Below are 72,089 nucleotides of genomic sequence, written 5' to 3' on the forward strand. Positions count from 1 at the left end.
GCGGTAGGGAAAGCCACCCCACATCAACGAGCGCAGCTGCTCCCTTCCAACTTTCCCTTCACAGTTTGTTTCCCCCCACCTGTCACCGTTACCAGCACAGTCGCTGCTGAAGGAGCGGCACCGCCAACGGCAGAAGCGTCAAGGACGTCAGCAGCACCTCCCCCGGGGATAGCACCAAGCCCGCGGCTGCAAGCTCCGCTCAGGGGCGGGCCAGGCGGTGCCTCACCGAGGCCGAGGCCGGGGCCGCCTCCACCGCCCAGCACCTCCCTCAGGTGCCTCCCTCAGCCCCGCCCCGCGCGGCCTCCAGAGTGCGCTGCCTGGGTGCAACCAACTGCGGCGGCGGGTAGAGGGGGGAGGAGAGCGCGCCGCTCGGCACAGCCGGAGAGCGTCCCCTGTAACGTGCGCACCGCAGCGCTCCCATCCCCCCGCCGGCCGTACCACTTCGCTGCCTGTCCGGCTCTGAGGCGCGTGGGGCAGGAACGTACCAACGCTGACAGAAGGAGAGGGGTGGCCAAAAAAGTCGCGTGACAACTGGATGTCACGTCTAAATGGCACAGCTCCAGCTCCCGGTCCCGTTGTTCTAGCCGAGCGGTGCAAGGCGGCCAAGGTCTCACTGGGCTCTCTTCTCCCAGTGGGAAAGTGGGAGGAGCAGCCGGTCCTTCCTTAACCCTTCTCCGCCGGGACGGGGATGGGCCTTCCCGCTGGGCCCCCGCCCCCCCCGCGCGCCGCGTTCTTCCCGGATCGTTGCCGCCTCCCGCCGTTGCTGGGTGCGCGGGGCGCGTGAGCGGGCGGCGGGGGCGGACCCTCCTGGTAGTGGCCAGACATGTCGGTGGCGTTCGCGGCCCCGAGACAGCGGGGCAAGGGCGAGATCACGCCGGCCGCCATACAGAAGGTGAGGGCCAGGGGAGAACAGTGGGCCGGGCCGGGCCGGGCCTGCAGCTGCTTCCTGCTGCCGGGCCGCTCGGGGAACGGGGTGGCGGCGGCGCCCCGGAACGCCAAGGCCCCGGCGCGGGGAGGTGGGGGGCGGCCTGACCTCGCTGCACTGTGGTTGGGGTAGGGGACGGCCCAGCCTGACGGAGGTGGTTGGCAAAGCGCTGCTACTCTGCACTTTCGCACTTGTTGGCAGTCTCAGGGCATGGGACTCGTGGAGGCCTTGGGGGGGCCGATGTTTCTCTCCTGTCCCGAGCGCTCCCTGGGCCGCGGGCGTGAGTTAACCTGTAAGGACCTAGCACCGTGGGGAACTGGAGGAGTGAAGTAACTCTTTCCTATGAGGGGTGCCTAAAAACCGGACTTTAGCCGGGGTGTTCCTAAACCCTGCCTGACCTGGGGCTCAGCCTCTGCTGAGCGCTCCCAAACTTGGTCGGCCTAGTAGTAAGGCTCCCCCCCCCCCCAACCTGAAGTGTTATTAAAGAACATTAGGGTCGGAGCCAATGACAGCGGCTCCGGACGACTCCATTTAAGCTGTTGTGGGAGGGAGCAAGTTAACTCGCTAAAGAATCGAAGAAAAGCATGTACAGGATTTGTAATAATCCATGTTCCTTTGTATTGGCATAAGTGAAGAAGCATGTTCAAGTTCAATGGTAACTTGGTGGTATTTGGAAACTTAGTTCAAGATTTGCACTGTTACCACTGTAATAACCATGAATCAGATAGATGTCAGATTATGCAAGTTCTTCTGTGTAAGAGCCTTTTGGGTACATGTAGCTAACCTCTGATCTAGCAAAGAATGAATATCAAGGTGGGTTGCAGGTATTGGGATCTTAAAGAAGGCCCCAGAGTTATAAGAGACCTGCAGGGTACTGTAGCAGAAGTCAGTGCTTGAGAAGTGTATATGAAAAATGCATACCCACCGGGTATAAAGTTGCCTGCGGGTAGTTGGTACAGACTTCTGGTCACTGGGGTGTGTATGGAGAATGCAGACAATTAAGTTTTTCTTGTGCTGTAGTGAAACCATTAATTTGATGGTGATGTGCTGGCAAAACCCTAGCATAGTTAAAGCTGAAGAATCTTTGTAATGTACGTAAGTTGTCATAAGCCCTGGAGGTGTCTTCATGCAGCTGGAAACTGAATTCTCTTTTGGTGGTAGGTGTTTATAACTCTTTCAAAGAACTATTTCAGTTTTCTATCAGAAGCTGCTTGATCAAACTTGTATAAAATAGTGCCTGCAGCTGTGTTTAGGATATAGTTATATTCCTTCTTGTTTTCCTCTTGGCCCCAGCATTCCTTTCCTTTTTCCCTTCCCCCAAGAGGTCGCACATGCATAGCTGCAGTAAAGAATGCAACCAGCTTAACTGGCCTTCTCAAGGTCTACCTGTCTGCTAAGCCTTAAGTATCTGCTGCCTTCCTCTGGAAGGTGGGAGACATTCTGAGGAGAGCCTTGATTCAAGGCTTCCTTTGTAAGTGCTGAGCTAGACTTTGGTATCAGAGGTGTTAGCCCCTTTTTCCTTATTTTTTATGGTGAAACTGGCCATTGTGTTTCATGTAAAACTTGGTGAATGTGAAGTGTGTCTGTAGCAGTGTGTTCATGATCCTCTTCAAAGTATGCAACTCCTGCCTAGCTTCTGAAGCTCAGATAGTAACTCAAAATACTGCAGTTCTTTCTGTGTTTAGTACTTAATGACAGTGTTTCCAGATCCAGTAGTTTCGGGCAAAATAATTGCTCAGGGATTGTTCTAGTCAGTTCTGGTGAATTACTGGTTTGACTTTAGGGAGTCTTGGCTGATTGGCTCATTCTTACATGGATAGAAATCCTGAGCAGACTGCATAAGGTTTCCAACTCCATACCCTTTTCATAGTAGAGAGGGATTAGTCAGAAGAAGAAGAAAAACTTTCAGTACTTTTTTTTTTCCCTGCATAGAATTTGTTCAGGTTGGATTCCTTGAGAAAAAGCAGTGATGTAATGACACTTATTTGTGTTTCCTCATAGAAGCATTAACATTTTGGCAAGTCTCAGCTGTGTGGGGAAGAGTCTTGGAAGGTGGTTCCTGCTAGTTTTGTGAAATTCAGCAGCTGAGTAGAATAGCTTTCCCCTGGGAGGAAGAAAAGGGATAAATCAATGCAAACTTTTTCCATTTCTTAGAATTCATAGGGTGGTTTGGGTTGGAAGGGGTTGGGGCAATTCCAGGTGCAGCTGCAGGTTGGGTGGAGAAGTGATTCAGAGGAGTCCGGAGGAGAAGGACTTGGGGGTGTTGTTCGATGAGAAAATGAACATGAGCTGGCTGCAGTGTGCGCTTACAGCCCAGAAAGCCAACTGTATCCTGGGCTGCATCAAAAGGAGCGTGAAGGAGGTCGAAGGAGGTGATCCTGCCCCTCCACTCTGCTCTTGTGAGACCTCACCTGGAGCATTGTGTGCAGTTCTGGTGTCCTCAACATAAAAAGGACATGGGACTATTAGAACAAGTCCAGAGGAGGGCCACAAGGATGATCAGGGGACTGGAGCACCTCCTGCATGACGATAGGCTGAGAAAGTTGTGGATGTTCAGCCTGGAGAAGGCTGCGTGGAGACCTCATAACAGCCTTCCAGTATCTGAAGGGGAACTATATGGATGCTGAGGATGGACTCTTCATTAGGGACTGTAGTGATAGTACAAGGGGTAGTGGGTTCAAACTTAAACAGAGAAAGTTCAGGTTAGATATAAGGAGGAAGTTCTTCAATGTGAGGGTGGTAAGGCACTGGCACAGGTTGCCAAAAGAAGTGGTAAATGCTCCATCCCTGGCTGTATTCAAAGCCAGGATGGATGGAGCCTTGTTTGACATGGTTTAGTGTGAAGTGTCCCTGCCCATGGCCGAGGGAGGTCCTTTCCATCCTTAACTATTCTGTGATCATCTAGTTCCAACTCCTCTGCCATGGGCAGGGGTGCCTTAACACTTTTAGTTCATCTGACTTGGATAACTTGGCTGGTAGCTTGGATTAGCCATGGTTCTGCTGCCTCTTGTCTGATCAGAACACAGGAGAATGGTTCAAAAGACATGAGTGGGGGGGATATACAGCCATAGGAAACCAATCACTAATTTTTTTTCCTTTTTATGGAGCTTGAAACACCTTGAATTCATGAGCTTTTTGTAGAAAGGCACGAGATCTGTAACTTCATGTGATTTTAGAACAATTTTTTTTTTCTTTTGTCAGAAAATAATTCATATATGTTAATATTCCTGGACAATTCTGAGGTATAATAGATTTATTGTGTCCATTATACAGAATACTTATAAAATGCGGCTTAATTACAGATTCTTAATGCAAATATGGCCTAGCTTTCCAATGTGTTTCCCAGAGACAGACCTGTTTGGTAAGCTCAGTTGTTATCAGTAACAATTTCAGTGTCTTTTCATATTAAATTTATGAACATCTGCAGGCTTTAAAAGAAAAGGGGAAATTTGGGGAATAAATTTATAAGTAAATTCTTTGTAGAGATCAAAGATACGCAAAACTTGGAAAACATTTGGAGAACTTGCTGCAGGACAAGCATTGGTATTCAGAGGGGAAGTTTCACAAATGTAGCTCTAATAGTGATAAGAAACCCTTAAACTGAAATATGTAAAACTAATTGGAGGGGGGAAATGGGAGCAAAAGAGTCTTCTATGTGTAATCGGTTAAGTAGAACTTTTTGGAATACTCAATGTTGGCTATTTGTAAAAGCTCTGAGAAGAACAAGATTTAAACTTATCTTCAGTTCCTTTCCACAAAGAACATGAAACTTACACGAAACTTCTTTATCGTTTCAGATGTTGGATGAAAATAACCATCTTATTCAGTGTATAATGGACTATCAGAACAAAGGAAAGACTTCTGAATGCTCTCAGTAAGACATTGATCAAAATCTACTGTGGACTGGGTGAATTTCCATCTAGAAAACTGTTCTTGGTTTATTTAGTTTGCCTTGTAGGGGAACTGTACTGTGAAGAGCAGAATAGTATTGCTGTGGATATTGCACTTAAAATTTAGGGGTATTTTTGTTTGCCATATGACTATCACTTCTGTCACGTTTCAGTGTTGCAGCTTGCCTACTTCAGGCTTGTTCCATGATGGCCATAAAAATGGGGACTCTATAGCCAAGATCTTTTTCATCTGCATCACAATTACATCATCACAATTACACTTTGGAAAAGAGGCAGTTTTCTTTTCAAACATTGCAAAATCATGTAGGGATGGACGTTCTTCCTGACAGCATGTTTGAAAACCACCTAGTTATTACTTGTCCAAGAACAAACCAGCTTGTTAGAGTTTGGCTTGCAGAGTATTTCATGTAGTCTTGCTGTCTAGTGTGGTCTCTAGAGAGTGATTCAAGAGAACTGTGGAAGGAGTGAATTACTAAGGAATATTATTTTCCAATTTTCTCTGGCATGGAATGGTCATGTAATTTGACAAATACAAAATCACACATGTGACAGATGGAGCCTCACAGTATTGTTTGAGTCCCTTACTAAGAGAACTGGTAATTTGGAAGTAGGAGGGGGTCAAAAATAGTAGGTATTTTTGCTTTAAGTAGGTGCTGTTATTGTAGCACCATTACTATATTACGCTGTTTGCAAGCCTGTAGTGATGTATTTGTAGTCTGTTCCTGCTTTCAGGGTTATTTTTGTGCCTGTGGGATGGATGTGGAGACTCCAGAATCTGGTTCTGAAGAAGAAAAATTATTGGTTCCGTAGCAAACTTCCAAATACCAGGGTCCTCCTGATGAAATGTTTGCACTGTTCTTGCTTAGAGTTTACATAGATCTAGATACCAGGTATCTGGGGGCATAATAGCTGTCTTTCCCAAGTGTTTGTGATGGCAATGACACCATACAGCCACAGACACACTCTATGCCCTTTGGTGACTTATTTTGGGGCAGGAAGTGAAATAGGTAAGAACAGTGTCACCCAGCTTTAGATTTGTCATAAGAAAACAGAAGTTGTAGAAAAGATAAAAGCACAGAGTTGGTGGAGACATGGCGGAAAGACTGGGTAACAGGTAAATGTGAGGGGAAAAGGCTTTTCATTCCTAATAATGATACTCTTGCAAGTCTCATGAAACTTGTTTTATATAGGTAACTTTATTTACATGTATAGAATAAAAGTAAATAATGATGTTGCTGTGTTTATGACTTAGGATCTATTTTGCTGTTGTTTATTTTGATAGATATCAGCAGATGCTACATACAAACTTGGTTTACCTAGCCACTATAGCTGACTCCAACCAGAACATGCAGTCTCTACTACCAGCAGTAAGTACAAAATAGTGCAAAAGTAGGGAAGAGATTTCATTTGGGTTCCTGGAGGGGAAAAAAACCTAAATCAAACAGAAGTGTTTGAGGTAATGACCAAACATTTGGTCTCTGATTTGTTGTACAGTGAATACATGATGCAGTGCCTCCTCATGCTGTATTTGGAGTTATGTCACTGTTTAGGTCTTGCTCAAAATCTGACTTAACTGAAGACTGTTACTGTGAGTTAACTGTGCAGTGCACGTTTAATCTGGTCTGCCTCATAGATAATGTAGTGGTGTGGCTTTTAGCTCCTACAGCAGTACTCTGTTTTTACCTTTACATTAGGGAAAAGTGTTTGGGTATGGAATTTCTTACTTTTTTTTTTTGTTCTCCCCCCTCTGGAATATCACCTATTCTTTTGCCTCAGTGGAATGAGGTTGGGTACATCTTTGTCTGCTTTTCTGTACTCTAGGTGAGTTTCATTCTTTGCCTCTCTTCGAACAGACAGCAACACTTTCTAAGGTGGATAATAATAATATGCAAGATACAATTTTGTACAGGCTTAACCTGAAACACTGCATCACTTTACAAATGAAGCATTTCTTGGATATTACTTGCCATCTCTTTTTAATCTGGAGTTCCCAAACTGTTTATAAGATACCTCAGTTTTTTCCTCCTTTCCATTGTTTATGGAGCAGTAAGGAAAAATACAACAAATGTTAAAATAGCTTGCTATTTGTTTGCTTTTTGTGTTAATCAGAAAGCTTTGGGAGTTCATTGTGAGTAACACAAGGAAGTTCTTTGGTTTTTCGTAATAAGACTTTTCTTGAATTAATATAGTCTTGATTCATTTCTGTAATATAAAGCTAAAAAGAATGTCTATAAAACAGCCATTCCTAGATACTAGTTTTCACCAGCTGAAATTGAATTACTTTTTCTTTGGTCTCTGGAGAAGTGTTCTCCAATCATTGCTACTAGCAAAGCATCCTTTCAAGTTGGTACCTAGAGGACTACAGAAACAGTGCTTCATTATATCCAACCTGTTGTGCCTGTGGAGGCTTCTCTTTTTATAAATCCATGCTTGTAGTGGGGGAAAAGGGGGAGGGGAAGAGAAACCTTTAAGAGGGCTGTGTGAATTACTCAACTAATATGTTTTTGGAGGCTTAATTCATATCCTGGTTCTGATGACAACTGGAAATGAATTTGACCTTATCTTAGTCTCTGGTGAGCAGCCCAGTTCTTAAGGTTGAATGTGATGACATTCTCTTAAGAAAATGAAGATAGGGCCAGGGAAGACTTCTGCAGATCAAGACTGAAGTGCTTTTCTGCTCTTGAATGTAAGGAATATTCCACAGTAGTGAGAAAATAGTGTAGTGTGGCATTGTGTGTGGGAGATGGAGAGTCCTCTTTGGATAACTGAGGGGGAAATAAAAGGTAGCTTCATGGCTGCTCTTTGAAACTTAAATACAAAGTTAGTTCAGATAGATTTTTTTTTTTTTTTGTAGGTACTCTGACCTACAAAGTCAAACAAATCTGTGAAGGTTTGCCTGCAATGTGGTAACATAATAAAATTACTTTTTTTAAAAAAATGTTTTTAAAACTGTTTTCCCAACAAATTTTGGTCAGAAGGATTTGGGAACATGTGAGCGACTATGCTACTGTCTATTTTGGTGCAAGATAAACTGCTTCAGATCCTTTTCCTTTACTGGATTTCTGTTTAAGAACTGATGAGGCTCAAGTTGACTTGGAAGTATTATGTTCAGAGCAGCCCTGTGGAAGAGGACTTGGGGGTGTTGGTTGATGAGAAAATGAACATGAGCTGGCTGCAGTGTGTGCTTACAGCCCAGAAAGCCAACTGTATTCTGGGCTGCATCAAAAGGAGCGTGACCAGCAGGTCGAAGGAGGTGATCCTGCCCCTCTACTCTGCTCTTGTGAGACCTCACCTGGAGCATTGTGTGCAGTTCTGGTGTCCTCAACATAAAAAGGACATGGAACTGTTGGAACAAGTTCAGAGGAGGGCCACAAGGATGATCAGGGGCCTGGAGTACCTCCTGTATGAAGAAAGGCTGAGAAAGTTGGGGTTGTTCAGCCTGGAGAAGAGAAGGCTGCGTTGAGACCTTATAGCAGCCTTCCATTATCTGAAGGAGGCCTATAGGGATGCTGGGGATGGACTCTTCATTAGGACTGTAGTGACAGGACAAGGGGTAGTGGGTTCAAACTTAAACAGAGAAAGTTCAGGTTAGATATAAGGAGGAAATTCTTTAGTGTTAGGGTGGTGTGGTACTGGAGTGGGTTGCCCAAGGAGGTTGTGAATGCTCCATCCCTGGCAGTGTTCAAGGCCAGTTTGGACAAAGCCTTGGGTGACATGGTTTAGTGTGAGGTGTCCCTGCCCATGGCAGAGGGGTTGGAACTAGATGATCTTAAGGTCCTTTCCAATCCTAACTATTCTATGATTCTGTTCACCGTGCTTCTGTGTCAGCTGTTGAACAGTCTTAGTAAATTCAAGGGTTGTGGGTCGCAACAGTTAAATATGGATCAAGGTACTGTGTGTGTAAACATCTGTTTTTGATAGTAAAATACATGAACTTCATGTACTACCATTGCAGTAGTTCCCCACTTAACATGGAAGAGCTTGAGTCTGGGTAGCTTCTGAAGCTGGATTCTGTCTGATCAATACATATGTGGAAGGTTGTTCCCCGAGAAAATTACATGTTCTCTTTTGTTTAAATTTTCTTGTTTAAATTAGGTAAATATACAGTCTCAAGAAATTTTGTAACTTAACTGTTGCTTCTTGTAAAATGTTCTGTGGTAAAATGAGGTTGAAAAGAGAATGACGCTGTTAAGATAGCATTCACACTAAACAGAAGACCTAAGTGATTAGGGTCATTGAATTTTTTAATACAAGCTAAAATGGCTTGAACCTCATAACTGTTGTATCCTCTCACAATACTACTCAGACTTAATGCTGCATATTGTTGGGGAAGAATGCTTGTAGTCAGCTTTTGTGCCTCCCCTCATCTTTTAGAATGTGCTGTTCTGAACAAGTGACTGTACATCCTTTCTGAAACTGTGGTATTGCCTGGAGAAAACAAGGTAAATCTTATGCTAAACAAAAGCATAGTGAAACAACCGTGTTATGCAGCGAAATGCCTTTACAAAGGGGGCCTGCAACTGAGGAAGAGGTGAAACAGGTGAAGCAAGCATTGCAGGGTGTAGAAAGACTTTGGAACTCCAGTGTCATAACAAAGCTTCTGCTGTCTTTGTATGCATCATAGAGTATTAAATTATGACTTCAGGGGTGAGTCCTTCCTTCTCATCAGAAGGAGTATGAGGTTAATCTCCATGAGTCGACCAGTCTTCCCTTGCTCATGTGAACAGCGTTATTGAGGGCAGGGCTGTTTAGGGGTGTCATCCCAGCTGGCTGAGAGTAGTGGCTAAGTGCATGTGTGGAGTTGATGAAGCTTTGTGCTGCTGATTTCTGAGTTACAGCAGGTAGTCTTGGACAACAGTTAAAAGTCTGTTTACTGCCCCCGTGTGGGATAAGCTAGCTTCCCCAAAAGGGCTAGTATGGTGAGGAACACACTTGCATTCTTTTGTTTTTCATTGATGCTACTTTTAAGGGAGTCTTTGAACTGTAGAGACCAACAATGCAATGTTAGTTTTTCACCAAGACTTCCAAGAAAACCTCCAAAAAATAGGAGTGAAGTATTATGTACATGTGTTTCTGAACACACTAAATCTCAAACTGCAGAATCGGCATCTCATCCTCCTGGACTTCTATTTATGTTTTGTTTTCTTGAGGGAGGGTGCTTGAGTGGCATTAAAAAGTAATTGCAAACTGTTGAATGGAGAGAGGGGGGAAACCAAAACAATGAAACAAAGCCAAACACCCACCCAAACAACAAACGTTTCCACTTGGACGTTTTCCCTCCCTCATGTGTCTTAATTTTGCTAACTCTGCATGAGAAAACAACTATGACCATCACGCTATAGGAAAAGTAGAAGAGGTACTTTTGTCCTGCCTCTTCATTTTGGCATTAGTTTTATAAGAGGCAAATGTTGAGGTCTGCAGGAATGATTTGAGTAGGAACATTTGTCTTGGTTCCTTTAAACACAGAAAAAGAGTTTTTCTTACATACTGCAGCTTCCCTTCTGTCAGCATGCAGCTCACTTACTTTCAGTGTGTATTTCAAGAAGTGATAAAAATAAACACTTGTGATTATTGCTCACTTCTTACACCAGTTTTCCTTATATTGAAAGTGCCAGTTTCTTCCAGTAGCAAGCTAAATTCTATGCATGGAGTGAATTCCAAGGTAACTTGATTGTGTCAGAGTTGTAGAAACATGTGCACATCACATCCAGAAAAGAAAAATATGGCTTATCTTTAATAGCGTGAAATAAAATCTGCAAATAAAACTCTCATTGCTGAAGATGAGAGGGATACTAAATTAATAAACTTCTTGTCCAGTTATGTACTAAATGCCTGAGAAAATCTGGTGTCTGTGGTAGTGTCATGGTTTAACCTCAGCCAGCAATTAAGTACCATGTAACTGCTTGTTTACATCCCCCACTTTCCAGTGGGATGGGAAGGAGAACTAAGGGGGGAAAGCTAAAACCTGATGGTTAAGAACAGTTTTATAATGGAAATAAAATATATAAACAATTGTAATGAAAAGGGAGATGACAAAAAGAGGGAGAAATAAAACTTGAGAAGTGATGCCCAATATCATTGCTAGCCCCCTGCCGACTGGTGACCAGTGTGTCCCCGAGCAGCGATGGAGTGGCTCCTAACCAATTCCCCCCATTTATATGCTGAGCATGACATTCTGTGGTGCAGAATATCGCTTTGACTAGTTCAGGTCAACTGTCCTTGCTCTGTTCCCTCCTCCCTGGCAGAGCATGAGAGACTGAAAAGTCCTTGATCAGGGTGAGCACTATTTAGCAACAACTAAAACATCAGTGTATTATCAGTATTATTCTCAAACTAAAACCGAAACACAACACTGCACCAGCTACTAGGAAGAAAATTAACTCTGTCTGAGCTGAAACAGGATAATTTAGCAGAAAGTCCATTTGTGGTATCTGCTTTCCTGCTGATCACAGCTGGCATTGGTCTTTAAACCTGTAGTTTAATTTTGTGTGTATTGAATATTACTGTGTTGATTAAATTCATTTTGAAGTAGATACACAAAGCAGTATGGTGTATTAGCTTGCATTAGTCTTTCTGAACAGAAGTCCATGTCAAATTGAAGTTCAACTAGTAAATTGAATTAATAGAGAACAGAGCAAAAGAAAGGTTGAATGTTTTCTGTCAAAAGGCAAGTGAGCTATTAGCCAGAAGTGGTGCTTTGATTTTGAAGAATAATTGCTCTGATTAAATGTTTGTTAAACAGTTTTCAAAAATCACAATGATTTCTAAAGGCTTTTAAAAAGAGAAACACTAGGTAGCAGATTTTTTGAAAAAGGGAGGAAAGATATTGCATTTATATGTACCATAGTATGTGAGTGCACTCCAAGGAACTTTCCTGCTGCTCTTTAAATGTAGAGTCTACTAGCAAGTAGTTGGGATCCCACTGTGGTTGGGATGGGTAAAAGAACTAAGCTTCACATTCCTGTACTGTTACTAGAAACTGTCAAGCCAGAGCAAATCCATAAATGATAAAAGCTAATCTATTTGTGCTTGCATCCTCCATGTAGAACATAATTTCTTAAGTTATTCCTTTCTCCAGCTCTTCATACCCTACCTTTTTATTTCCTATGTTGATTTTTCATCAGAAAAAAATATTCCTGTGTTTTGTGAGCAAGAAACACATGGGATAAGCCTCCTTTGGTAATAATCTCCAGCCCTCAGTTAGTTTGGCTTTGTCACTAAAAATGGGAAATCTGGGACATTTAGGTTCATGTTGTAGTACCACTTTACTCTAAGAATTCATCCTGACTGCTGTGTTAGTAATCTCAGATACTCAGCATTTGAACAAAATGGTAAATAAGACTTTTCCTGAAATTGTACAGTACTAGGTGTCTGCTAAAGATGAAATTTAATTCTTTACTGCTGTCAGTAGCCTAGTTCTCAGGTATGATTGCAATAACCAGCTATAGAAACAATGTGTTATGATCTACCTCTCAAGTCTAGTGTGTCCATATCACTTAGTTGTCTTTGCTCCAAGGCTTGGATGTGATCGTCTGTATCCATTTTCCTTCTTTGGGTTTTTTCATGATACTTGGCTTCCGAGCACTTAGTGAACACTCTGATGCCTACATGTTAATTGCACGTGTGCAACTTTCTGGGCTAACAGTGTCATACACCTTTCGCAAGAGAATTGGGTATGCTGCATTTTTAAGAGTTTTCAGATTGTGGATCATCAGTTTATTCATGTATGCCATGGTCTTGCCATAAAATTGCTTTTTCAAGTTGTTCATTTTGCTCCAGAAAGGCTTTTAAATGTTGGAAAGAAGTTTGCCTGTTGTTGGACAAGATTTCCTTTCAATAGTAATGGTTATGCTGACACAAGAAGAGCTGTACTCTCATCAGTTGTGGTTCTGCTGTGTGATATTTTAAAGTTGTGTTATGATCCGGAGAAGCAGTCCAGATGAGTTAGGTGTAAAGCAGGATATTTTCATTTTGGATTAGTTCAGATTAACTGCAGAACTGTGTAAGTGGCTTTGTTGGCACAGCTGAAAGGGTACTATTGGGAAATGGGGAGCACTGGAAGCTTCTGAAGCCAGCAATTCCATTAAAAAAAACCCAAACATCAGAATATTGGTCTTTAGGATGTTAGCATATTAGGAGTGAATTCATAGACCACTAGTATACTCCACTTTAAATAAGATCACTCTTAACTCCTGTATGCTACTTTGCATGTATTACTAGTCAGGTGTGTCCACACGGGGAGCTAGTGCACTGTACACAAAAAAATACTCCTGTCGCCTACTGACTTCTGTGGCTGATTGAGAAATCGGTAAAAATAGCAGCCAGTTTGATTTAGAAGTGTGCTCTGAAGTGCATTTCTTTCATACTTGGAGACGTGATTTGCCTGTCTGTCGTACCATACCTGCACAATAAATACCTATTTCAACCCTTGTCAGTTTGCTGAGAGCTGTACTGGGCAGTCTGGTAACAGATGCTGAGTTCTTTAGCCTGTATGGTTCTGCTGTTTTCCTGGTTTAAGTGCTCTGAGGGTTCTGCAGGATTCTTTCTGCTTTATTTGAGTTTGTAAAGCCTTCTAGCTGGAATGGAGGTTGAATCTTTCTCTTCGATTACTGCATGTAGGCAAAACCTGTAAATACTGGACCAGATGTTAAACGACTTAAAAGTCAAAGAAGCAGGAGGTAAATAGCTCTGGAAGAGAAAGCGTCTGCTTTTGAGGACAGATAAGAACTGCATTTTATGGGGAATTACAGAGTATCTCTGAAGTAATCTAGTTTCTATAGCTTACTGTTCCCCAATTAATGTCCACAGGTAACATATTTCTAGTCACTTAAAATAAAACCCAACTGAATTTGTACCAGATTATTTAACTTTTCATTTAAATGATTTCTAGGTATATCAAAAGTTAAGATTTTTCTGTGATTTTTTTTAAGTACCAGAAGAGCTAGTCCTATGTGGACATTAAGTATTTTAGGGTTAGATTTTACAGTTGTTAAAATGATGCTAAAGAATATTTGTACAAACAAATACTTTTATACAGTGATGCATGCAATTTGAAACAACTAAAGGTTCCAATTTCCTCTTTAAACAAAGTCTCTAAGTATTATGTTTGGAACTATTTTAACATTTTGATCAAATACTAAGAGTTTCTCTGATTTTGAAGGTACTGAGATTTAGAACATTCTGAATTTAGAATTCTTTACTGCTGGTGTCACAGCTAGTACTCAGCAGTGAGAGCCCATATTATATTTGTAATTAAATTCACTGTTTAGACATGATTGTAAATGCATTCCACAGAAATCCTTCCTACCCCAAAATATTACACTTGTGGAGAATTGATATAGGTTATTCTTTGTATTTTTTTTTCTTCTTCATTTAAGATACTCTCAGTACCAGAATACCCTGTGACTTGCAGAAGAGGAGTTGTAGTCCAATTAAATAAATCTTGTTTCTTTCAAATATCAAAAATGTATTCCTTTATGATCTTATTTCCCAGTCTGACACCTCAGTAAGTACTCTGCAGGTGCCATCACCACCTATCAGCAGAGTACTGTTCTCTGAGACTAGGACAGGTGCTGTGATATCAGCAATGTGATATTAACAGGGCAGGGTACCTCCTGGGATGGGATATTTTGCTTCACAGAAAATGGGATTTGAGAACTGAAAACAAAGATGATTGATTAAATCGAGTTAGAGCTTCTCTCAGACAGATCAGAAGGCTCTTATGTTTGTGCTCCATGTAGCTTTTAATGGTTATTTGGAGAGAATTTAAAGAAAATTGTATTTTCCGTAGTGTACTTCAAATGGCTATTGCTATTTGTATTGATTAGCAGTACTGTGTGTTTAACACTGTCTCCTGTCTTTCATATTTTATTGATGATTGAGTTGATATTCCACCTCAGTTTTTATAACAATAAATGTTCTATAACCAAATCTTTCAATCTGCTGTTGATGGTAAGAAAAACCTAATAGGGCAAGAGAAGAGATGATAGATGAAAGTTCCAGATGTACAATTCCACCATGGCAGCTTTTATTGTTTGCTGTCTTGCATTTGATCTGATTTATTATTTAAAAGAAAATCCTCTAACAAAAATGCAGTTTGGTTATTGCATTAAATGTATGCTTTCAAATAACTTTTGGGTTTAGTAGGATTTGTTTGCTGAAAAGTTATCAGGTAAAATCTAATGGGTCTTGTCTCTTTTTTTCTATTTTGCTTTTTCTTGTCTCCTTTTTTGGTTATCGCTGCAGGTTAGTTTCAGTCTTTCTCAAGTTCAGGTTCTCAGAGTTGGACAAAATAGCTTTTAATTTATTTGTTTTATGCTCGGATAAATTTTAAATGCTCATAGCAGCTATAAATTGTTATCTGTGTGTTTGGGGGAGTGAGCCAAAAATGAGTGTTTGTCTAACATCTTCTCATTCTTTTAATTTACTTCTTACTGACAGTAAAAAAAATAACAAGTTCTGCTTCATAATTGGAATAAAATTAGCAATTATTTTAATTTCCTTTCTCCCATGCATTCAGCAGGAGGAGGGGAGTAGCTTCTCTTTTGGCTCTGTTAGCCTAACTACATTTAGATGTCATTTCACCCTTTATATTTACACTCAATGTGTAGGGTTCCTTTTGGGTAACTTCCCTTTCACAAAAGGTGGGGAGTTTCTTTTACTTTTTTCTTCATTAAGTATTTGTCTTTCAAATGCTGTGCGTGGGTTATGCTAAATTTATGCTGATTTAAAAGTTTATCAGGTGTACAAACCTTCAGCAACTCTGATAGATACAGGAAGCTGCTGTTTTAAAACAATTTTTTCTTGCTTTCTTCTATCTGTGACCAATAGAAAAAACACATGGGAGAAATTTCACTGCGGAATACTTATATCTGCAGGTGACATTTCTTTTTAATTACTAGCAGGTAATGATTGGTTTATGACCCTGACATGAAGCCTTGTAAGACACTTTTAAAATATACTGTATAAAATCCTATATAACTGTTTCAATTACATATACATGATTGTCTCTATATCTTAAACGTTGTTCTAGTGTCTTCTGTTGATGAATTCCTCAGTTTATGTGATTTATGTGGTGTCTTGTATGTTTAATGTTATTCCTCAATTTATTGACTATTCTCCTGGGGTTTTCTTTGTTGTTAAAGCATAAATTGGATGATCTACTTTTTGTATGAAACGTACATTAAATTGTATTTCTGTCCTATCCTCTTCATTTCATTTTAAGGTAGAAAAAAAATCTGTCCTTTTTTTACTTGTTTCAGGTGATACCATTCAAAGTTAAAAATCACTGGTTGCCTATCTTTGCAACCCTTCTGCTTTCACAGTATCTTTTTGTGATTGCTTTCCTCAACTTGAACTGTCATGATTACAAATACCATGACTTTTTTTTTTTTGCCTTGCATATTATACCTCGTTCTTGATATGACAAGTACTGCAGATAATAAAAAAGTTCTTTCTGGATCTTTTTTAATTCTTTTTTTTTTCCCCACCAAACTGTTTGGGTAGTGGTCAAATTTTTTTTTTTTTTTTATTTTCTGGGTTAGTTCCTCTTTCTGAAAAAAGAGTGGTTCAAAATTCAGTGTACTTGCTCTGTATTTATCCGTGTTGAACCCTGGCACTATTCAACTTTTTTCTCCTACAATTTTCAGTAATTAATCTTGCATGATCTTCAAATGTTGGTATTTACTAACAGATATTTTCAGGGAACCTCTATGTGTTCCTTCTTTCTTTAAACTTCATGAAAGGTTGTTGCTTATTTCTTCCCTTTCGGACATTTCTGATCAATGGAAGCATACACCCCTAGACAACATATTTCTGCAAAGGCTTTGTCAAAAACTTATGCTAAGAAATTTTTGTTAAGCATGCAGCTGAGTGGTTTAATTTATATTGTTTAGAATTTCTAATAGATAAGAAAGATTTGACTTCTCTTATTGATACTTTACTGACTCATCTTTATCATCCGTGGAGTTTCATAATACCCTAATTATTTTATCATTTACTTGTAGCTTGGGGAAAATGTATCACAGATTTATGATTCCCAGAATTGTACATTGTTCATTTACTTTCTGTTCATCTTACTGGGTAGTTTAATGAAAGATCAAATGTTTTTCACAGCTTGGATCTTTTTTTTGCCTTGTTTCAAGAATCTAAAGTGGGTTCACACAGATCTTCAAGCTCTTTCCATATCCAGAAGCTCCTCTTGCTAAATTATTTTCTGGTAGTGCTTTTTGGGGTGTTTTTAATCACCCCCTCAGTTCTCTCAATTCCTTGTAGTTTGTGAAGTTTCTTGTGGGTTTTTGTATCTAATGGGATTTAAAAAATCCTTGTACTTTTTTCCTTGCCCTTGGATGTCTGCCCTCAGTGCTTTTTGTTTGTCTTTAACAGTAGTTGTTTTGAAAACTGACAGAATCAATTTTAGAGTTGGAATATGTAGTTTTGTCTTAAATGGAGATTTTTTTTTTGGTGTGTGTGTCCATCTTTCCATGCAAAAGGGCATGCCTGTGCTGGTGCAGTTATACTTGCAGGACAGCTAAAGCTGACTATGATCTAATTTTTTAGTACTTCATAGTAATTTTTATTATCAGCCTATTTTGTGAACACTGGGTTTACTAATGATTTATACTTGGAATACAAGTAGTTCAATTTAATTCTGAAAATATTTCAACTTGGATGAGTTTTTGGCTTTGCTTTCTGCTGACATGGGGCTGTTGTTAATGCTATGAGCTCTAGCTGCTCATGTGAAGATACCAGCAGTGTTGGTTTTGCTGGTATTCCAAAACATGCTTTCTAAATAAAACTTAAAAACAGTCTGTTTTCTTTTTTGTGTATTTTTCTGTTTTACATAATTTGTTAGGTACAAAAGCAGGATGAGAGCTCTTGAAAGTGAAGGGAAAAAAGACTTACCTGCAACATTCTTACTTTGCTCACTAGTGGAGGAAGATCAAGTAAAACTGAGCAGGATTTTACTCATAGTGTTCAGAGAGTAGAGCTGCCTTTCACTCTTACCTCTTCTACTTTCTGCCATTTCTGCTATAGGATGAGGAAGACTTGCTTATAAAAGGTCCTTGTGGAGGAAGGAGAAGAATTTTGTAAGAGAAGTCATTGCTTGCTTCCATTTTCCTTCCTCCCTTTCCTTCCTCCTGCTGAAAAAAGCCTTAACTAATTTCTTGAGGACTTTCTAATACTATTGCAGGGAAAATAATACCTGCTTGAGATATTTGAGGAAATGCTGAAAAAATAGTATTGCTCCCCTCCTCCATCTGTCACCCAAGTGAGTATAGGTCTCTCTATTACCCTGATGCTACTGTTCCCAGGGCCCAAAAGGGGTCCTGCCTTACATTCATTTGGAAAGCGTTGCTGTTTTCTACTGTATTACTAGTTGTTTTTACCAACCTCCTGATGAGTAGGTGTAGGTATAATGGGGGCTGGGCTAGACAGGAACTTGGGATTCACCCCCTTGGCTCTTTCTCCAAAGAGAAATAGAAAATACACACATCATTGTGTCACAGGAAGAGTTTTGCATGGATAGTCACAGCCTTTTAGAGAGTCCTCGGAAGCCAAAGACCCAGGCTTTTGCTCTTACAGAGATGGTTTTTATTCCCTGAAAGCATTTGGCTAAGGTATGTGAAGAGGATCGTTTGGTCTCGCAGGTGTTTTTACTAGGAAAGCAAAGCTGGCTACCAGCAGTTTCTGTGTCTCCTTACATTGCTGAGAGTAGAACCTACTGGTAAATTCCCCCTTGTATTTATTGTTTTTCTTGCTCTCCCTCTTTGAACTCTCAAGGTTATTCAGTTATTTTCCTCACAATTTCATTAGGAAATTTGCCAAAAACATCCTTTCTAGGCAGCTGTCTCTGGACCTTTGGAGGCCAGCACTAATGTGCTCTCAGTCTGTAGGGGGTGTTTGGCATGGAATTATGAACTAGGCCTTCAGCGATTCAGGGGAGAGATGGGAAGAGATCGCAAACACTTTACCACAACCAGGTGCAAATTTTTGCTAGTCTGTGAGCATGCAGAGGCTTTTTTCTCATGTCATACCTGTTTTGTCCTGGTGCAAGTTCTGTTAACAGCAACAAATTGTTGGTGCGAGAGAATTACAGCGAAGAGCTCTGCCCAACAAATGTTGCTTTGAAGGGAAAGCTTGTTGGTGTGTGGGAGGGAACGACCCCAGCAATCTTAAACTGTTCAGGTATAATTTTTAATGGGGCATTTATTTGTATTTTTTCTATTTGAAAGCACTGCTCGAAGGTGCTGTGGTGTTGCCTGCATGTAATACTTATGTAAAATTGATTGGAGTATTAAGCATTTTACCAAAATAAATACTAGGAGGAGTTAACCTTATCAGAAAGAGCAAGAAACACATTTCAGTGCTTTCTTTCATACCCTGCTGAACAATATAGGCAACTGCTGTACCATATGTACATATAATATATTTGTCAGACTAACTGCTTCTCGTGTTTGACTAAACTGTCTCCTTTCAGCCACCCACACAGAATATGCCTATGGGTCCTGGAGGGATGAGTCAGAGTGGCCCTCCCCCACCGCCGCGCTCGCACAACATGTCTTCAGATGGTATGGTAGGTGGGGGCCCTCCTGCACCACACATGCAGAACCAGATGAACGGCCAGATGCCTGGTAAGTTTTTCTCCTCTAAGACATTAACACCAGTGTTGCCTGGCAACTGAAACGACATGGGGGCTCAAGGGATACTAGATTGTTGATGACAAAACTGCTTTGAATGCCCCCGAGTACAAGCTCTCTTAGAGTTTGTTAGCTACAGAGCTACGTGACCTGTATTCAGTGTTTATCAGGCTGCCCTTGGGCTTTGATGTAGCTGACACACAGCATTCCTCTGATGAACAGAACTGGCTAAATTTAGTCTGTTTGAAACCGTGCAGTACAGATGGCTTTAGAAGGCTTACTGGGGAAAGGTATTGGCCTGTGGCTGAGTGAACACAAATCCTTCCATGAAAAGATAATATGAAATCATTGTAGCTAAATAATTAGATAGTAATAAAATAGAGACACCTCAAAGAGGGCGTTTCAAATGTGGGTAAATGTAAAAAAATAAAACATTGCTTTTATACAGAAAGTCATCCAGCTTCCACTAATCCTCTGTATTCTTTATGACTGAAGATGTGTTGAATCGTAAGGGATTTGTAAAGAAATGGCCTCCAGGTTATTGTTCTAGGTGTAAATTTTAAGTCAGTTTTTATGCCATCCTGTTTCATAATAAAAAGAAAAGTGCTTGGAAGTCAGAAACAAAGCAGTGAAACAGGATGATAAAATTCAACACTGTACCTACCAGTAGTGGCTTTGGGGTAACTATTCCCTTTAGCAGTCAGATCAGAATGGAATAGGCCATGGAAAAGCTTGCTTCTTTATATAGAGGCTGTTTCCCAGAATTTCCACTCATAAAGTCGTACTGCCTATTTCATGTGAATTGGCTTTCATCTTAAAATTGCATTCCCAGGATTGCTTTTGTTCAGGACCCCTTCATTTTTTTTTTTTATATGGAGGAAGTTTTCATACAAAAGCTCTTCAAGGTATTGATACTCCCAACAAAGAAAACTACTGTCAAAGGATCTTTGAAAATTCATGTCTTGGTGGTCACAAGGAAAAGCTCTTTGACAGTAAACACAGTAAATAACTATGCAAAACTTAATATGAAGTAGAAAATAGAATGATTGCTGTAGTCTCTAATTTCTGTGCAAATCTTGATAAAATGGACCTGATAGTGACAGCTTTTCTGAGAAGAGTAGCTGAATAGCCTCCAGGGATTGTGTGTGAGAAGTGTAATAAAAGATCTAGAGAAGAAGTTACTTTCTTGGTCATGGTCTGCATTTGCAAGTGGAAAGAGCGATATATGCTGCTCCCTAAGTAGGTCAGAGATATTCTGGTTGTGAAGTCCTCTATCCATCTAAGATCCATCAGCTCCCATGGAGAATAGCATTGCCTCTCACAAATCAGTCTCTTTGACCCTCTAGTGTAATCATATTATTGTTATTATAGTGATCTTTTCCAAGGAGAAGGATTACTAAGGCACAATGTGAGCATAATGACTTCACTGCAGAGCCACAGGGGAGAAAAGTCACTGCTTAAACATACATATTTTGTAATTAGATAGAATAAGGAAAGAGCTCTTATGAAAATATGTGAAAGGTAAATAGGTTTGTTTTGGTATTCACCTAGACAGATACTTAAATACAGTTTCCAACTAAGCTTTAATTTAGCCTTTTTTCCAACATATTTCCTTTTTTGAATATCTGTTTCTTCCATTTTCTGTTTAAGGTTGTCTCTGAGGATGTGAAGATTAACAGTTTAGGATGAGGGCATCTCTAATATCAGAAAGGCATGCTAAAATAATTTCATAGTTCATAGTTGGAAAAGGGGAAACAATAATTTTGTTAATTGGATTACTGAGTATTTTGGGGTTTTTTGTTTGCTAGTTTGCCTGTGTATGAGCACATGTATTTAATGTATTTCTGCATGTATGTATTTAATAATTTCTGCAGTGTATGCATTTGCTTTCTTCTTTATGGGGCACTTACTCTAATGTTATGTAGACAGTTTGTAGTGGAAGCCAGATATAAACCTTTAAATATCTGAAGAGACAGATGATCTGTCTAAAAGGAACAAAGTTACTAACACGCAAACTGAGAGAATCTAGGTTTGACAGCCACAAGTTCACTGGCCTGGAAGAAATAAAATCAAGGCTCCTAAAAATACCAGTTGAGGATTTCTGGAAGGCTTAATCTGAGCATGGGCTTCCACCAGGCTGAGTATCGGTGAAAGGGTTAATAGGATCGAAAGAACTGCCCAGTGATGGACAGAGCATGAGTTGTTCTAAAGTTCTGGCATAGACCTGTCCCATTTCCTAAAGGGCAAAAGATAGTTTTTCTCATATTTTTGTTCTGCTTAATAAAGGACCTGGAGTGCTACTGAAGCCCTTAATTGCATCTCTCGACAAGTGAGTGTCTTTGTCCTTTTCCCAGGAAAGACAGGCCTGATTAACCTTTTTCAGCCTGTAGTGGAACTGTTTCCTATTCCTGTGACAGATCGTGGCTTTTACCTGAAAAAGTTACTGTCTGAAGAGTTACACTGAGAGTTTGATACAAAGTACATTTAGATTTGGAAGGAGATTATGAATTGGGTTGTGCTGGTGGCAAGTTACCTTCCTGATTTCTTGAGCTTGTTTTATCACATGTAGAAAGCTGAAAGGTAAGACTAGTCTTAGGGTTTTCTGACCTTTGTCATGACACTCTGGTAGGTGGCCTTCTGAATAACAGGTGCTTGTTTATTAACAATATGTTCTCTCCAAGTTATCTTTTCTTCCTGAAAATGTACTTTCAAATGCGCTTAGGCTGGCTTAAAGCTTCTTAGAGCTAAGATATGGTCCACAAGTGGTTAGGAGGAAAAAGGAGTTCTTTTTATAGTCAAGATAGATTCTTATTCCACTAACTTTATTGCAACACAAAATCTAATTAGTATAGCATCTGAAGCAGTTATTTTAATGACAGATGCACACTTCATGTTTCATTCATATTCCATTCTTTCTATCTCATTCATTTGTATTAAAAAAGAATTAGAAAATATTTGCATTGTCCTTATGTGCAGTATTTTGGCAAACTATTAAAAAAAAAGTTTGTAAAGTGTGTTCTTACCGTTTTTCATTTGCAAGGATTTTTGTTACTACAGAGATAGCTTTTCCTCGATATAAGGAAGAAATTCTTTACTGTTAGGGTGGTGAGGTACTGGAATGGGTTGCCCAGGGAGGTTGTGAATGCTCCATCCCTGGCAGTGTTCAAGACCAGGTTGGATGAAGCCTTGGGTGATATGGTTTAGTGTGATGTGTCCCTGCCCATGGCAGGGGGTTGGAACTAGATGATCTTGAGGTCCTTTCCAATCCTAACTATTCTATGATTCTATGATTCCTCTGTCCTTGTCTTCTAGCTTCTCAGTAACAAACTATCTGATTTTGACCCCAGAACATGGTTGACCCCAGAACATGGCACATGCCTGTCATTTCTTATGCCAGCTTTCCTTATGAGTGACTTCTATTTTGGTGCTACCTGAGACATGCAGTGTAAACCAGTGTTTTAAGGAAGGTATTTAATTTTTTCAACTTCTTTTCTCTTGTGATGATTTTTGCCTTCCCCATTTTGCTTCATATATTACTGGTCTTAAAAACTTTTTCCACCATGTGTTTGGCTAGCTCTCTGAAATCCATTATTGACAGTTTCTTCCTCTTAAGCAAAGAGGAGCAAAGCCACTCCCAGGAACTGACTTTCTGGCACTAACCTTGTGTATTCCGTTTCTTAGAAAGGAAATTAAGAAGGTAATCTAGCAGTCCTGCAATAGTTGCTTGGCACTACAGTCTGACGCTTTTCTTCACCTTAGCTTTTTATTTTAACACACTGATGATTGATCTTGTGGTTAGAGATTATCTCACTTTCTCAGAATTAAATGGTCTTTGTTTTCTCACAGATTTAGGCAGTGTCGAATTGGAGAGGACAGAATAGGCACCTATAGTTCTCTGTCATGGTCATAATCCTGTACAATGAGTTACTTTTTCTGTATTTGTGCTGTATCCACCCTTGTACAGTTCAGGAATCTCTGCTGACCTTGTTTTGCAGGAACAGTGAACTGCATATATGATACTTTTGTCAGCTTTTTCACTTTCTTTGATAAAATAAGCTTATGTGTTCTTTTCATTAAGGTGTCTTGAAAAGGACAAAGGATAAGCATACTCTTAAACTTACTCTGGTTTTTAAGTTGGCTTTTCATAGGTGTATACCTTCATCATTGGTATCTTTTTCTTCTGCATCTTTTTTGTTTGCAGGTCATTTGGTATTGCCTCTGTGACCTTGTGTACAACTCTGTGTCTTTCCTTTTGTGTTCATTCTGTCCTATATTAGTGGAGTTGTTTCTTTAGCCAAGACAGAACTTGGGAGCTGTTTCCATCTGAAGGCAGATATGTGTTCTGGTGTTTCAGTTTTGTTTTCTTTTTCCTCAGAGGGGAGATATGTAATTAAATCACTGTTTTCCTACAACTTTCCTGGCATAGTTACTTTTAGGTTCCTTTTCAGAGTTTCTGTATTTCTTAGGGTGTTGTAGCTTAACAAAAAAATCTGTGGTATGTTTGACAACCATGGCATCTTCTTGATGAACTCTGTATACATCAGCACTTGCCTTGTTTACAGTTGACTTACTCTGTCACATGCTCTCTGGTGATACATATCTTTATAAACTCCTCGTGGTTCTTGTCATATGTATGATCCTTGCATTTCATTTACTTGTCATATTTATATCCAGTCACACCTCTTACTAATTTTACTCCTACTGTCTTCTCACTTACCCCAGCTAAAGTGATGAATAAGCTGATAGGATAGTACAGTAATGTTTAGACTTTTAAAAATATCCATTGAGACAAGATTTAATTCAGAGAATGAGCCAATTTCAACCTGTGTTGTCAGGAAGAGGGGAGATAAAGGGTGTGAAGGGGTGTAGCTGGTACATAAGTATATAGAATCATAGAATAGTTTGAATTGGAAGGGACCTTCAAAGGCCATCTAGTCCAAGCCCCTGCAATGAACAGGGACATCTTCTGAACAGGTTGTTCTTCCTCTGCATCTTTGCAAGCATGAAATGGGAGCTGATAATTTGGTGGTTGTCCTTCCAGACATCATCTCCTACCCTAGTAATCTGTAAATACAGAATAATGGCTATAGCTTATAAATTCAAGCAATATTAAATATGCCTTCAGCCATTTTTATTCTGCATATGTTTGTACCATGTCAGTGTTAGTAGTGTCTGACTTTTTTTGAGGGAGAGGGAGAGAGGATTAACCATTGCAGAAAAGTGTTTAGTATGATTTGTTTGAATAAACAGAAATGTTATAGCTATTGTGACAATTATATAGTTGTAGTAGAGCTACTAAGCTGTTTTTAAACTGCTCTTGTGCAGTTCAGGTTGGAATTTGTGGTGTGTTGTGTGATACTGAAAGACTGGGATTGCATATGTTATGCATATAAGATGAACGGTGTGATAATTTACACTTTTGCTGTACTAGCTTCAGTTACTCAACAAAACAAAATTGCATAGTAGAACTGAACTTGGACTGCTAACTACTTTTAAGTTTTGAAATAATGAGTGAACTGTTTTAGCTTTTTTAAAATGTAATTGTATTTAATGACTTTTATTTACTTTTGTGATTCAGTATGACTATATTTGCTTGTTTTATGATACTTAATGTAGAACCTTTTTTCATGTTTTTCTTTCTGAAGGACCTAATCATATGCCTATGCAAGGACCTGGACCTAACCAACTCAATATGACAAACAGTTCCATGAACATGCCTTCAAGTAGCCATGGGTCAATGGGCGGCTATAATCACTCAGTGCCATCCTCTCAGAGCATGCCAGTGCAGAACCAGATGACTATGAGCCAGGGACAGCCGATGGGCAACTATGGTCCCAGACCAAACATGAACATGCAACCAAACCAAGGTAAGTGTTAGCTTCTGTAAAAAGGAATTATCTCAGGTACAGACATCTTTAAAGGTCTTTTCCTGCAGATTTCTCGCTCTAAATGCATTTATACCCATGTTTGTACGACTCAACATCTTCATTCTCCCATGTGTCAATGACTTTTTATTTATTTGCAGACATTGAACTGTTTTCAGGTATTGTGTGAGAATCTAGAATTGGATCTGCTTTCATCAGTTACAAACTTGAGCTGCTGTTTATCTTTTGCAGACTTTTACACTTCTATCTAAATGTTGTTATTGCTTGAGTTGATAAAATACATCTCTACTCTTCAGTCTCTTGGGTAAATTGAAAATTTGAAGTCAGGTAGCCTTTAGATTTTTTTATACCTAAGTAATCCTTGTTCTCTGCTGCATGCTGTTTTAGTGTGGAATGTCTTTTAATCTTGAAAAAATAAAATCCAGTTCCAGGAACAAATCCACTACTCCCTAATGTGTAGGTAGTAAAATTCAAAACTAATTTTGTATCTGTAATATTTGCATAGCATAAACAGAGATGATGTATCCTGTTGAAGTGCAAGGACACTGCAGAATTTAAATACTGCATTAGGGTCACAACACACCAAATTATTAAGTTGTGTATAGATACTGCATATTCTTATAAATGTGCTTTACAAATCAATGAGCAGTATTGTTAACTTAAATCTGTTACTACATTGGCTCTGGACGTACCACCTGCTAGAAGACATGCTGCAAAAGTTTGGGACCATTTGTTCCTGAGGCGTACAGACAGATCAAGTGATACTGATTGGTTTGTTTATTGTATCACTCAAAAGGTTCAAAACAAACAAAAGACGAAGTTATGAGAGATCAAAAATAACTCAAGACAAAACAGAAGTTTCTGCAGTTTTTTTATCAGTAGTGAAAGTGGCAAGTCTGAGTCCGTCCTTGTACACATTGTTAAGGGCATTTTTCTCACAATTCAATGGCAGAGGAAACAAAAGATAGGCATATAGCAGAGGAAGCTATCACAAGGGGGAATATTTTTCGCTGTCTCACTGAATGGGCAAGTTATCTGTGTATTCTGAGCAGTAGACAATGGACTAATTTTTGGAACATTGTAAGATGCTTTGGAAAAGTCCTTTGCATGCTCACTTTGAATTTCTCAGTTGCAGTTAGCAATAAATATGTCGCAGTATGTGTGAGGGAGCCATCCACTAAGTCAGTCTGCAGAAAACAACTTATTTTGTATGACTGGCTTACAATTTAGGACTAGTGATTATTCCATCTCGAAGTAGAGTTCTTTATTCTTCCTTGTAATATTCCCCTGCTGTATTTTCACTACTCTGTCAAACTTGAAAATTGCTCAGTCAGAGTTAAGGAAGAAAGGTACTTAAAAGGTTTCTGTTCTGAACAAATAATAGTACTGAAGTGGCTTTGGGGAATAAAAAATAAAGCAGTATCTAGCCAAATTACAGGTTCAAGAACAAGAGCAAATTCTCTAGTGAGAGCAAGAGTTGGAGCCATTGCCTGCCACTCAGGGCCGCAGTAAGCTTTCAGTTGGGTAACTGTTTTTTCCAAATTTTGACCCTTTAGACTGACACTTTTTCTGTTCCAAGTGTCTGCTTCAAGGCTGGGGTTTTGGGTTTGTTTTGGTTTTTTTTTGGTTAGTGGTGTTTTTTGTTGCAGTTTGTTTTGGGGTTTTTTTTTTTGGTTGTGCCCCTTGCTTTAGAGCAAGGCTCTGAAACTTGTCTGTTATGCCAGCAAGGTGCTGCTATTTGCTGTATCAATGAAAATACTGTCCCAAATCAGTCATTAAATACTTAATATGTCTCCTCTGTTTTCTGCTTTTAGCTGATACGCTTGTATTGAGATTTAGTAACAAACTAGAGGAAATATTTTTTCTGTCTTTACTTGTGACTTACTATCTTGTCTTGTGATGCCAGGATGGCAGGGGAGAAAATGGCATGGGAGTCTGGGAAACTCTGCAATGTTGATAGGTAACCATGATCCAGTGTGGCTGGGCAGAGGTCTCAGCAAAGCATGGACAGAGCAGGCTTCTCATCTAAGTAAAGAAACAAGAGTGAACCACTAGGAAATGGATTAGGATGCAGTTTAACAAAAAGGGAACAAACAGGTTGTGACTTGGAGATTTCCGAACTAGTAAGGTGTGCTGCCAGTCAGAAATAGAAATGAACTAAAATTTCTGAATGTGTTTGTTCTTGTCAGAAGACATGTGCGAACCCCTAAACATGCTTTGTTCCTTTTTTGTGTAAAAGGGTAATCCATATTGAGAATGAGAGATCTTACTGTATCTTGTCAGTTAATAACAGCACTAGCTAAATGTAATGCTAAATATTCTGCCAGATAAGGTCTCTGTATCTCAAGTTGGCTGTTAGAAATTAGTAGATGTTTTTGACCGTAATCTTTTCCTGCATGGGTTCCTCATCTGTAGAGGAATTAGTCTGGTAAGATTATACCATCTGATTTCACAGGAGTGTTGTGAAAGTATATTCATTATGAAGATTTGGACATTTAGTTATAAATGCCTTAAGAAAACCTATGAGTAAATTAATAATTCTGTCTTCCTTCAGTGTTTGAGTAGGCATGGCATCTCACATGAACAATTAAGAGAAAGTGAAGTATTAAAATAGCTTTTCAGTGAATAATATCTATTGTGTACTGAATGAGGCAAGTGGTTTTGGAAAACAAGCACGCTGTCAGATGAAGACAGCATAACACAGAAATGTTTGATGTTGACTTTTGGGTGGTTTGAGCATAATTTTTATGTGCGTTTTCTAGCAAAACATCTTACTGTATATACAGATACTGAGGCAGATGGTGTTAGTACGAAAAAATAAAAAAGTGCTAATTAAAAAATAAAATGCATAGTAACAGAACCCATTATTTGATTTACTTTGCCTCTGCTTTGTATTTATTATTGGTTTGCACTAGTTTATAAAATGCTAGCCAGAAGAATATCTTAAATGAGAAGCAAAATTTGATAGTATTGGGTTTTTTATGTAGTCACTTCAGTTGAAAGAAGAGTTTTAGTTGTTTTGGATTTTGGTAGCATATTGTTTTAAGTGGGAGATCCTGTAGATGACTCTTGATTAAAAAGCTGCTGTAGCAGCCTGGGCTATCCATATGGAAAATTGTCTACCTTTTCTGAAAAGATAGGAAGCATCACAGCTGAGTGAATGTGGAAGAAACTAGGTTCTTGTGGGTACATTTCTTGTTTTGCATGGGAAGCTACTTCTGTTCAATGAAATATTTCAAGTCTTGCCAATCTTTTGACTTTTCAGATGGAAGGTGCAAGCTTGATTTTCCTGGAACCTGAAACTTATGTGGAAATTCCTCTAACTTCTGTTGAACAGATCTTTCACAGCCAGAGACTAATAATAAACAACAGAATTCAAATACCTTAAAAATAAGGATGAAGAACTGATAGTTTGGCTATCTCAGAAACTCTTTTTTTCTCAGATCCTTTTGCTAAGCTTGGCCATCTCAGAGACTGTGTTTCTCAGATCCTTGTGCTAGGATTCTGTTCTGTTGCCTGGAGCATTTGAAGCAAAGTTGCCAAACTCCTCTGTATTTAATGAGCATTATAGGTGCTTGGGGTGAGACAGGGGACTAGTTTACTTTTAACAGGTGAACTCTGCATGAGAGCATCCTGTTGACAACACTCAGTTGCAGAAGACCACTTGTTGAATTTGGTGCTGGGGTTTATTTATTTATTTATTTATTTTTTAATTACAATTTCATGTATATAAAATTAGAAAAAGTCCATTAAAGTTTTGGGGCTCTTTCAATTACAGGCAAATACAAAGAGATCATGGTGACAGCAGAGATGAAGCAGGTACAGACTTCCTATTCTTTTGTTGTCCACTTAAGGAACATAAAGATAGGAACATCCAGTGTTATCTGAAATAGAAGCCTATTTTGGTATGATAGATCAGATTAAAATTATTTCTGAGGTTGAGAACCTTTTGTGAATGACTTGCCATCTCTTCATTCCCATCTAAGCAGAGGCCATTACATTGCAATACCTTGCTTACAGTAGCTATGATGTTGAAAAGGACCTTAAGATCATCTACTTCCAAACCCCCTGCTGTGGGCAGCATTGTTGTCGGCCCCCTTCAGATACTGGAAGGCTGCTATAAGGTCTCCAGGCAGCCTTCCCTTCTCCAGGCTGAACAGCCCCAACTTTCTCAGCCTGTCTTCATACAGGAGATGCTCCAGCCCCCGATCGTCCTTGTGGCAGTCTCAATTTTCTGGAAATCAAGCCTATTAAAGAAAAATAAAATTATCTCTATGTTCTGAAATGTAGTCATGCTGTAGCTGGATTTGTAGGGTGTCTAGACATAGAAGACATTACAACTGTCCTAGCTTGAAAAAACAAAGATACAAACAGGCGCCACAGTGCTTATTCTTTTATCTGTTTTCTCTAGTGTAAAATATGAAAGGTTATGTTAGTAACTAAGGAATCTTTTGGTATTACTTCTTGTTATGTATTTTTTTGCATAAGTGACATCTGAAATTGTGGTTCAGTTTGAGATGGAGAGCTCCTTCTTCAGAAGTTTCAACTGTCAGCAGTTATTCTTGTCTTCTCACAGCACTTACCACCAGTATCTTAATTTCAGCAGAAGAGACAAAGCTAAGGAGACATTTTTAAACCATGATTTTTTTCTGCAGCTCTTTCATCCTCAGTACACTTCTGGTCTTGATTTGGTAGATTTATTTGGGAACCACTTCTAGTTTGCATTTTTGTTCCTCAGTATTCACCTTACATGTCTGAAGATTAGGTTGTCAGTTTCCTTGAGGCATCGTCAGGGTTTTCTATGTAAGATTTGCATCATATTAAGTATTCTATAATTAATAAATCAGCTTTATTATGGGCTTAATTAAAAAAAAAAAACCAACACCAAACCACCAAATTTGAACTTCCTTGCCCCTCAGAACTTCCCCATAAAATGGCTCTGTTGTGTGAGACTATAGAGGGCATGTTTCTTCTTTAAGGTATCTTCTTAAAAAGAGAGATGTGAACCAAACTGGAAGGAAGCCAGGCACTCTGTTATTAACACACTGCACAGTCTGATACAGGGTAGTGAATTCTCATTGTGGCTCTACAAAGCGTTAATGAAGTTCTAATTTAAAAAGCAAACAGAAAACCTCTACATTGCACCATGGGGACCCAACACATTTTATCACATTGTATTGTGACTAATATTAATATTGTTAATTAACAAGCTTTCTTGAGATCTAGGAATATTATGGCAACAAGTTTCTATTTTTTTTTTTCAAGGCTGCCTAATGTTTCTCAGTACTTCCAAACAGAGGAGCAGTGAAATGGAATAATATAAATTACCTACTTGTTCAGAAGATCAAAAAATTAAATAGATTTCTGCTAAGTGAAAACCACTTATGGTATCTCTGTTGAAACCGTTTTTTTACTTGAAAACCAGGCACAGAAATTGCCATGCTGAAGGATAGAAGCATAACTGGATCATTTTAAAAGTGGCCAATATTTATCTTCAGAGGAAAATGAAGCTTAACAGAACTAAGGCCACTTCTCACAGAGAGATTTCACACTGGGGTTTAATGGGATTTAACTAACACCTTTGAATTCATACCATTAATTAATTTGGCTTAACTTTCTCTTGAAACCCTACAAAGACAGGATCTAAGTGGCTATATATTCCTTTCCTTATATAAATCCATTGTCAGTACTGACTTTAGGTAGATTTTCAGTAAAGTGGTTTCATGTAGGACTTTATGCTTCTCCAGCACCTAGTTAAAAATATTAAACTCAGTGGCAAAATCTAGCGCACAGAAAACTGGATGATGCCTTTTTTTTTCTCTGGGATAGAGTCTAAGGAGTGGCTGTGCTAGTCAGATGTTTTGATTTGTTTTGTTTTTTACTTAGTCTTGTTGTCTGTAGTTCATAAAACATTAACGAGGGGGGGGGGAGAAGTTTAGGATTTAACCCTTATAACACTAGTATGTGTTAAGTGGTTTGAATTTATGCACTATAAAAATAGGTTGTTTAAGAAGTTTAGCTCCTTTCACAGTTCTTTCGTCACATTTTTAATACTGGAACCACTCTTTTCCGAAGTGGTATTAGAGGGGAAGTGAAGAAGCTGTTCTTTGTTAAAAGTCATATTGACCTAGCCTGTAATCTCATATAATGAAATGGCCTAATCATCATTTTAATTGCTGTATGGTGTCAGCAGGGTGTTCTTTACTGTCTGTTTTCATTACTGAAGTTTGCATTTCTTCAGTTCAGCCTTAATCAGATTTTCTCAGCTGGTAAAACGTGGGCAGTACTTGATCTCTCCCTGTCTTTTTCTGTGGTTCATAGAAATGTGGTGCAACTTTGTATGAAAGAAGAGTTTTGTTACAGGCTGCTTGGGACTGTTCAGTGGTGGGCAGAGCACAGATTCCTGTGGGCTTTTCGGCATACTGCTTGTTGTGTGCTTGCCTGACTCAGTGGTACATGTGGTTTGTCTTTACAGGCTAAATACAATTCTTTATTTCGTAATAACAGCCAAGTGGCTTGTTGATGGACTGTAACAGCATGTATATTAAAACTATTTCCTAAGGAGCTGGCAGTGTTAAATAATTTTTGTCACTTATCAAGTTCTCCCCATCAGTTTTTCATCTACACTTTCTTTGTAGATGCTTTTTAAAACAAGCAAATAAAAAATGTTGAAAGTGTTTCAGTTACCTTTGTGCATGAGTAAACTTTCTGTATAGTTGTTCTGGGCTCAGCTGCAACAGTTATTTTTCTCCTTCTTAGTAGCGAGTGCAGTGCTGTGTTTCGTCTTTAGTCTGAGAACAATGCTGATAACACACCGATGTTTTAGTTGTTGCTAATTAATACTTAGACCCAGATCAAGGACTTTTCGGTCTCACATGCTCTGCCAGTGAGGAGGGGCACAAGAAGCTGGGAGGGAGCAGAGACAGGACACCTGATCCAAACTAGCCAAAGGGCTATTCCATACCGTAGCACGTCATGCCCAGTATATAAACTGGGGTGAATCACCCGGGAGGTCCAGATTGCTGCTCGGATTGGGTTGGATATTGGTCAGCAGGTGGTGAGCAGTTGTACCATGCATCATATGTGTTTATTGTTCTTTTTCTCTTCCCTCTTTAGCTTTATATTCTCTCCCCTTTGTTATTTCCCTTATAGGTGGTGGTTAGCACTAGTAGTTTTGTGTTATACCTTAGTTATTGGACTGTTCTTATCTGGACCTTATCTGAACCCTGTGGGAATTACATGCTTTTGATTCTCTTCTCTATCCCACCAGGAGTCAGGGGAGGGAAAGGGGGAAGAGTGAGTTAGCAGCTGCATGGTTCTGAGGTACCAGCTGGGCTTTAATCACGACAGTAGTTTGAAGAAAAATCGTCTAGAAAGAAGCTTCATGGAGGCAGAGTTCTGTTTTGTAATATGGTTCCTTGAATTGATTGTCTGTGTTTGTATAGGTCTAGAAACAACAAATCCTTATGAGAGCACTAGAAATAAGAGTATTTTTTTGGTCTATTTTTAAAAGGTTGGGTTTTCTATGTTCTGTTTGAAGGGTTTAATTGCAAGTTATGTGTTACAGAAGACGTGTTTGCTGCTTTTCCTTCTACAGGTCCAATGATGCACCAGCAGCCTCCCTCCCAGCAATACAACATGCCACAAGCTGGTGGCCAGCATTACCAGGGGCAGCAGCCACCTATGGGAATGATGGGCCAAGTTAACCAAGGAAATCACATGATGGGTCAGAGGCAGATTCCTCCGTACAGGCCACCACAGCAAGGTAGGACTTCACTTCAGTGTTTTTACATTGGCTTTAAATAGCCATCTTTAAAACTATTTTAAATCACTTTTCTTGCTTACAATTACAATCAAATTATTGAGTGTCACAGACTGTTTGTGGACTCTTTTTGTTACTCTTTTAAGGGTGGCTCTTGCAGTGACAGATTACTGGTCTGACCATGAAGTGTGAAGACAAGTATTTCTTTTATTTTGAATTCTTTCTGACAAAAAGTATGTAAAAATACTCAGCATCTCAAATATGCTGATGCAGAATTCTGTTTCAATATTTAAATGATAGGTACAGTAAAGGAACAGAGTGCCTGCTTGGCTCTGAATTCGCTCAATTACAAAAAAAGGAACAATGTTCCACAATCTTGCTTCTGCTTTTTTTCCCTTTTTTTTTCTTGCCAGTCCTTTTAGAAAAGGAATAACTTTATTTTTAGCACCTTAGTCTGTTATGTTCATGTTGCTAAAATGAGCTCAAAACTGGAGTTTTTTACATATGTGCTCAATCTAGTGCAGCCAAACAACTGTGTGTCTGTGTATATATAGATAGATAAGTTTTATTTTTGTACTTTTTTTTAAGTAAACCAGATCACATATGTTGTCTGAAACGCAACAGTATGGGTGGGGAGTACATTTGAGAAAAATTTCTCATACTAAAATCAGAAATTAGGAGGCTTTATAACAGAGAAAACAAGTTATTTACGTATTGACTGGTTGTGGTTTTTCAGGCCCACCACAGCAGTACTCAGGCCAGGAAGACTATTATGGGGACCAATACAGTCATGGTGGACAAGGTCCTCCAGAAGGCATGAACCAGCAATATTACCCTGATGGTAATCTCTCATAAATGTTAACTTTCCCATTTTCTATACCTGCCCAATACTAATGTAGTCATATGCCCAAGATTAGGGAATAAGGCAAGAATAGTAATTCTATGTCATACCTCACATTTACAAAACCTTCCAAATTCAGAATTGTTACTACAGTTTAAGTTACTATGACAAGTTAATTTTACAATTTACTGAAAGCATGTAATTTGTGACTCCCACTTGAAACTCTAGCAAGTTTTAGTATTTCAAAATGAAGTGCTGTAATTGGTTTATCTAAAAGTGTGGAGGGTTCCTTCGCATATCTAGTATAATTGAGTTGAATTAAAACAGTTGTAAATTTCTTGTAATTAAAAGAGGGGGCAATATCCTTTTATTAAAGATTTTATTGAAGTTGAAAAACTTGGTAAAAAGATGTGGGTTTTCTGTAAATATTCTGGTTTTAAACTTAGTTTTAGTTTTTATGTAAGTTGCACAAATGTGTTATTGCTGCTATGGTATGGGCCTTCAGTTTAATCTTTACAAAGGGATAAAATGGTCCCTGCCCTGAGGAGATTATAATTGTGAATCCTCTTTAGAAGTTCCCCCAGTCCTTTCAAGGCAAGACTGGAACTCTGAATTTCATAAATCTGTCCTCCTACTTCTTGGAATTTAGAGTGCTGAAGGCCGTTAGATTGTGTTATGAGTTAGAAAAGCTGTAATTAACATGTTTTTGGGCTGAGCAGAGGCTGGGAGAACAGAGATGCTGACTCATGACTACTCTGATAACGGTGTGCGCAACTTAATGTTATCTTACAAAGTTCAAGGAATATGGTAGATGTTAATGTTTTAAGAATGTATACACAGCAAAGTGGAGTAATTGCCAATGCTGCTACTCATTGAAAATAAACTGATACAAGTTGGTTTTTAGAATTTTAATTTATATTAAATTGATTTTAAGATACATCGACGCACGTCTGTATAAGCTTACATGTGTTATTTGTGCAATTATCTGACAACTTGCATTAACTCATCAGTAACTTTTCATTTTGGAACTTCTGTGTTATGCACATGAACTCTAAAGGGTTACAGGCAATTTAGTAAGGGCAATTCAGTATTAGCATCAACAGCTCTGTGGCAGCACAGATTACTTCTCTAAGATCTATTTGTTCTGTAGAGTTAATCTTTATCATTACCTTGTTGTTACTCATAGAGCACCTGAAGACAATATATTGTAGTACTTGTTTTAATGAGTACGTATTTATATTAGGTTCGGTCAATGATGTATGGTAGAGTAGCAGAACTAAATATGATAACCTCTTAGTTTTAGAACTTTCTCATTTCCTTTTAATTCCAAAATTTTATTCCAAATTTATATAATCTGTGTAATTTTAATTTCAAATTTAAACATAATTGTGACTTGTTTTCTTGAAGCTAGCAGTAAGATATATTTTGGTCATCTGTAAGATAAAGTATATTTGCTATAAAAAGCAACAACAGGTAGGGTTCTTACTGCATATATTGGATTCTTAATCAGATATGCCAGAAAAGGAAGGTTTGTTTGCAGTGATCCTACTCAGGACTGAAATGTAAGAGGAAAAGATTTCTTAAGACTTGTAGGAATTCTGTTTGTAGGAAAAATTTTGAGGACATTGTTTTTCTGTCGCTTAAGAGCAAAATTTAATGTAAACTGTGGTTCATAACTTCATTGAGCTTTTTTTTGTTATATTTCACACTGCTTTTAGCATATGCTTTTGAATTGGAGATCAGCAGAACAGGTGTTAGACAAAGTATGATAATTGCTTTCTTTGTTCATTCTAATTTAATTCAGGTTATTTACATGTGAAAGGCCTAAATGCTTTCATTTTTTTTTTTTTGAGTGAAAGATAAAGTACTCCCCTCCTCCCCTCCAACAAGGATTATCAGTAGGTTAAGACCATCCCTTGCTGTGATGTTGCTAAAACTACTGCATTAAGCCTTTTTTTTTTCCTGTCACATGTTAATTCAATATGAAAGGAAATCATATTAATAAGTCTTTGGCTAATACATTTGAAAATTCTTTTTCATGTATATCCAGTTGAAATTTTTTTCCTTTTTCTGAGAAATGAAATATTTTGAGGGTTTTCACTCAGAGGCCATTAACGTTTCTTCCTGTCTCTTGTCGAATTGATGTAGGTCATAATGATTACGGTTATCAGCAACCGTCGTATCCTGAACAAGGCTACGATAGGCCTTATGAGGATTCCTCACAACATTACTACGAAGGAGGTATCTATATACCTTCACACACATACGCACATACATTCCCTTTCCTCCCTCACCCGCAACGGGAACAGAAATTCCTGCACAACACGACTTATACCCATGCAAAGCTCTTGTAGAATACTAGTTGCTGGCTGTCTTGAAAATTGCAGGGAACTTGAAGTGTTCAGAATAATTTCTTGCAAACACCTAAAATATATAACCACAATTTGCAATTTCTAACAACAGTAAAATGACTAAAACACTCTAGAGACTTTTTTTTTACCTCAATGGAAATTTTTATTTAAACATAAATTTGTTGGTTCAGTTGTCTATCTTTTTGTGTGTGTATATATATTTTGTATAATTGTAGTGCCGTTAGGAAACAGCTTGCTGATCTTGTGTAGCTAGTCTGTGCTCTTGTAGCTGTCCTTAATTTTGTCTTTTTTTGTTCTTTTTTTTTTTCCCTTTTATTTAGCATAGTCATGGTCTTATGACTGTGATGTTCCAGTAAATGTAATGCTCGTTTGGCAGAGATGCTGAAAATGCTGCAGTTCAACTTTGCACTACTGGCTTTAACTGCAGTTTGTTTGGCCGAATTCCTTCTCTTTGGTTTGAGTTTTCTTTGTTTTGTTCAGTTTTTGAAATCAATATTGCATTTTCATTTTGTTCTTGTGTTGTTGGCTGTGCATCTTAGAGGGGAAAAAAATTAATAAAGTTGGTATCTTTATAAGCTTTTGCTTTCTTGCAATCATCTTACAGGAAACTCGCAGTATGGTCAGCAGCAAGATGCATATCAAGGACCACCCCAACAGCAGGGTTATCCACCACAACAGCAGCAATATCCAGGCCAGCAGGGCTATCCAGGACAACAGCAGGGTTATGGTAAGAACCTGAAGACACAGACAGCAATCACAGAAAAGACTTAAGAGACATGTGTTATTCAGTCCATATTTTACTTGGTTGAAAGGCCAAGCTTGTGCAAAAGCTGCCCACAATTTCAGTGGGCCAAAACAAGAAAGCTTAGAAGACAGCATATTTTGGGAAGCAGATTGTGTTGGCAGTCTGGGACAGTGTGGTGGCACAGGAAAATGAAGGTGTCTGTAATTTAGAAAGACCCAGACTCTGCTCTCTTGTGTCCTCTGTAGGTGAACACTGTCAGGAGGGCACAAAAACAGCAGAGCCGTTTATACTGTTATGCTTGGATTTGCCGTATAGAACAAAATCTTTTAAAAACTAGTTTAAAGTTTCATCCTGTATACATTAATCATTCTTTTAAAATTCTTAATGCTGATCAGTAAGGAAATGAATAGGCGTTACCAATGCAGATTTCAAGAGAGGTTGCCTCATAAATTTGTACAAGTGGTGCAAACCTTCTGATGTATGGCAGGAATCAGAAACCCACTTCCACAAGTGAGATAATACAGTCCTTAAATTCAAGGAAAACCTCCCAAACAGGAAACTTAAAGTATTGCTGTGTAAATACTGTGCATTACATCTGAAAATTTGAGGCAGAAGAACATACTGAAAATACTGCTCTTTCAGGTTTTACTTGCTTGCATATTGTAAAGTTCTACACCTTTATTTCAGAAGAAGGAATCTCTAAAATCTAATTTCATATGTTTAACTTTCAGCTTTGTTGCAGGTTTAGGTGCTAAAACTTTTTCAGTGTTGTGTGTGTGCAAGGAGTGCATGAATGACTCATTTGCTGTTTAGATAAATGCCAATTAACACATTAAACCCAGTTATGTTGAGACAGAGTTAAATTTTAAGAGGATCCACTGAGATTTAGCAAGTTTTTGCCTTTTAGAGGTTATGAATGAATTGATAGTTTTAAAATAATACTCATGTACTTATATTCTGCTAAATGGAGCACAGGAACAGAATGAAGATTAAAGTGAAGGTCCATCTAGCTCACTCTTCTAAATTTTGTAAATAAAGAAATCTGACTTATTCTAAAACCTTAGATTAAGAAAGAATTAGAGGAAAGGGGTGAAGAAATCTGCTGGAGTGGTCTCACCCACCGTAATTCGTAAACCCAAATAGCATGCTTCTCAATTTTTATTTTTTAGCAGAAATGGATACTGATGTTCCATTTTTATTCTATAAAATGTATCGCTGAATATCTAGAATTCAACTATGAAGAATGACCATGAATAAATAAAACCAAGTTCCATTTGTCAGCACTTTTTTAGGATTGTAGTATATTTTCTTGATTTAATATTAGATTGCATTATAATTTTCAAAAATAAATCATCATCCCAGATGTTGTTATCAACCTTCAAGGTTTCATTACATGTAGAAAGCTGAAACTGCATAGTTGAAGGAGATTTGAGGCCTGAGAAGGATGTTAATAGCCTATGGAACTTTTGTTTTCCAGGTCATCTTTTTGACTGTGACATAGATCCAGAATTGCTAAAAGATTTACCAGCTGATGTCATCTTGATGTCCAGTGCCTATAGCTAAAGCTAACCCTCCCTACCACTGAATGACATTACAGCTAAAACACATCAGTTTCTTCTGATGGAGCAAAAAAAAAAAAAGTACTATTTTGTTTAAAAGAAAGCACTTCTGAAGAGTTGCAAATTTTCTGGACTCTGCCCATTTTTAAGGGGTGGTGGTGAAAAGCTAAATCAGATCCACTGGAAAAAATCCGTATGAAGTGTCACTGAAGTAGACAGTAGGCCATCTTTCCCAGGGTGGAAGGGAATTAAGTTAATTTTGTTTTGGAACGTGGCTGCATTAGGTTACTAACCTGATGGTAGTAACCATCCATTAGGTTAGCTTCCAGTGGTAGACAGACAGAGTCCCTGTGAATAGTAAGAGTTTATATTGACAAAAGAACTGCTTCCTTTTATAGCCGAAAAAGGCAGGAGCCAAGTGGTGGGTTTTTCCATCTTTTTTTCTGGAAAGTTAGGATGACCAGCAGTGTATGGAGTTAGGGAGTGCTTTTTTCCAACCTACAATAGCATTTACTCATTTTCACATCTCACATTCTGTGAATGTAACTCACTTGCCTGATACTCCATTTATGATTGGCTGCTGTAGTATGGGAACTGACTTCTGGCAGTGCAGCTCTCCTAGGCTCTTCAGAGGGTCCAGATGCTACACACTGCTGCTCCTGGCATTAGAAAGTTATAGGACTGGAGCAGCATTACAGCAGGAGAACCTGTCTCCCTAAGGCCTGAATGGTGCTCATGTTTAGGATTTGTCATTTCTTGCCTTGTTCTTCTCTGTCCTATGATCCTGTGATGGTGTGTGGAACTACATGCATTCATAATAAAAAATGAATATATAAATAAAGGTAAATATTCCTGTGGCTGGACCACAGGCCCTGTCAGCCAAGGTGCTTTCCAGGCTGAGAGGAGGGCTGCTTATCCCTGATACATTTTTAGGTAGGAAGAGAACTAATTGGACAGTGGTGATACTTCTTAGCTCTGCTCAGTTGTAAAATTCAAAGCTTTTGCTGTTCTCTTCTTCCTAGCACCTTAAGCAATCTCTTTTTTTTTTGTTTTGTTTGTTTGGTTGGTTGGTTTTGGGTTTTTTTTGTTTCCATTTTAATGTTTTCCAGGCCCCTCCCAGAGTGGTCCAGGACCTCAGTATCCCAGTTATCCACAAGGACAAGGCCAGCAGTATGGGGGATACAGGCCCACTCAGCCTGGGCCACCGCAGCCACCACAGCAGAGGCCTTACGGATATGACCAGGTATTCTTTCACTTGATGAGAAAGTTGTGGTTCTTACACACTTATTTGATAATCTTAGTTTCTTGTGGACATTTAAACTAATGAATTAGAAGACATGGTCTGTCAGGTATGTATGTACAATTCTCTTGGATTTTATTTCCTGGTGAGTTACCCAGAATCATTTATCTGGAGGTGTGATTAGTCATTCTCTTGCAAAGTCTTAATGCAGTTTGCCAGAGTAAGGCACTCCAGGCAGTATTTTTGGACCTTAAAGATTAAGGTGATCTGTTTCATAAGCCTCATGGTGGATGACTAATATGAAAGATGAGGTTCTTAAATCTCATGGTGGATCATTCTTCATTACTGCTTTGCAATAAAAATGGTTGAATTTATTTTCCACAAACACAGTCCACTAAGCCTCCTCTCCAGCTGCAGAAACACGTCAGGTGTGCAGCTGATGGCCTTCTACTGTAAAGCTGTGTGGGCAGACATGAATCCTGTTTTTACACAGATTTTCTCTGAGCAGTATAGTGAACACAGAACAGGGGAAACAAGTGACCTGGAAATCAACTGCTTGTTTCTATTGTTGCTAAGATAAGTAGTGCCTAAAACTCTGGGATGGAGTTCTAGTGAAGGACTTCTGTAAAAAGCCTGTCTTGTAATTAGAGGATGAAGTGGAAAGTTTATTCCTGTAGAAGGCACTAAACTGTAAAAATACAGTTTTGCAATAGGAATCGTTCAGAAATGTCATTAAAATGTACACTATTACTTTTGTTGGCATAAATAAAATGGAGATTAGCTAAATGTACATTATGATCAATTTGAGGTCCTGGTGTTTTAGGTATCCTGATATATCAGCAGAAGATCAGTGGAACTTTCAATAAGAATTTTCCTGTGGAAGTGAGAATAGCTACAATTGTCCATATATTTAAAGGAGAACAGTTGTCTTACTTTCCATAGAAATTAGCAAAGACAAGGAAGAAGGAACAATCTCTTTCAGTGTGGTAGTTTAGAGATACAATTACTTCTCATTATGTAACAGATTAACAAAATGCTTATGCACTATACTAATAACTTCCTCCTGTAAATAATAAGCTGTGGAAAAATGCTTTGCATGTGGCAAATGTAGGGTCAAATGAACTTAACCTCAATTTGCTGAGTTTCTTCCAGCTTTCTTTGCAGTAGAGTTGGATAACCCTCTCTGTAGATGGGCTCTACTCTTCCAGTTCGTGCAGTCTTAAGTTCCACTGGGAAACTCAATTATAGAAGGCTTCTCTTTCATACTAGCTATTCCCATAGGAATTGCATTGCTTAAATTCTCATCTGGTGGTTTTGACTGTCATATGGAAAAAACTGACATTGCAACATAAAATTGAAATCTAAAATGGTACTTAACATGGAATGGTGCCAGGACAGTAGCTTGGAGAATTTTTCTTTTTACCACACTACCAGTTTCTGCAAGCCTTGAAGCCTGTGTGAAGGAACATGGTAAGCATGTAGCATTGATGCTTTCACCTCTGTCCTGCTCTGCAGTACTTGACATTCTGTCAAAAGAAATAGAGGATATCAATAAGGGTAATAATTCTATGTATCAGATACCTGGAATAATTGGTTCCTGTAGGATATGTTGGCTAGTTGTGTTCACTGGAATGTGCCTTGGGTTTTGAGATACATATATCAGTCCATTCTGTGATGCTTGATATATGAATATTTTTAGGTATTTCTAAAAGCAGGTAATTTCCTAAATTACTTTGAATTTGGGTGACCTGGTCTTTTTGAAGTAATTTTCAAAGTTTGGGTGGGCAGTAACTCCTATATTTTATTTTTGTTGGTGTTTTGCAAATTTCACAGCAGTCTGTCAAATTTAAATTCACTCTTTTGATCAAATTAGCATCCTGGCTTTCAATTTGCATCATCTGTCTTCCTTGTAAAACGTAAGTGATTTTTAGTAAGATGAAACTGCACCACTTACGTCGGCTTATCATTTAGCGTTATTTATCTTCAACAACATCACGGTTTATTTGGATGGTCTTCTGTTTTCAGCTTTTAATACAGGAAAAATATGTCTTGTGATCTAATTATGTATTTTGAATTTTTTTTTAGGGTCAGTATGGAAATTACCAACAGTGAAAAAGTACTCACATTCCAGTAGGCAATATCTTCTAGCAGCCATATTGTCTCCTCAGCACTGTGGACATCTTCCTGAGATGAGAACCTCCCATTCCATCTAGCTTTTGGAAAAATCTTGTGGCTGTTTTATGGTATACAGTCTTTATGGGTTTATTGTTGAAGACTGTAGATTCTCAGAAACTGATTTCACATCTCTACTCTAGATGGCAATATTGGACAGAAAATACATGACATAATTTGCAGTGAGTTAACTGTATGTCAAATAGACTGTTACAGACTGAAAGGTGCGAACAGCTTTGTATGTTTATGAAGGTTATGGGAATTTAATATTTTTTCCACAGATTTTTTTTGTAGGGGAAAAGGGGAAATGCACACTTTTTACAGCAGCGATATTTTGTATATTATGTTTTTCATGTGGTGAATATGCAAGACAGTACACTACTCACTGGGCAGGATAAGAAATCTACTGTTAAAAATAGGTAGGGGCATAAGTGCTTGATTGTATAAATCTCGAAATGGTGTACAATAAAGATAACAGTGAAAAAAGATGGAGAACATCGTACATCACTGATAGGTTCATGTACAAAGAGAATGAGAATCCCAGTTATCTAAATGGGAACGTAATTAAGGACAGTATAATATAGTCTTGTGCAAAGATTAATTTTTTTAAGCTTTCCAATTTTTCTGAGTGAAGCAGTTTTGTAAAAATTATTTCTAACATAGTTTGACAGTTTTCTGCAACATTTTTTGGGTAACAAGGTAAATGTTTGGGTTTTATTTCTCAAGTGTTTTGTCACAGCTTTGCATAAGCAAGCTGTAATCCCTCTTAATAATTGCAATAACAAAAGAAAATGACAAGTGTTAATTTTACTTGGCTTGAATATGCAAAGAACTTGAAAAAGAGTATGGAGGACAGGGCTGTATTGTATAAGTGTATTTTAATCTTTAGTTGAATAATTTGTATGTATCAAAATAGCCTAGAAGACTTTGTAAAACCTATCTAAACTTTCCTAACTGGGAGATAATATCTTTAGAAAGGGGGCATTTTCTGTGTGTGTCCATTTTCTTATCGGTTAACATGAGACCAAGGGATGTTTTATAACATCAAATATAAAACCTGTTGGTGAGATAAATGCCAAATTTTGGGTTGAACTGCATTATTACGGCTTATAGTGTTGCATGTGAGATAGAGGCAGCACCTTGATCAGTAGCATAGTACACACCAAAAATTGGTTTTGAGACTGTCCTGCAACTGTATATCAGATAAGTAAATGGATATTCTGTTGTGCAGGAATATATGCATTCAGGAATTCCTGGCAACTTTTATAAAGGACAAAACTTAAAATTAGCCCAGGGGTAAAACAGTATTTTCGTTTTAGTTGATCATATTTGGGGTTTAAAACCAGAAAACCATCTGGTGTTCATCATACGTATGACATCACACATGGAAGACAAGATTTTAAATTTGTTCATCAGTTTTAAAGGGAAAACAGTCTTCTTAAAGTTGATAGAAAATACACATCAAGGTTTGAACAGATATGGCATGAGGAGCATTATTATGAATGAAATGCTTGTAGGTTCTGTGCCAATTTTCCACCACTGTGTACTTCATCGCTATTTAAAACTGTACTCCATCAGTTCTAACGGAAGAATAAATTATTTGTGATTTTAATTTTCTCATTTGTTTCTTTAAATTAGATCCCGATCACTCTGATGTCTCATCTGGAGACTCTGCTGTGGGTTTTTATTTTATAGAAGTTTGGCCAGAATAACCAAACTGTATTTGCATTCTAGGACTTTATCAAAATTCTCTTGCCATAGCCAAGTTAATTAGAATTAACTGTTCAGTAATCAGCATGTTGTGTAGGTTGTTTGTTACAAAATTCTTCCTCTGAAAATGAAGGTCCATGAGGCTATAATCAAGATGACTGAATTAGATAAATGAGTTGAGGAGGCAAAAATGTGTTGAACCCAGCCTGGTGTAGATATGTTATCTCATTTGAAATAAGCTCAACTGACATTAAGAAATAATTTGTCTTGCCAGCCCATCTTCTGTTGTCTTATTCTCCTTTTTAATGGAAACTAAAATTGCAGTTTTAATAAGCAGAATTTCCTCCAGGGTTTCCCTCCTAGAGACTACTGCATTTGCAAGGTTTAATTGTTTTATAACGGTCCTGTTTCGTAAAACTTTTTAATTGGTGGTGACAAAAATTACCTTATTCCTCTGATACTATGCCAGAAGAACTTGAGAGGAGATGGCTCCACATGAAAGTATTCCTACTAAAATTATATATTAAAAAAGAACCAGTTTTCCCTAAACAAAACAGAAGCAGGAATTCATGACAGGACCAGGATAAGATAGCAGGATACTGGGTTCATTTTAATAAGTACTCTTTATTAAATAAAACCCAAACAACAGGAAACCAGTAAGAAAGGTGTTACATTTGGCATTTTACATGTAGAATGTAGAAAATAAGACCTAAGAAGGAGACTGACACAGCAGATCATATATGTGAACAGATATTATACAGATGTTCAAAGTAAAAACGAGTTAATGAATTCAGTGACAGTTATCATAGTGCTGTGATTTTGCCATCATACTTTGCTCTTCCTTTTCAGACAGTTTTATTTCCTTTCCTGCTCTGTGAATGACTCACAGAAAGGAGAAGCTGGCTCACTGTTTCAAATGAAGGTGTCTTCACTATGTTGTAACATAAGTAAGCAAACATGCCACTTTCTAGAGCAGGATATATGTATATTTTTGGAAGTAGTCACACTTTCATATCTAAAACTACTTTTAACGTTAAAAGTGATTAACATTTTTTGAGCAAATGCTCCTGACTGAAGAGGTGCAAGGACTTAATGCAGAAATAATATTGTACTTCTACAGTTCTCACCACAGAGGATGCTGAAACACTTTAATATGATTAAGAAAAAAAATCAGATATTAGATTCAAAAAAAAGGACAGAACACTTAAATTTGCAAAATGAAGAGAAATTGTTGCATCAGTAAGGCCAGGTGGAATTCAGCTGGAAAGCTCTTCCTTATTGTCATGGTTTAGTGGTGGCCTTGGCAGTGCTGGGGTAGAGGCCTGGACTTGATGATCTCAAAGGTCTTTTCCAACCTAGTTGATTCTGTGATAAGATGCTCAATCTGCTAGAGTTACTGTAAAAAAATCGTAATACAATCTGATAGAATTGAGCTTTATTTATATGCTCACAAAGCCTCAAGTGCTCCAAGAAGCTGCTACCATGAAAAGCTGCAGTAAGGTGGACTGTGAAGCACTGAAAATTAGGCTAGCTGGGATCAGAGTAGGAATAAATGCTAAATATACAGAATTATGGAGATTGATAGCAAGTTATGCCAGAACTCTACTAGGACCACTAATGAACACCAAATAAATTGGGGAAAAGAATACATGTTCTGGTAGCAAAATGAAGTGGAAGTAGTGCTGCTTAGATTACGCAGGACTTAAAACTTTTTGGAAGTGCAGTGGGCTGTAGCAGAAGGTAAGAAATAGATGGTGTTTACAAATAACAAAGTAGGTTGAGTGGGTTAATAATACCAGTTTACTCATACGCAGTTAAACAAATGTCAGGTGAAATGTGGCTAGAGCAGTAAAACTTCCATGTAGCAGGCACTGAAAGTCACAGTGCCACCAAACTAAATGTTCAAAAAGCAGTGGTATGGAGCACTTGGCAAAGTCCCTTAACACTGATCACAGTTTTATCAACCCCTTGAATTGCTGTGTTCATCCTTATCTCTCCCATATCTAAAAAAGAGGAAAAAGATAAGTGGGTGATGCGTGGTCAAGATCAAATGAAGTATGCTTGTTCGGGATTCTGTATATCAGAAGCCAGTATGTATGAACCACTGGTACAGAACAGAGTAAATTTTGCAAGGATGCAGACCACATGATTAAAATTAAAGGCAACACTTTTAAAATTGCTAACAAGAAATGCTTTTTATGACAAGCACAACTGCAGACAATCCTGGAGATATTGCTAAAACCAGGGGCTTAGTAAGATTTAAAAAATGGAATTGGAGATACATATATATATGAGAATGTGCACAGTTACATTCAATCAGATGAAACAGTTTATTCTGAAAGAATATAAAACCTTGCGCTTCACAGCTTTATACAACAAGCAGCACGTTAGAGTTTAGAAGGTATTTCTGTTGGTGCTTTGACAGTAAATATTGGGAGTATATTTAGGCTTCTTTTTATCATAACTTTTAAGAACCTCGCTCTGCAAAACCCGGAAACGGGCATCATTAGCAGCAGACGGCTGGTTTAGGTTGCAGAATTAGATTTAAATCTGAACTGGGGTGGCGATATTCTGTTCAGAAGATTATTTTTTTGCACTATAGTGAAATGTATCACCAAAATAATAGGAATACTGAAATGTTTATGTTTCAGGGTTGCCAAGATGCTGGATGCTTTCACTCCATTCTCAGCTTAGCTTTCCATGATTCAGTTTTTCAGTAAAACTGCTTGACTGATTTCCCCTGCCTAGATCTGATGATTTTACAAGAGGAAGTTTTTGCAGTGTTCTAGAGATAATGTTTTCTAATTTACCCTTACTGCTTTTCACTTGGCCTTATGAAATGAAGGTAGTAAAAGTATGTCAGTGGCTTCACAGATGTACAACTCAGGTTTCTGGTGGGGAAGAGCTGTGGGGCTGGAAAGAAAGCTGCTGGAATAGCCAGAGCTAATAGTCTGTGAATTCTTCAGAGCACTATGTTACATTCATTTGCCTTGACACTTTTTAAATAAGTGGTGTAGGTGAATTTCCATATAAATGCTTTTGCATTTTGGTTCATAATTTTCATTTAATCTAAAAGTTAATTTTACACAGCATAAATTCTAATCACCTACTGCAGTTGGTGTTGCCAGAAGTGTGCTGGCATCTTGACACAGGGCCATTACAGATACTTCTGCAGAAAAATGCCATTTGCTAGGGCAGGCTTGGTAGAAATGCACATTTTGTTTTTATGAAATTAAGTTCCATCAGTTGTACCTCCTGTCTGGTTTTTGCAAACTTCACATCAAGTGGAGAGTTTTTAGTCTTCAGGATTCAGTGCCGACTTTACAGTTTCCATCCTTATCTTTTCTCAGTCCAGAGCCTTTATACTTCCTTTCTATGGAGCTAAAGTATAAACAAGTGCCTCAGTTCTTAGTTTCTATCTAAATACTGATAATGGCTTTACTTGTTAAGATAGTTTCTTGCCAAGTTGATACAGTGTCAGTCTCAAAGGCTAATGATGAGTATATCTTTTTTTTCCATTTATTTGTCCCCAGCAACAAAAGGGATCATTCTAGGTCTACCTCTTCTCATTTGAGCAATTAAATAATTATATCTGTCTGTTTGTTCCCATCCATATTTCCAGCTTGAATAAAATAATTGCCTTCTATAATGAAATCCATTATTTAGAAACTCACTGTTGGGGTAAAAGGGTTCTGCTTATGAACACCAGAGGTTTTAATTTCTTAAGTCCAGAGAGCCTGCCCATGAGTATGACAAAGTATTTGCTAGCTTGATTCTGGTTTCCTATTTATTACCTGCTTCAGTACCTACGTGGGCTCAGGAAAGGTAAGAACACAGCAAAACTGAGGCAAGCGTGAAGGTTTCTGTTGCATGCCCTGAAGTTCTTGGCTGATGGCAAGTGGCTGATTTTAGGAGCATAAATAGATGCTTGGTGGGTTCAGGATATCTGCAACTGCTACAAGTACCTTGTGTGCATGCGAACATGTCTAATGGAGCCTGGTGTTCACTGGTGCTTGTTAAGGCTGTTGCTATGCTCTTGCTATAAAGAACAGCACTGATACTTTTATTACCTCAGAAGCTTAGTTCTATATGGCCTGTATTATTGCCCTTCAGTTTCACATTGCTTCATGTTTTCCTGCTCTCTGGCAGCAGACAAGGAAGGCAGACAACCAGGAGTCTTAGGTGAGACCCACTCTACTGATGAAGCAGCAAAGAACATGGAGATAAATGGATTTGCTTCAGTAGCTCTTTTGACTGTTTGGAACTTTGAAGTTTAAAATGTAGTAAACTTGAAGTCTATGGGCCAAGCACAGTAGAGGTGACCTGCTGACTAAGTTTTCTTGATACTCTGCCCTATTGCCATTATTGAAGTGACAACCGACAGCTGGTCGCTATCTGAATGAACACTTGGCAGTATGTTGGCATGACCAGTTCAAATCAGTGTTTTGAAGTGAGCTAGTGGGCCAAAGCACCTTCTGTTGAGCTGTCGATGTTTCCACTGAGTTGCTGCAGGAGAATGCTGCAGGGTGTCATGCTGGCTGGTGTGCATTTGTGTCTTTGCAGTGCATAGGTCTCATGACTCAGTAACTCGTAGGCTACCCTACATTATGCTGTCAGTCATGCAGACAGTTTGTGTATTTAGATGAATATTGAGAAATTCTCTACTGCTGTTTCTCTCATCATGGCACCATTTTAATCATCTGTGCTGTTTTTATAACCTATGACAGCTTACCTTTTGACCATGCCCATCTTCTAGAAGGGTAGCAGGCAAGACTCATCTTGAAGCCTTTCGAAGATGCAAAGGTAGAATTGCTGCTGAACATACCAGAAGATATCCATGACAAAGAACAGATAGCAAGTATTTACAGAGCTGGCCATGTTGATGCTAAGATAATCTATAGTTCCTCCTATGTGTTTGAGACCACCTCCATTGCTATAAGGAAGCTCTGAGCTCAAGAGACAGCTACAAATTAGTGGATTTAAATAATACTTATCATTTGGAGGTGGGGCTTTTGGGTGAGTACCTATATAGAGGACTTACTCCCCCAGTGTCTAAAAGAGCACAATAACTTCCAAGCACCAGTGCATGTGAGGGAGAGGGTGCCTATGAGGCTTGCTTCTGTTTCTTAGTGGCTGATGACTTTGGAGTGTCTACTGCAAGGAAGGTGGACAGCAAAGTCTGCCCGCTCCTGTCAGAATCCGTAAGGACATGTGGAGCCTCACCGAGCACTGAGTCCGCAGTTTCAGCACTGTGGTCACCTGTGACTACATCAATGAGATGTAGCTGCTCTTTTTATATGGGGCTTCATGGATTTTCACAGATGGACTGACTGGCGTCACTGGCCCATGCTGGGGCAGCCCTCTCTAGCACCGTCTTCTGCACATGTAGGTCTTGAGAGCAGGAGATACAATAATGTCTTGGAGCCAGCATTTTCACTAATGCAGGAGTTGATGGTAATGAGGAATGATAGCCATGAAAACATGTCTTGGGAAGGGGATGCAGTAGAATACAGGCAGGTTCCTAAGAGAATTTTGATACAGAAGGCATGGGGAATGCAGCCAAATGGAAGAGGTCTTCTGTGGTCTCTTCAGTGAAGAGGAATCACCTCTCAAATCAGGGCTTAAAGACAGCTTGAGTAGAAGTTTATAAGGAGGTAGAAATTTACTCTTAGAAAAGGAAGGAAGGAGAGGAGCAAATAATTGTTTTCAACAGCAGAGCCAATATTGCCCATCTTTGCATTGTAGTATCAAGAATAACTGTATGGTTGGATTCTCTGACGCTTAACGACTTGAGCTCTAACAACAGCCTTTGCTGAACTGAGGTATTAAATTTCTCTTCTTTCCTAGGTGGGTTGTTTCGTGACCCCTGTAGGAATGTAATGTCTTGAAACATCTCTCTGAGAGTTGCATGAAGTTTGTCAAAGAGTTCACTTTTCCTCAGGAACCCTAACAAACAGCAAACTTCCACAAAGAAGATGTCTGTAATCTCAGAGAATAAAGAGGAAATGTCTTCGGGGGGGGGGGGGAAGTCTGAAAAGGAGCTCAGGTGAGCTGGTGAATCCTTACAGAAACTGTATTGTGGGTAGATGTACAAATTATCTCAATGTGGAGGATCAAAAGCTCATCAGTGCCTTCAAACAAAAGAAGTGCACAGAAAGCTCTCATTGTTAGGACTAAGCTTACAAGAATAGTAGAACATACTGAAATGAAATCAAGGCAAGCCACAGAATGAACTGTAACTATTCTGAGATAGTGGTAGAACAGGAGGAGGTGATCCATGACTTAACAGAGAACAAAATATGCAGGCAGTGTTGCTGAAGAGTATTCGAGCTTAGGACGTAGCTTCTGGACCTAGGTAGGGATAATCAGTTATGCAACTACCTGATGAGGAACAATTTATTAGGTACATATAACTTTACTACGGTTACAGCAAACGATGAGATTGCAACCCCTATTTTAGGATCAAAGAACTAGTAAAGTAACAGAGATAATAACAATAGAGTCTAGATTTGTTATCTGAGTGCCCATGTCAGACCAATTTATGGCAGGAGGAAAGACAGTGGGCACATTAGAGGTAGGATCTTGGTGGGGATAATTATCCCCAGATGACTGCTGGCAAGAGATGAGTATGGAGAGATGATGGTGGGTGGATCTCAGAGGGGAATAACATGTATTGATCATATTTATCAAACACGGTGAGCTGACCACAAGATCCATAATAGTATATTGTCTCATTATAGTACAAAACATATATTAGGTCAAACATAGATTACACCTTTACTTTTAATCCCCACCACCACTGAGGGAGCCATGAACTTCCAGCAAAAGATATGATGGCGAGGCAGTAAATAAATGGTCTTGCAGAGAACCTGCCAGCTGCCTCGTCCCATGGAAATTGATGCTGGGAAACCAGTAGGTAAAACTCATTTCAAACATCAGTCGCTGCTGCTATTCAGTTGCACTGCTCCTCCTTTTTATTTCAGAAAATATCCTTTAATTTTTAACTTTGCCTACACAAATTTACGATGTTAGGATTCAGTGGGTCCCATACTCCTGAGTGATTTTCAACCTGATTAAGCATCAATGAGAATTTCCCAATTGGTGCTGAGAAACTGGCTTCTGGGGAGATGAGAATCCAAGTTCTCTACTAAATAGGCCATTCTTAAGCACCACTATCTTCTGTAGTTTGTTTCTTTTTAATACCAAGCACCTAAGGATGCTCAGGATTTTCTCCCACCATCATCTTCAGCTGAGCTGGATATGTGCCATCTGGGGCTGCAGGCAGTGCTTATACTGTTAGCACCATCACAAGGGGACCATTACCACAATCACAAAAGGAGGTCCCATTCTCTAGACACCCTTGCCTCAGCCAGGAGGGGGTACTGCACTTGCTAGGGTGGGCAGCACTGGGGTGGCACAGCAGAGTCCCTGCAAGCCACGGATCTCAGCAGAAACTGTTCTTCAGAGGTATTTAACTGATGCACACCTGCTGCTTTAGACCATGCTACTGGTGCGTACACAAAAGCAGGTACTTCTGAGGAGTGCTGAAAAGATATTTTCACACCATCTGTGGATATTTCCTAGCGAGTAAGCACAGGGACCTGGGAGCAGTGGAGGGGGAGATATACTGTGGAATGACAACCATATTATCCATATTTTGACACTTCCTGTATCATCTGAGACCACGGGAGCAAAACAAACATTTTTGTGTTATCTCCAATCCCCTCACATTTTTAAGGAAAACTCTTCAGACTCCCCTTAAAGGTTTTCGAACAGAATCCTAAAGACTGCTCTCCTCAGAAGCTGTATCTCTGCTAAGCCATCAAGACCCGGTGGTTCAATTTCAACATCCCACTCTCTAGCAAGTTGTTGAAGCTCCGTAGCAAAGTTGAGTACTTCAAATCCTGCCAGCTAGAGCTCAGTCCTCATTCCCACATAAACACAACCATTTTGCAAACATGATCTGATATTAATTACCCCCCTGGTACCCAAAGTCAGGATTTCCTGATGCAGCCCGCTAATGTAAAATGCATTAGTGAAAATGCTGGCTCCAAGGGGTTAGGTTCTCTAAATAAACACAGCAAAGTTGTTTTTTATTCACAACTCCCAGGCTATTCTGAAAGACTGATTTCTCCAACAAGAACAAAAAAAGATAGACTAAAATCATCCTTGGGTTTTTAATAGGTTATAAATGCCTTTTTTCTATTCAGTTGCAGGAACTGAATGTCAAGTCGTAGATCAATGAAATCTGACTCTTTCTTGCCTTAGAATGAAGTTTGTCCAAGCTCCTTTCTGCAGCCATGTACGTTGTGTTGTGTCTCCAGTGGCACGTGGATCACAGGACGGGATTGCACATCTGACTTTTGGGCTAAGGTGGCAACACTAGAATTCAGGGATAAAAAGGAAAAGTTTGTAAGAGCTATGGAAGATTATTATATATATATGTATAAATATGAATTCCTGAGGCACTGCCTTAGAGTTATTTTTCTTCCACTAAAAATGGAAAGAGGACTCAGACAAAGCCAGCTTGCAATGAATGAGAAACGTTCAGCTCTGTTAACAAAATGTGTCTGTGAGGCCAGTGATTTCCGTGTGAGAAATTGCCCGTATCCTCGTTGGCAATACCAGCTTAGGGCATTGCCACCTTCTGCCAGTACCACCGTGCACTGCATTCGCATTTGCGCCAAGACTTGGACATGACGTGGAATTTGATCTGGCTTGAGCAGAAATAAAAGGAAATTAAAAAACCCAACCAAACTAAACCAAGCTAAATCTCCAAAGTCATTCCCAGCACTGTTGTCCTGGGACACCTGGCAGGCACAGTGGATGGTACGAACGAGACATCAGCAGCAGGAGCTAACCCAGATGTGGTTGCCCAAGGCTACTTCTTACTGAGCTGCTGCTGCAGCCCCAGCGCCAGCAGCAAACAGCTGTGGCTGTAACCTTGTGGTCTGAGAGTGAGAGCATCCAGCCCTGCCTGCGTGGAGCCCGGCACACTGGAGTTGCCTGGAGAGGATCCCAGTGTGGGGAGGAGTGGAGAGCACCAGAGGGAGGTGAGCTCTGCTTCCAGATGTTCTTCTGTCTCTTGCTGACCACACCACTGGGTTCATGAACTCCTCCAAAGTCCCATGGTGTAAAGTTTCTACACTGGCTAATAAAAGGCAGCCTTAAATGCCTGTGGGAGATCCCACGGAAGTCACAAACCAACAGGACATAAACCAGCTTGGACTCCCCTGCCTCACTGATGGCTTCCCATCCTGCTTATGCCCAGGATTTTATAAGCATCTTTGGAAAGGAAATCCTTGTTCTGCCTCTTCTATTGTTTGCCTTTCCCTACCTTTCCTTCCTTAGGCATCAGGGAAAGGGAGTGTGTTAAAGCCCTAGGTTAGCCTTTTTATATGTTATAATGAGGCTGAAACAGTAGTAAGGATTTCAATCCACAAATGGCAACTACTATACTACTAGATTGTCAGAATAAGGTGTACTCAGTCCTCTTCCCATTGCAGAGCAGCTAAACATATATGCATTGGTATGGTAGGATCATGTGCCAATACAAGCATCTTTTCCAAAACTGATTTGAAACCCAAATCCTTGTTTGATGTTACTTCACTATAAATAAAGTATCTGGAGTGCTGTCCAGCACATACAGCAAAATCCATCCAGCTAATGGTCCCATCACATTCATAAGGAGGGCTGAAACCTGCAATGAGTTGAAAGACAATTCAGTTACAGTTTCAACAGGATACTTGTCCAGATCACATTTTGTTTGAATCATTTAATGAGGCAGACTTAATTGCAAGAAAACTGCAGCAGTTTTTAGAGCAGCTTTGAAATGTTAATTCTGAGGGTAAATGCATCTTTTTGTTTCAACAGTTTATGTATGCCATGTTTGGTCACAAATTTAACTTTCTTGATTCCAGATAAAATGAAACCCCTTTCTGTCTTGGCATTCTAGCCTTGCATATTCTATTCTTTAGTTGAGTCACATCCTACTTTTGTCTTCCATACTTGTGGAGGGGTCAGTGGAATGGCGGCTGCAGTCTGCTCCAGAAATTTTCCTTAATCTGAAAAAAAGAAGTTTGCTTTTGGTGCAAGTTTTCTGCCAGGGTCAAGATCTAGGGGAGGGGGGTGAGGACTCCGAAATTCCAACCCTAAATACCTCTTTTCTACCCAGAGTTTTCAGAATTCATTCTTTGTTGCATAGGTCTGAAAGGTTAAAAATAACTGCACCTCCTGAGCCTTCTCCCTGGACCGGGTTCTTCCATGGGATTCTGTGAGCTTTCTCTGGGTCAGCCTCCCTGCCTAATTTTAAAATCTCTGGGATCCATTGCTTTATAAAAATCAATGAGAGCTTTCCCATTATATAATCCCAGCAGTCACGTATGATATGCTCTGGCCCGATGCTGCAGAGGCTTGATTTTATATATTGAAATGGTGATTATTAGTTTTAAAGAGCTGTGAGCTCCTTATGGAAATTATGGGGAAAATTCTTCATCTGTGGAGTCTTTTCTCTGTCTCTTTATGCAGACCCCTTCCTTTTCAGGCAGGAAAACTACAGCTAAAATGAGAACGTTTGCTGATTGAATTTAGGAAACTGTTTTTTAAAGTGAAGGTTGAGAAAGTACATTTTCTTGTGTTGGCTCTGATTGTGTTTGTGATCTATTTTACTCCCCGAAAATGTAATTACAAGAAATGGTAATGAGATCACAAATATCTCTACAAATATTGTTTTTGTAGACATTTTGATAGCAGAGGTGCTCATGCAGCTAGCCTGCGAGGTCTGGGAAGAACTCAAGCAAGATTAAATAATGCAGGGAACCATAACTATCAGATCAATGAATAAACCCAGATCGTTTAGGTATTTATGTAAAAGATCTCATTGTTTTTCCAGTTTCTGCTTAGAGAGACTCTTCTTTGCATAGTATTTGACAACTGACTCTTCACACGCTAAACCAGTGTCCATCATACTCACCTTTATCTGTGCTCTGGCTTTCCTGGTGATACCTGATCATTTCTAGACTTAGGCTGGGTATTGGAATAAGAATTTCTTTGACCTGTGTTTATGCAGCACCTAGCACAGTGTTGTCCTGATGCATGGCAAGGGCTAGAAGATGTTCCTGCCAAACAAATGAACAGCGTCTTTGAGGTTTGGAAATGACATGAGGAATCATTCAAGACTCAGCTCCAGGAAGTAAATCACTAAGTCAAACTGTTAACGTTAGCTGTGACGGGCCGCTTGGTAGCTATGCATGGTTTGGAATATTATTGTAAACAATTTGACAAATACTTCAGATAATGAACAAAGTAATAAAAAATCAATGTCTGCTCCCAGATAATTTGTGAAAAGGAAAAAGGAGTATATTTATCAAATATATTGTTTCTGCAAATAGTTCACCTCATGATTTCAGAGGGGAAATAGATAGGAAGAGAAAATGAGCTCAACAAAACAAACATCGGTTTATATGTCAATATCTTTGTAAATGGCAATGACAGAAGGGAAATACAGCTAATTCAATAGGGGAACAAAATAGTTTCTAAACTGAATATTTGCCTGTGACTCTCCCAAACCTCCCCGCTCTGTAAAGATGATAAATCCAAGGGGTCACACACTGCTGCCTAGTGCACCCCTGCACTGGAGATGGAGCCGCAAGAGAGTCCCGGCTGTGCTGCTCCAGGAGCGCTTCCCAGCTCTCCCACTCCTTCAGTCGCCATCCGGCACCATATATTTCCTTTTGCTCTCTGTTTGTCTGCGCCAAATGGCTGTTTGGGAAACAAACAGGCACGTTTCTGAATTCCAGGGGAACAGCAGCCCTGCTCACAGCAGATTTCCTTATGACTTTTTAAGGACAACATTAATATCATTTATAGTCATCTTAATCATTTCTGTTGACAGAAACAACCGCAGAAGGAAGCTTCTTCCAAGAGATTGACTCTGCCTTGCTTGTGGCTTCCCCCTTAATTAGGAAGCCAGAGATATATGTCTGAAACCTACCTCAGATGGAGCTGGGCAGGTTTAGAAGCCCCAGGACATCTTTCATGTCAGGTACCCCGGGCCCTAGCCAGGGTGCAGATATGTCTGCATGACCTGCTGTCACATCCTGCCCTAGGTGGCATTGCATTCCATGCAGGTCCCCTCCCCACCTCCCACAGTTTTCATTTCAGTCTGGTGAATCATGGTGCTGGTTTTGGCTGGGGTAGAGTTAATTTTCTTCACAGTAGCTGGCATGGGGCTGTGTTTCAGATTTATGCTGGAAACAGCATTGATTACAGAGGGATGTTTTGGTTATTGCTGAGCAGCACTTACCCAAGGCCTTTTCTGCTCCTCACACCACCCCACCAGTGAGCAGGCTGTGGGTGCACAAGAAGCTGGGAAGGGACAGAGATCAACAGCTGACCAAACGGGTATTCCAGACCATATGGTGTCATGTTCAGCATATTGACCTGGGGGGACAAGAAGGAAGGGGGCACATTTGGAATGATGGTATTTGTCTTCCCAAGTAATGGTTACACGTGATGAAGCCCTGCTCTCCTGGTGTCATGGTTTAATCCCAGCCGGTAACTCAGAACCACGCAGCCACTCGCTCACTCACTTCCCTCTCCTCCCCATCCCTCAAGGGGCAGGGGGCTGAATCCAGGACACCTGGAGATGGCTGAACACCATGGGAAGTGGTGAATTAATTCCATGTTTTGCTTTACTTGCACACACGACTATGTTTTACCTATTAAACTGCCCTTCTCTCAACCCATGCATTTTCCCACTTTTAGTCTTCCAGTTCTTTCCCCTATTCCCACCGACGGGGAGTGAGCAAGCAACAGTAGGGAGCTTAGCTGCAGCCTAAAAAATACCTCATTTTGTTCCTGCTTGGAGTCAGTGTGAGTTTTATGGGTTATTTTTTAGTCTGATCAGATACAGGAGAGGAAACTGGTAAGGCCATAGTTGAGATCAGGATGGAAAGGAAAGCCAGAGGAGCAGGGAAAATCTGCCTGCACCCAGATCCCTGGTTACCAGCAAAACCATAGACAGTGACCTGGGAAAGCAAAGCAGTCAAGTGTACATGTGTGTGTATGCATGTGGGTGGGTGGTAGGGTTCTGCCAGTGCCCATGTGCTTTTCCTTTGGAGCAGACATTCCTCCTTGCTCCTGTGGGAAAAAGAAGAACATAAAGTTAAGGTTTTCACTTTCAGCTCCCTGCTATACAAAAAAAGGCTGGAAAGGGTACAGGGAAGGGACATAGAGGTAATCAAAGGACTGGGAAGCCTGGTGTATGGGAAAAGGCTGAGAGAACTGTTTGTCCAGCCTTGAGAAAACGAGTTTCAGGGAGACCTTATCACCATGTTCCAGTATTTTAAGGGTGCTACAAAGAAGATTGAGACTCCCTGTTTACAGGGAGAACACAAGCAGTAATGTTTCCCTAGTAAAGTTACTCATAGGGATATTCTGATGGAACACAAGTGGAAAACTTTTCACAGTGAGAACAATCAGCCATTGGAATAATCTCCGCAGGGAAGTGGTGGATTCCCTGTGGTGGACACTTGTAAGACTCAGCTGGGCAGGGTGCTGAACCATCTTGTCTAGATCATGGTTTGCCTAGAAAGGTTGGACCAGACGAACCTTGAGGTCCCTTCCAACCTGGTATGCTGTGAGTCTATGATCTCCTTCCCCTAGAAGGATGGCTGGCATTGCTCTCATGATGATGACAGACAGCCAGCAGCCGCAGCACTTCGCGCCTGTAGAAATCCTGAAGGGCAAAGCAGAGCAGTGCTCTTCTGCTGCTGGAATAACACACAGAGAAGTGGAGCCCTCAAGCTGCCTGTGGGTCCTGGGACCTGGCAGGGTGAAAGGGGGCCCTGGTCAGGGCTGGCAGTGGCTTCCTGTGCTGTCCTCATGTCCTGGCTGTTCAGTTCAGCTGTGGGCTTCAGCACCACTTGCCGCTCCCCACAGTGGCTGAGGAGCAGGCCTCTTGAGAGCTATGGCCACCCCTCTGATCTCTGAGTTGTATTCCCACAACAGAACCTCATTAGACTGTAGTGGGGAGTCTCTGGTAACACAAAGATTTTCTCTGCCGAATACCAGGACCCCAAGTAAAAATGAGGATACAACTGGAAAATAGGCTATCTTAAGCCCCTTAGGAGGTCTCTTCTTTCCCATTGAAGATCTGAAACAAGGCAACATATATCTGTGAGTTTTATCTTCCTCCTTTCCACAGTATTATCTTCCATTAGTAGCAGTAACCTTCTAAGGATGCATTTTCATTCTGTGAGTATCCTACTATGCAGAGAGACAGGCAAGCACGGTATCCACATAAGTCTGTTTGCAGTGAGGAGGAAAATGACATCTGGAGAGGGTAGGTGCTACTGAGCTCTCCAGCCTGAGCAAATACTTTTTTGGGATCTTTTGGGGGGGAATATGTGTTTGCATACCTCAGTAATAAATGCCCACACTATTCAACTCATTTTGGGGTGTCAGATGTTCTTCTGCTATTAGGCACATGTGAAGTCAGGACACCCTACAGCAGGGAGTTGAGTAACAGCACTTGGCAGCAGACGGTAGGCACTGAAAGCTGCTATAATCAATGAAGGTTTATGCAATAAATGGCTTGTAGTAGCATTTAAATCTCAGATGTCTGTGGAAAACATCAACTTGAAGAACCTTCTGTCCTCATTACTTTAGAGTGTGTTATTCAAACTAAACACAGAGCATTGAGGGCTCTAAAGTTCCTTTAAGGCCTATGCAAAGTTACAGATTCAAATTCACATTTTAAGCACCAAAGAAAAGGAAATCTGACTTTCAAAAACTGACTGTAAATTCTAGTTTTAAAGGTAGTAATGGAATGCCCATGGAAGGGGACTGTGTATCATATCCTCTTTTGTTGGTGTCAGACATACTCCCTGGCTTGGAGAAAAACAAACCCAAGAGTTGGGAAAGCTGTTACAGGAGGGATGGATTTCAGTTTCTTGAGGTTACACAAGTCTTGCCCTGACTGCTCTTGTTTTACAGGAGGCTAAGTGGGTATCTTAAATGTGAGGGAGCCTCTCCAGGTGCAGCAGCCAGGCAGGCAATAGCAAGAATCCAGTAAAACACAAACAAAACCCAAAGAAACCCAGCTCTGGTCTGCCCAGGAATAAGACTTCTTTTACCTACCTGACCTGATTTGTGGAAACAACACTTGCGGTACTAGCATTTTTCATTCATTCAGAGAAGAATGAATTGCCTTCTACAGACTCTTGCTTGCCATCTGCAATTTGCTTTCCCCTGCATAGTCTGAGTTTACTTTTCCTGAGGATCAATGAGCACAAAAACCAAATAGCACAGTTGAGGGAAAATCTGGCAAGGTTCATCCTCATAGTGAGTGAAGTATTACATCTCACTGTACCTGATGGCGAACTCTATGTTTTGATAGATTCAAATGTTAAGTGCCCATTCAAAAGGTGCCACAGAGTTTCAAGAATCTACAACCTATTGGAAACAAGTGAGTGCTGAAGTCTCTTTATAGAATGGATTGGGTTGGAAAGGACCTTAAGATCATCGAGTTCCAACCCCCCGGCGTAACTAGGGTCTCCTTCCACTAGACCAGGTTGCCCAAAGCCCCATCCAGCCTGGCTTGAACATTGCCAGGGATGCAGCATTCACCACTTCCTTGGGCAACCTTTTCCAGTGCCTCACCACACTCACAATAAAGAACTTCCTCCTTATATCCAATCTAAACCTCTGCTGTTTAAGTTTTAACCCATCACCCCTGGTCCTATCACTACAGCCCCTAATGAAGAGTCCATCCCCAACATCCTTGTAGGCCCCCTTCAGATACTGGAAGGCTGCTCTGAGGTCTCCACGCAGCCTTCTCTTCTCCAGGTTGAACAGCCCCAACTTTCTCAGCCTGTCTTCATACAGGAGGTGCTCCAGTCCCCTGATCATCCTCGTGGCCCTCCTCTGGACTTGTTCCAACAGTTCCATGTCCTTTTTATGTTGAGGACACCAGAACTGCACACAATACTCCAGGTGAGGTCTCACAAGAGCAGAGTAGAGGGGCAGGATCACCTCCTTCGACCTGCTGGTCATGCAGCCCAGGATACGGTTGGCTTTCTGGGCTGCAAAAAATATGCTAAATCTCAGGCTCCCAGCCAGACAAGTCTGGCCTCTCCGTACAATTTTCTTGCTTGTAATTCTTTGTGCATTTTTAAGATTGTCTTTAAAGTGTTCATTTTGCCAGCAGCTGATGTGGAAGCCCAGCCTTAAGCTCTTTAAATCTGCAGCAGTCCTTCAGCTGAGCTTCACGGCCTTCCAAAAGATCTGTAATATCCGGTACTTGGCTGGTACAATGGTCTGATACAGTCCGTCACACAGTTTGGATTACTTTCCCCTCTGTGTCTTAGTGCCTGGACCACTCTTTGGGCTGATTCCCTGAGTGTGTGACCCACAGCACCCATGCCTTGGGTGCTCCCTGCAGCACATCCTGGCATCAGCTCCAAAAGGGGACTTTGAGCTGAACTGCTGTAGGTCCTTTGGGACTGGTGTTAACTCCCTGCAGCATGAGCTGGCCCATCTCAGAGCACTGCCTCCTCTACATCCAGTGTTTTCGCTTTCCACTTTGCATATGCTGGGGTTTGAATGCACAGGTAGATTTGGCAAGGAGTCTAAACAATTCTTACAGTAGCAGGCACAGAGCATATGCAGAACCAAACAGAACTCACCTCTTTCAGGAAGACTTCTGCCATATTGCTTGGACCTGCCATTAAATTGGTTGCCCTCTTGCTAAAGGATGCTTCCCTGCTTCTAGGGCTGTAAACATTGGGTGATCAAAAATCACGAGCTAGGTTGTGTCAGGAGAATCAAAGTGAAAAAGCTGCACCCCAGTCATTAAATTATGTATATACATAAATGTAAATATTGGTGGAGGGTTTTTAAATTATTTTTTTATTTTTTACTTAAAAAAAATTCTTCTGTCCTCCCTTCTCATTGTTTGTGCATCAGTTTTATGTGAAAAGCCAACATTTAACACATCCAGCAATTAACACTTTGTTTTGTCTAGTAGAGATTCTGCACGTACCAAAGACAAGGGGAAATCCATGTCACTCAGCAGTTTAGATTTCCTTTTCTACTTTAGCCTCATCTCTCCCCTATACTTGCTCATGTATAAGTGTTCTAAAATGAAGATGGAGGTATATTCTTTATGCACCCACTGGGAAATTGTTTTTCAATACATATTTATGTGAACTGCAAACATCTTTAAGTGTAAAGTTGTCATTACAGTGTCAACCATCTTGCTAACTGCTGGAAAACCCCTAACCTAAGCAGTGCTTTTTATAACTCAGCACATTAATTATATTTAGAATCCTTAATTATCTCTTTTCCATAGTCTGCTCTAATAAATGCCAAACATTTAAAAATAATTTTCAATAATGTTGCTTTCTTTGCATATTTTCAATCAACTGCACAAATACCTAAATTAGCTGGTGATTACACATCATTTGGCTTACTTTTGAAACTGGTAATTAGTTGCCCAATGCAGCACTTCCTTTTTTAGTCTCCTTTATCCCTCCCCATCACTGCCCTGAGACCCACTCATGGGTGCTGGGTTGGGGTCCCAGTTTACCTTGGTCCCCCTCTGTCTACTCGTGCTGTCTGGGTATCCCTTGTCATCCCCAAGCCCACATGGAGGTCTTCATTGAATGTAGGAGATGGTGGCCACAGCTATGGGGACACCTTCTCCACCATCCATCCACACCTTGTCATTCTGGGTATCTCCACTAATTGCAAAGCAAGTAATCAACATTTAAGAAGCAATTACAATTGATAGTAGCTGAAAGGTGTTTGGTAGCAGTAGTCTCTGGGTCTCAGTATGTGAGTACTGCAGACAGGCGTCTTCTTCTTGGGAACATTTGACTGTATTAAATCCTCGCACACTCCAGGCAGTTGTAGATAAAAGAGGAACAGAACTAAGCTGCAATATAAATGGTGAGCACCAACATATTTAACACACAGACATACACATATACTAACCCTTTCACATATGCACAATGTCATTTGTCATGTTTATTGACCAATTGACTGAAAGGATGTCTTTTTAATCAAGAATTTTTACTACACATTTTTTGAATGTACAAACTTATGCCTGAAAATTGCCTTTAACAAATTTTTTCATACTTTCTGTTTGGAAAGTAAATATTAAAAAGAAACATCTTTGTTTTTCTTTTTCCTTTATTTTTTTTAAGGTACACCACCCCCACACATACTTTAACTAAACATATGTTACCCCAACAGATCAATGTATTTTTTTTATAACAATTCTTGTTATGTTCAAAAATTTCCAATGAAATAAAATTCTATCCAGTAGGAAACATTGGGAAAGAAGAACCATATCCCTCTTACATTAAAAAATAAACAGTTTTATATGACTGACCTTTTTTAGTAGTCAATAATTTCATTCGGTTTTAAGCTGGTTTTTATTGTGGGTTTTCTTCTGGGAAGGAGACAGAGGATTGAGGCAAGCAGATCAAAACAGGACTAGGAGTGTGCAGGGAGACTTTTTAAAGAGAAGGGGAGAGAACATCAGAGGGAAATGATAACATTTAATGTTTTCACTGATAACTTCATTTCTCCTTTTGCTTTGCTGGTGCGCATAGACTCCCCATATGGAAAACAGGTGATGCTACTGAGCTGTTTTCAAGAGAAACAGGGTGATGCATGAAGAGGGAAAATACCCAATATTGTACCTTTCTGAAAATCAGAATGAACAGCTCATTCCTGACAGCTTCACATTAGAGAGAACTTCTCTTCCTGAAGAAGCACCGGATTTTTTTGAGGGGACCTTCTGAAGTGATCTGCCCACGGAGGGTTCACCTTCCTACCTATCCTATTTGGGCTTGCTTAATGTACAGATTCCATAGCGTTTCCTGATGGGACAGAGATGAGGCATTGCAAGCTAAGTGGAAGCTCTGCTACATCCTTTTGTGTGGCCTCAGGCTGGTCACCTGGCCTCACAGGGCAGGTGGGACCTTCATTGCCTGCTCATGTCTGTGAAGTACTTTGATCACTTTTGGTTGAAAAAGCAGTGCTTTTATTTGGAGATAGCTCTATGTTGGCTCTTTGGTGAACAAAACATTGCTGATAATGAAACAGGGACTGAGCTTGCCCTTGGGGTAGTCAAAAAGAAGATGAATATTTAAAGATAGTTGAAGAAATATTTTCTAGCAGATCATCTCATGTGAAAGAAGGGAAGTGGAAGCAAAGGGGAAATATGCCTAACAGGAACATAAAAGAGATTTGTGTTTTGGGGCTTCTTTATCTGTGCCAGGACTTCTGTAAAGCAGGTCTCCACCCTCTCACCATCCTTTAAATTGCTCCAAACTGGTGGTTTCCTACTGTTGTTGAAGTGAAAAGTCTCCCAAGGATATGTCTGAGCAAACTCGCTCAAAACCTGACAGGCCAGAGAGCCTCTATGGCTCCTGTGAGTGGTGAGCCTGGAGCAATGCTGAGGACAGCCAAGAGTTAGAGAATGAAGGAAATTGAGCCACACATGCATGCAGATGAGGAGGAAACAAAGCTACTGAAATATTGCCCCGGTGTCTGTCTACTGTGGCATCAAAGAATCAACAAACAGCTAGGAAAGAGTCATGACAAGATGGAAAATTCAGGATAGATGCTTCAGTGGAATATGATTGAGAAAGCTGGAGATCAGAAAGAAAACACTGATCCTGACATCATGATAATGCCAAGTTATTGTTCTATTGAAAGGGCTGAGAATAAAAGTAACAGACAAAGTTCTGCTCTAGAAATAAGAGTTATTTCATCTCTGTCAGCAGAAAGGAAATGTACCGTGTGTCAAGAACTCCTTAGGCTTCTTCATTACTATGAGAAAAGTAACAGCACCTTTTTACAGATGGGTAAACTAATGGCCAAAGGAGTCAAGTTTCCTGCTGTCATCACACAGTATTATCTAACTGATACCTAGGCATGGATCCCCTACATATCAGGTCACTTATATGTCAATTGTGTATGAGTTATTCAGAAAATTTTGATTATAAAGAAGGACCATACAATTCACCCAGCAGAATATATTTGCCACGTATCCACGCCATCCCTCCCTAGCCGGTCCATGGCACCATTAGTCTGTCGCAAAGAGTTTCCGAAGGCTAGCACATAAAATCTTTATTCGCAGTCTGCAAAAGGGAATATTTTGAATTCTGATTGTATCCCAGAGTTATCTCCTTATGTAGCCCCTTTCCTGACCAAAACTGTGGGTGTGCACTTTGTTTTTGTTTTTCCTATCATGTGGCTATTACTGTTTGCACAAAGGGGGTGATGCTGTGAATACTACCCTCTGGGTCTTTCTTGTTTTCTTTGTGTTTTGAGATCATTTTGCACTGCATTAATAGCAAGATGTAAAGCAGCAGAGACTTAGACCAACTGATGACCTGTTCATGAAAGCGCATCTCTGCGTGTTGTTTTTTCTGCCTCTGATTCCTTTAAAGTGTTTTCCCTGTGGGATTATATTTTAAGTTATGTTATAAAGCTGATGCACATTTCCCCTATTCCAGGGTTATTTGTGCTGGATTGCAGCTACAGAGAAGACTCAAAGGATAGATGTGCAACTAAACAGCTCAGACAAGATACAGAAGGCTACAAAATACATTATTAAGTAAAATGACATTTGATTCGTACCTTTTGACATTCAAGGGAGCACAGCTATGGGCTGCCTTGAAAGCCTCCACACATCGATAGCTTTTCTGTTGCTAGGAGGAAGGGTTTTGAAGTGGGAGGAGAAGCAGAGACCCTCTAGTCAACAGAAGGATCCTCATGTAAGGGTCAAGAGGGAGCAGAACACAGAGAGTAAAAAATTCAGCTGACCATACTGTGCCATTCTTTACTCGCTTTAATACCTACACTTAATGATATGCTTTAAAGCTAAACCTCGGGAATGTCAGGAGTTTTTGTCTCGTGGTGACATCCCGCGTAGAAGGAATCTCCAGAGTTCTCCCTTTAAAACTGAAGGATGAAATAAAAAACTTGCCTTGGAGAAATTTCCTCTGGATTTGAGCTCGTTGGTGTGTTGTTTACTCAAATGATTTATGGACTGGAGATTAGTGAAGTCATAGCAACACAGAAATTGCCAAGTGAAAATAAAACCAGCCCTGTGTACTCTTACTGAACATAATCAAGGAAGCAGCTGACAAACAGGATTTTTTTTGCCTGCTATACAGAGACCTTGTACGAGACAAAGCTGATTCTCGCCTTTCAGAACTCTTTGAGCAGTGTCTGGCATTCCAATAACTGGTGTGATTAATCTGACTTCACCAAATAACGGGGTGTTTTGTATCCTGCCATACCCTATATATAACCCACAAAGACTTGTTTCCTTCTGGAGAACTAAACATGTTATACCAGTGTAGCACATCAAAATGGCAGTGCCACTTCCCACTGAGGGAAAACAGGGTAGAAGAAGCTTTACCTGGTTACTCTAAATGTCTGTGGGTTCAAACATTCTACAAAACATCTTTTCCAGGTCCTGCAGAAGAGGATTCTCTTATTTTACCTTTTCTGCATAGCAGTGTATACAATAGGATGATGCTTGTTCTGGCTGGAAGTTGCTGCTGCAATGCATTTAATAGCTCACTCCAGAAAGACCAGGCTTGGAATCTGAACTTGGGAGTGGTGTGGGCCTTGATGGCTTCCTTCAGCACATTCGTGAGTGGCCTTGGGAGAGCACAACAAGGCTTTAGGATCACAGATTATGGTGAAATAATTTATTTGCTTGTATGCAGAGAGCTTCCCTTTATTAAATCCTATTTAGTCAAGGTGAGTAAGTAGGGAGGAATCAAGAGCTCCCATGGGCCTGGAAACCAGAGGAAGCACAGATAACCGCACTTACGAAAGCTGCCAAACTAGCCCAGTGCAAGATCAGGGCAGATGTATGTCAAGACAAGTGAGGGGAGCAATTTTTTCAACTCGCAATTTAGGGGCAGAAAGATCAGTCCAAGAACTAAATCGAACGCGTGCATCAGTATCTTGCTGGTCTTTCAATATGTAGCTGAGTAAAAGCACAGTATCTGAAAAGGGGAGAGGAAGGACAATACTTTTTGACAAATTTGGGGTTTACAAAGACTTCTTGGAGTCAGGCAAACGCTGTGGTTCTCTGGTGGACACTCACAGCTTCATGAACCAGTGGAGAAATTGGCTGGAGGCTGTCAAAGCCAAAACAAGGGGATAGCAGATAATCAAGAATGATCATCTAGCAGAGATGTGGATCTTCTGGTAGGAAGCAGAGGCAAGTGCCCAAACAGAGCTGTGGGAAGATGGGCCACCTAGCCTGTCTTAAAATTAACATTTAAGAAAGTAAACATGAAATCTTGCCTCTGCTTTGTAAATCTCCATAGGAACCAGGAGGTTATCTGGTGTGAGGATCTTGTGATACTGGATTATCCAAGCTCTAATCCTTTGAAGTTGTCTAGAAGACAGTTGTCTCCTCCATTAGATATGAGACTCCTGATCTGCTGGGCTATTTGCCATGAATGCCACTGTATGAGCACCATTAGTATCAGTGTCCCACACAGGTTACTGGGGCTTCATATCCTACTACGTAGCAATTCCTTGTGGTTGTTTTATTCTAACTGCCTCTCTGTAGATGGAGCTCTGCCAGGACGGCTGAGAGAAGTGACATTACCTTTACCCAGTTCTTACTGTAACAAGAAGGAATAACATCTTTTTTACTCAGCACTGATGCAGTGGAATACTGCCAAACCCCTGGAAAGCCTCCAAACCGGCACATTTCTCCTGCCCATTAAAAACTAATACAGTACCACCAAAACAGAAAGCACTGTTGACAAAAACATATTTTTCCCACGATTTAAGATCCCAATTTACATGTAAAATAAACACTGAATACAGGTTTAATTTGCTTTTTACATCTTCTGATGGTGTATAATAGGAATAACACCTCTTCTAAACTAAACTAGAAAAAGGCAGACTTTCCTGCACTGAATTAAGATCTCAGCTCACAATTTTGGCTTCCTCGGCACACAGCGCTAGTTTAGTTCCTAATTTCCTCTCAAGTGACTTAATGGTACCGTATTGCTTAATTATAGCAGTTGCAAACTCCATCCTCTAAGAAATATCACTGGGACCCAAACATCTGCAAGATTTTGAAGAAGGAAGATACCACATAAAATACCCATTTTTGTATTATTTTGTATTTATTAGTTGGTCACAGGTAGCATAGCTACTAAGCAGATTTAATAAGGTTGCATTTAAAAAAGAACCAGTGATAATGAAATATAAGATATTAAGCTACACAAACTCTCTCCCCTTTAAAGACTCAGGCTACAGTAGGGGTCAGTTGCACGTGAGTTTTTATAAAGCAAAATATAGGTGGACCAGAGATCCTAAAGGTGGCATGTACTGCCAGGTCATCCTAGCCCATCTGTTTCCTAGCTGGGGAGCATTGGTCTCAGCTGCTTATTGATTGCTATTTTGCCATGCCTTCTTTTAAATGTCCCAAGCAGAATTCCCCTCAACAAAAAACTGGTTTTGATGACAGCAGGGCAGAGATCACTATAAAGGAAATAGCACTTGCTTGTTCAGGGTCTCTGTGATATTTGAAACCTTAAAGCCTGATGAGGAGGAAGAAATTTCACAATGCTTTAGTGTAGTTGCTGTTGCTATAGAAACTATTTTCTGGGCATCTGTACACCCCACGCATTTGTCTCACTTGGTCTCTGGCTACCCAAAAGAGGACCCAGGGGGCTGGGAATGGAGAAGGTGGGGGAACATGTCAGAGGTACTGCGAGGCTGTATTGCTTCATATTGCCTTCTCTAGAAAAGGTGTTTAAAAATAGACAATTGGGGAGCACTGGTCTGGTGCTAATGGAAGAGAGGAAAAGAAGCATCAAGATCCAGAGAACCAAACATCCCGATGGAGATCCGGTGAACAAAAGGAGTTGTCATTTATTGCCTGAAGAGCTTGGTCCCTATGACCCACCTGTCCAGGCATTTCCTACAGGAATCTGATTTCTCAAACTTCATTATGAAAAATTGGAAGTACTGATCTTAAGAATTTCCTCTGTACTTTCTGAAAGTGATCAATGGACAACAGCTGCCGAAATCTCCTCTTTCCTTGGGTTTGATCTCACTTTTGGAATAGCACAATGGGACATTGGTGAATGAGAACTTGGTCTCTCCTCTCTGTATGTTTTGTTGAGTTATTAAAATGTTAAAACCGAGCAGGTAGTGCTGCCCTTGGCCATCATCTTCCCCCAGCGCAGTGTTTAAGTGGGCCTATTTTGAAAGGTGGCTTTGTTTTCCTAAGCTGTGAGTATGCAATTGCAGCAAGGTCAATGAGAGGTCAGGCAATGCCAGTCAACAGGGAGGTCAGGCAATTCCTTTTCCATTCCCTGGGAAGAAAATACCTCTCAGCAATCACATTTCTGGTGGGAAGGGAGCAGAATCGGAATGGGGAATGAGGGTAAGAATTTATGCATGCAGCTCCTGTTAATTGTTAGCTTGGGTTGTGGGTATTAAAATTTGCCTGGATGTTTTAAAAGCGCATCCTGCAGTCAACAGAGAAGCAGGGCAGTCCTCCCCATTCAATATGCAAAATGAAATAAATAAATGCTCAAATCCCCATAAATAGCTGATGACATCTAACCCCGGTCGGTCTTCTGCTTTGGCAAAACTGCCAGCTAGACATGAGGAGCCTGTTCCTTCTGGTGCCTCTGCTCTTGGTCTTTTTGCCTCCAGTTTTCTCTACAAAGATTTCCTCTGGAACAGCAAGCTGTTAGCATAGGACATATTGAACAACCTTCTTCTGAAAAACAGTTACAGCTCCCTTCCCCTTCTCCATAAAATCCACTATGGTGAAGAACTTACATACTGCCCTTCTCATTTTTTAATGAAGATACCTGAATGTCTCGACATTCCTCAGAACTGTGCTCTGCTTCCACAAGAAAATGTACTTATATATCAATTATCAATGAACTCTTGAATAGAATCTCTATAGCTCCCTGTTGCATGTCTCTTTTGGACATCTGGGCTGTTTTTCCTGGTTGCTTTGAAAAGACGAGGGGAAAAACTTTGTTTTATAGACTTCCAATTGAATATTGAGAACTACAGAAGAGCTGAGGGAGATTTTTTGGTTGAATCCACTTTATTCACTGCATAATGCTATTTCCATTTGACCAAAGCTATTCCATAATGAAGCTGAGATTCAATGGATGAATTGAGCTGAACAAGACTGGAAGAAAAAAGGCAAGTTTCACACAGGTGTTTCCAAAGGGAAGTGGACTGGCCTTTGTATCCCCTCTCCTCATCCAGGGAAGAAGAGCTAACGCTGTGGTTTCAGAAACTTTTATGAGCAGCTGAACTGGGGAGAAAACAAGGAGCTCCATGAGCAGTGTGGCGAGTGAAGCCTGCTTTCCTGCCTCTTTGCTGATGCCTCTATTTGCTGCCCTGCATTGCTGCCCACCAGCCAGGAGGCAGACCTGGGGGGAGCCTGACCCCCACAACCAGGGCTGAGGCTGGACTGAGGTGCCTGAGCCAGGGCCTGGGGACAGGCAGCAGAGCTAGCACAGGCAGTCTGCTGCTCTTTCCCTCTGCCAAGGCACTAATCAGGGCTTTTCTCCTCTATCCAGCTGTTCATTTTTATGAAACTTGTAGGAATCTTTGAGACCTCTATTGCTCTTTTCAAATGTGTCTGAAAGTCGCTAATGGGCTGCAGAATTACTGGGGAAAGACTGACTGACAGACAGCCTGATTGCAGAAACCTCGCTTCCTCCTCAAACCACGCTGAAAGCAAAGCAGTGAACTGGTGGGAAAGCTTGTGCCACCTTCTTTGACACAGGCTTTTTTTGTATGCCACTTGGATCCCTGCCCTATTTAATATACACCTTTTGAGCACGGACTTTTATTGCACAGCTAGATTAGCTGTACATAAATCTGCTGCCTATTCAGCCTGTCATTCAGCTTCTGGGAAAACATTATCACTGATAAAAAGTGCATTTTTTAAAAGACCATAAGTCAAATTTCTGCCAACTTGCAGCAGACTTCTGTCAAGAATCCTTAAATCAAACATGGCATCCTGTTTTTTTACACTGGGTGTTTCTGCTGCAGACTTGTTCCAAATAATAAAAATAATATTAATTTCTATAAACTATTATCATTATTAATACTACTAAAATAAGAGGAAGAGTGTGTTATTTGCCTTTATAGTTTTTTGGTCTGACTAATTTTTATGGGCCCTCTCCTAAAAGTGCTGCAAGTGGCATCCTAGAATGTGTCATGGAATACGGGAAAAAAAGGGGTTGCATAAAGTATGGGCATATTGAAATGATAAATATGAATAGGCTTTCACACATTTCTTACATTCCACTTGATTCATAAGGACAAGAATAAGTATCTTCCTCATTTTTGCTGGAGATCACCTTGGCTGACTGAAGGAGAGCACTTCAGAACAATCAGATTTATCAGCCTTTAATTTAGATGCTGAACAACAGAAATCTTTTCTCCTAACCAATTTTGGGTAAAGAGATGCTATGAAAAAAATAACAAATATTTTAAAATCTTCTAACTAGAAGAATGTTACCCTAATTTTTTGGGGTTAATTTCTGTCATGCTTCTGACAGTAATACTAGCTCTGCAGTCAGCTACAAACACTCCTGGAAAGTCAGGACAGACATAGTTTAATCTTTAGAACAAAAGCAAGCACCTTTTGCCCAGACCACCTTAATAACAGTTTATAGGGATAACAGATTTTGCATCATAAAAAAAGATAAATGTATAGATTAAAAACTCCATGCTGCTTCCTCCTATTTTCAGGTAAAATTTTACTCTGCCTGTTGCTAGCTACTATTGCTAATACATAGTAAGTGCTCAGTATGCACAATCAATACTTTTTCCCCTCTCACAGCTCACTTAGCTTGGCTTCCAGGCTGTATTACAGGTTTTGGCTTCATAGCTGTAAGGAGAAATCTCAGCACAGACGTTGAGCTTAGCAAGGGAGGGCTTTGAATAGAGTCAGCCAGAAATACTGACAGTAAGTCAGAGGTGGGCAGCAAGGGATAGAAGCAGCAATAGACTACCAGGGAAGTCAAGGATTAAAAGCATATTGGGAAAAACCCAGGAGAATATGAGATTCTCTGAAATGCTCTGACGTAGGATCAGAGCTCCAATGAGAAATGAAAAAGTTCTGACTTGCTTTATTTTACATAAAATTCCCTCTTTTACTTTCACATGCAGATCAGATATGGGGTTCTTCCCTTCTTTCCTTTGGCTCTTTAAACGCCAAGTTAAATCAGTGGTTGTTTTATAGAGAAAATTGTAAGCTGGGGGTGGTGGTGGTATAGAAAGATCTATAGAATGAAGTGTTTAGTCATTTGACAGGGAGCTAACAGGAGTGCTGCACAGACTCACTTATCACAGCCTTTCTCCTGCAATAGTTTTTACTGACCTTGGCTCCAATTTTATGCTCATTACTCAGGCAAACGGCTCATTGTTTTCACTGGCAGCCTCGTCTGCGTATGAAATTCAAGAGGAAGCTTTAAAACTGAAAAGGCATCGTAGACATTTTAATCACTGGATTGATTTAAAGTGAAAGCTGGAGTAGTGATACTGCAAGGTGTCTGAAAGTCTGAGACAGCAAAGACTTCCATAGCCAGGCACCCTCTTGCCTGGCCAAAGATCCCCAGTTCTGACCTGGATGTCCTGCCTAAAATGCTAGGGGATGCCTGGGATGTTGAGAGCTACATGTTAAATGAATGTGCAGTATGAACAGAGGCTCTGCACAGGTGAAGTCTGCAATAAATGAGTGCTGTTGCGTTTTTGAATGTAAAACAACGCATTGGGGCATAAGTGATTTGCATCTGCAAAGATGCGGCTGGCATAGGAAATTAATGTAGTAAAGGATTGTTCGGCAGCTCCACTTGAGTTCAAGAGCCCATCAGAGAGGAGAAGGTGCATGCCAGTGGTGTAACCCCTGGGTGAGCAATGTTCTCAGGTTTTACCAATTCTGCAGGTTTTTAAGGAGCAGTTGTTAGCAGAGATACATCTCACTTCCTTAGCTGACAGTCATGTTAATTCCTTTGAAGAAAAGTAAGGGAGCTGAATGAAGAGAGCTGGAGCTGAATGAAGAGAGCTGAAGCTGAATGAAGAGAGCTGGAGCTGCAGGGAGCCCCAAAAGAGCCCACCAAGCATCCCCCAGATAGCACAGGTTATGGGAAAGGGCCAAGTCAGGGGAAGAGCTCAATAGAAGGATGGGAAAGTGGGAGAACTTCTGGAGGACACTGAAATAGGGAAGTGAAGCTCCCACAGCAGAATAGGCACCATTTTAGGCTTATTTTTGGTTG

The 72,089-nt window shown here is 40.0% G+C and overlaps 1 protein-coding gene across 4 annotated transcripts; it reads left to right on the top strand.

Annotated features, from left to right (window-relative positions):
• Window positions 1–698: 698 nt before the first annotated feature.
• SS18 (SS18 subunit of BAF chromatin remodeling complex) lies at window positions 699–43,663 on the top strand. 4 transcript variants are annotated; one of them, XM_034061333.1, is made up of 11 exons: window positions 699–892; window positions 4,723–4,799; window positions 6,119–6,203; window positions 19,316–19,469; window positions 25,121–25,342; window positions 32,958–33,125; window positions 33,859–33,963; window positions 36,112–36,204; window positions 36,940–37,062; window positions 39,749–39,882; window positions 41,965–43,663. In XM_034061333.1, exons 1-11 carry the CDS (start codon window positions 824–826, stop codon window positions 41,989–41,991), a joined length of 1,257 nt encoding a protein of 418 aa, XP_033917224.1. In that variant the 5' UTR covers window positions 699–823; the 3' UTR covers window positions 41,992–43,663. The 4 variants fall into 4 exon arrangements, with proteins under 4 accessions (XP_033917224.1, XP_033917228.1, XP_033917237.1 ...); XM_034061337.1 differs by lacking the exon at window positions 36,112–36,204 and having other exon boundaries at window positions 704–892; XM_031052835.2 differs by lacking the exon at window positions 699–892 and having other exon boundaries at window positions 4,723–4,832.
• Window positions 43,664–72,089: the final 28,426 nt, after the last annotated feature.

Source organism: Melopsittacus undulatus, chromosome 1 (genome assembly GCF_012275295.1).
Source record: "Melopsittacus undulatus isolate bMelUnd1 chromosome 1, bMelUnd1.mat.Z, whole genome shotgun sequence".
NCBI classification, from domain to species: domain Eukaryota; kingdom Metazoa; phylum Chordata; class Aves; order Psittaciformes; family Psittaculidae; genus Melopsittacus; species Melopsittacus undulatus.

Bases quoted from the DNA above. Each gene is read 5' to 3' on its own strand.
- SS18 (XM_034061333.1), top strand. From the start codon at position 824: ATGTCGGTGGCGTTCGCGGCCCCGAGACAGCGGGGCAAGGGCGAGATC. The intron at 893-4,722 runs GTGAGGGCCAGG...TTATCGTTTCAG, and splicing joins CGCCGGCCGCCATACAGAAG to ATGTTGGATGAAAATAACCA. The intron at 25,343-32,957 runs GTAAGTGTTAGC...TTCCTTCTACAG, and splicing joins GAACATGCAACCAAACCAAG to GTCCAATGATGCACCAGCAG.